At 40.5% G+C, this 72,089-nt stretch overlaps 1 protein-coding gene and 1 pseudogene across 2 annotated transcripts; both read left to right on the top strand.

Moving 5' to 3' along the window:
• The first annotated feature begins 42,723 nt into the window (after window positions 1-42,723).
• On the top strand, window positions 42,724-48,573 carry LOC309401207 (vomeronasal type-2 receptor 26-like; annotated as a pseudogene). The gene is made up of 5 exons: window positions 42,724-42,923; window positions 44,100-44,391; window positions 44,805-45,668; window positions 45,768-45,819; window positions 47,675-48,573. The product of its transcript is annotated as a vomeronasal type-2 receptor 26-like (transcript).
• Window positions 48,574-53,833: 5,260 nt separating this feature from the next.
• Window positions 53,834-65,037, top strand: LOC309401206 (vomeronasal type-2 receptor 26-like; the record flags this gene model as incomplete). The annotated part of the gene is made up of 5 exons (XM_081970267.1): window positions 53,834-54,033; window positions 55,208-55,499; window positions 55,906-56,508; window positions 63,868-64,006; window positions 64,139-65,037. The coding sequence occupies 5 exons, from the start codon at window positions 53,834-53,836 to the stop codon at window positions 65,035-65,037; spliced, it is 2,133 nt and encodes a 710-aa protein (XP_081826393.1).
• Between the last annotated feature and the right edge of the window lie 7,052 nt (window positions 65,038-72,089).

Genomic DNA, 72,089 nt, shown 5'->3' with positions numbered 1-72,089 from the left:
CATAAGGTACAACACTGAATGATAGTCCCCACAACTTCTAAAGGCAAGCTATTCCATTGGTTGGTTGTTCTCACTGTCAGTGCCTCCTTATTTTTAGGTTGAATCTCTCCTTAGTCACTTTCCATCCATTATTCCTTGTCTGGCCTTCAGGTGCTTTGGAAAATAGCTTGACCCCCTCTTCTCTGTGGCAGCCCCTCAAATATTGGAACACTGCTATCATGTCTCCCCTGACCCTTCTCTTCACTAGACTAGCCATATCCAGTTCCTGCAACCGTTCTTCATATGTTTTAGTCTCCGGTCCCCTAATTATCCTGGTTGCTCTTCTCTACACTTTTTCTAGAGTCTCAACATCTGTTTTATAGTGTGGTGACCAAAACTGGATGCAATATTCTAGGTGTGGTCTTAGTAGGACTTTATAGAGTGGTATTAGTACCTCACTTGATCCTGATTATATCCCTCTGTTAATGTAATTTAGGATTACATTGGTTTTTTTGGCTACCACTGGCTCATATTTAGCTGGTTGTCCACTAAGACTCCAAGATCCCTCTCACAGTCACTGCTATTAAGCCTGGTTTCATCCAGTGTATATGTGTCCTTATGATTTTTCTTGCCTGTTGGACTTCACTTTTCCCTACGTTGAATTTCTAACTTAACAGGTGCAGTGTTTCACTTACCAACTGTGGCAAGAAAGGTTATAATTGGGGGCAAAATTAATGATTTGATTAGCAATTGAAATTTTGGGCTCAACTAGGCTCCTAAATTGAGGACTACCTGTATAAAATTATTTCTTATCTTCTGTCCCCAAAACAAAACTGATATACGTATGTATGTAGATATACAAACAAGGGACGTGGTGGCTCAGTGGCTAAGATGCTGAAGTTGTCTATCAGAAAGGTCAGCAGTTCAGTGGTTTGAATCCCTAGTGCAATGATGGCGAACCTTTTTTGGCTCGCATGCCATAAGTGGGGGGAGCGCAGGGGGGTCGTGTGTGGCCGTGCTGCACCCATAATGCAATGTGTGACCCCCTGTGCGCATGCATGCACTACAGGCGCTCCCCCTCCCATGTTTACATGCTTTTTACATGCGAAAACAGCCTCCCCCGCCCCCCCAGATGCCCTCCGGAGGTGTCAGGGAAGCCTCCGGACAGTCCCTGAAGCCTTCGGACCGCTCAAAACGATCCTACGAGCAAACCGGAGACTTCTGGTTTGCTCAGAGGGTCGTCTTGAGTGCTCCGAAGGCTTCAGGGACCGTCCAGAGGCTTCCCTTATGCCTTCAGAGCACTCAAAATGACCCTCCGAGCAAACCGGAGGGTCATTTTAAGCGTTCCGAAGGCTTCAGGGGCTGTCCGGAGGCTTCCCTGACACCTTCGGAGGGCATCTGGGGGGGCTGGGAGGCTGTTTTCGTCCTCCCCAGGCTCCTATAAAGTCTCTGGAGCCAGGGGAGGGTGAAAAATGGCTTTAAAAAAGGGTGAACTCAGCTGGCCAGCACACGCATGCGCGCTGGCCAGCTAACAGGGCAGCACCTCGCATGCCCTGACAAATGGCTCCACATGCCACAGGTTCGCCATCACTGCCCTAGTGCCATGTAATGGAGTGAGTTCCTGTTTTTTATTCCAGCTTCTGCCAATTTAGCAGTTCGAAAGCATGTAAAAATGCAAGTAGAAAAATAAGAACCACCTTTGGTGGAAAGGTAACAGCGTTTCCTGTGCCTTCGGTGTTTAGTCATGCCAGCCACATGACCATGGAGATGTCTTCAGCTTTGAAATGGAGATGAGCACATCTCTCCCTAGAGTTGGGGACGACTAGCACATATCTCCGAGGGAAAACTTTATCTTACCTTATACATACAAACATATACACATCATAAACAAACACAAATCCTCCTCATAAATAAGTGGGTGTGGAATCAAAAGCCATAACCAAATAAAAATAAAACAAGGGAGAGGAAAAAAAAAGAGAGGGAGATATAAATTTATACTATTTCCTAAGCTACATATTAATACATATTAATTCTACTTTTACTTTATTAATTCTACATATTAATTCTACTTTTTTTCTTTTCACTGTGTTTAGATCATTTTATCACTTTCAGATAAGAATCAAAGTATTTTCGAGTAATAAAATGACTGCAATTATTGTTACACTCTGATAAATTTTTAATTTGTTAGGATGTTTTTTTCCCCAGTTTTCTCCTACAAAATGTTATGGATTTAATGAAACAATACGAACGAAAGTTAGCAAATATTTGGGTTGTTTGACCATAGGGTTATACATTCCATTCAGCACTTGAGTTATCAAAGGAAGTTACTTTTGATTTTAAATAATCTTGAAATCCTTTAAGTATATTGGAATACCCTTACAGCTAATACTCTTATCATCTCGATAACACAATTAATAAACAGCATAATAAAATATGTGGCCCAGACAGATCCACCAGGTCATTTGAGAGTTTTATATGCTTAGAGATTTCTGAAGAACAAATGGCATCCATGCTCAGAAGAGTTGTTGTATATTTTCAGTAATGTACCATTTGTACTCATTCCTGGACTGAGAAACTCTGCTCACTGTCACTCATGCCCTTAATGAGCCCCCATCTGAATAGATGACCCTCACTCTGTCAAGGACCTAGGAGTACTCATCTCAAACGATCTAACCCCTAGAGCTCACTGTAACAGCATTGTCAAAAAAGGCATTAAGAGTTGTTAATCTAATTTTGCGAAGCTTCTTCTCTGGTAACATTGTATTGCTAGCTAGGGCATACAAAGTCTTTGCCAGACCAATTCTCAAATGCAGCTCGTCTGCCTGGAATCCACACTGTACATCGGACATTAATACGATCGAGCAGGTCCAAAGGTATTTCATGAGAAGAGTCCTCCACTCCTCTGCTCACAATAGAATCCCTTATGCCACCAGGCTCAAAATATTGGGCTTGGACACCTGGAACTACACCACCTATGGTCTGACCTAAGTATAGTACACAAAATTGTCTGCTACAACGTCCTACCTGTCAATGACTACTTCAGCTTCAACCCCAATAATACACGAGCAAACAAGAGATACAAACTCAAGGTAAATCGCTCCAAACTCAATTGCAGAAAATACGACTTCAGCAACAGGAGTGGTCAACGCCTGGAGTGCTCTACCCGACTCCATTGGTACATCCTCAAACCCTCATAGCTTCAACCTCAAACTGTCTACCGTTGACCACACCCCATTCCTAAGAGGTCCGTAAAGGGGGCGTGCATAAGCGCACCAGTGTGCCTACTGCCCCTGTCCTACTGTCCCCATTTATTTGTATTCATTTCCTTTATTCATGTCCATGTTTATACTTGTACCTGTTCTCTTGTACATGTTTGACAAAATAAGTAAGTAAGTAAGTAAGTAAGTAAGTAAGTAAATAAATAAATAAATAAATAAATAAATAAATAAATAAATAATACTGAAGTATGTTCCATAAACACCTGCCTTTGAAGATTATTTGGAAGCTTCAGCTTGTGTACAATGCAGTGGTATGTGTAGCTATTGCCGCCCCTAGAATTGCACTCATTGCACTTCTGCTCTGTCACCTGTTTTGGTTCCCCATTTGCCTCTTGGGCTTATTCACGGTGCTGGTTTTAACCTTTAAAAACCTTCATGGCATCAGCCTGCGTCATTTAAGGGACTGCCTCCATCCAATCACATCTGCTTTCTCCATCATATATGGAATAACAGATATGTTATCAGTTCGATCTTCTAAGATGCTACATTTATTGCTGTGGCAGTCATCTTATGGAACATTCCCCCACCAAAGGGAAGCTAGCTCTATCCTTGTTGATTTTCCAGAAGTCCCTCAAAACTAGACCCCAAGGTATCAGCGAGGCACTGAGGTGGTTTCGTTGTTCTTGACATCCTTACTTTACTACGCTCACTTAGCTTTTAATCATAATTTTCTATTTTTTTTCTGAATAATTATAATGTTTTAACTTTTATTTATTTTTTATTAGGGGGGGATTATGATGGCTCAGTGGTTAAAGATGCTGATCTTTCCAGCTGACAATCCAGGTTTGAGGCCTGAGCACCACACAAAGGGGTGAGCTCCTGTCCTTACCCCACCTCCTGCCCACCTAGCAATTCCAAAGCATGCAAATGTGAGTAGATTAATTGGTACCACTTTCATGGAAAGATGACAGTGTTCCATGCACCATTGGGATATAGCCATGCTATCCACATGACCATGGAATATGTCTTCAGCCAAGAAATGGAGATCAGCACTGTGTCCTAGAGTTGGACATGACCAGGCAGGGAAAACTTTACCTTTACCTTTTATTATATGCCACTCAAAGTCACTGTTTTGTGAGATGAGGACCAGTTCTGACTCCCCCCTTCTCGTATACCAAATCACTCTGAAACAAGGTCTCTGCAAGATGTTTTATTTACATACAGTTTAAACCTTGGCAGCAATCCAGCCTGCCGAGGTCCAGATAACACCTGGGCAGCAATCCAGACTGCCAAGGTACGACACAGATTTGAGAGCGTCTCCAACTCTAATGATCAGTTGATTCCTGCAAAACAACTGTCGGAAAGTCCTTCCTTAAATAGCCTTGAGAGGAGCCTGATTACGATCACCTGAATCCAATCATCTCTTGTAATTGCATAGCTGTTCTCTCTGTCTATCAGCTCTGGCATCCAGAAACCACTCCCTTGTCTCCTCCCCACTGCTCCAAGGCATGACATCAGGAGCACACTCCCTTTGGCTTTCACCACTGCTCCATGCCTCAGGCGCCTCCTGGTGGCCAACCAGCCTCTCTGATCCCTGCTCAGAGTCGGAACCCTGTCCAGGGTCCTCCACATCCTCCAGAGCCGACTCATAGGGACCCTCGCTGTCGGAGTCTGATGGCAGCTCCAATGGCTCCTGCTGGGCCACAACAAGGACCAATATAAATGTGATTGGTTTGGTTTGGTTTGGTTTATTTGGATTTATATGCCGTCCTTCTCCAAAAGGACTCAGGGCGGCATACAACATTAAAAAACACACATCCCAAAAGTTAAAAAATATTAAATCCATGATACATTTGAGTATCATGGATTTAAATGATGAGTAAATTTGATACTTTTGTTCTTCAAGTCATGTCTGTACTGTCCTGTACATTAGGAAACATAATTTGCTGCATAATCTTCAAAGTTTGATTAAACTAAAATCTGCATGTATTACTTGGATATACATATTCTTCATTTAAACTTGGCAATGTTATTAGTAAATGACATTTACATGAGTTAATTTCTTGTTATTAATTAATTGTTCTCTGTTGTTCAATTCTGGCCTCAGCACAATGATGAAGCACTTTGGGAAGAAGATACATCCCAATAAGGCAGCACTGGAGGACAAGATGGAGAAGATCTCCACAGCCACCATGGCTTTCCCTCTGGTGCTCTGGTAGGCTGCCACAAAGGACACCCACACACTGCAGAAAGCCAACATACTGAAAGTAATAAATTTGGCTTCATTAAAGCTGTCAGGTAAATTACGGGCAAGGAATGCCACAACAAAGCTGGCAGTAGCCAAGAAGCCCAAGTAGCCCAGGACACAATAAAACATGACAATGAAACCTTCATTGCATTGCAAAATCATGGTTTCCATAACAGAATGCATGTCTAACTCAGGGAATGGAGGAAAGTTTGTCAACCATGTAATACAGATGATGGCTTGGAAAAGAGAGCAGGAAAGAACAATAACAAGGGCCAATCTTTTCCCTACCCATTTCCTCATCTTGGAGCCTGGCTTAGTAGCCATAAAAGCCATAACCACAGTGAGGGTTTTGGCCAAAATACAAGAAACAGCCACTGAAAAGACAATGACAAAAGTTGGTTGCCGAAGACAACAGGTGATTTTCCCTGGTTGACCAAGAAATAATAAGGAAGAAAGAAAGCAGAGCAGAAGTGCCACGAGGAGAACATAAGTGAGGTCCCGATTGTTGGCTTTAACTATGGGAGTATCTTTGTACTTCATAAAAGTTCCGAGAATCCAGGCTGTTATTGCAGCAAAAGCAACAGCAACTGATGCCAAAGAAATCCCTAAGGTTTCCTCAAAGGAGAGGAAACTGGTCATTTTGTTCAGGCATCTATCCTGCTCCTTGCTTGGATACTGATTTTCAGGACATTTGAAACAATCTTCCATCTCTAGAGTAAAAGTAAAAAAAAAAAGTCAGATTTCTTGATTATTATTTGTCAGAGTTTGTTGCATAAATTCAAATCCAGAAGCACACACAGATAAATGATGCAGCAGGATTCATTAACGTCTTTATATATGTACAAATAGATGAATGAATGTACAATACCAACAGATAGTTTTTCCAAGTAAACACAAGGCAAGAGAGTTACGGGCAAACAAAAGCAGTTAGATCTGTAATCAGTGCTCTCCAAGAAGAAATTAGGTGCCCAATTCTGCCATTCCACTGTATGGAGATGCCACACTACCAGCCCCCTCTACCACAAAGATCCCGCAAGAGAAGAGCAGTATGGACAACCGTGGGATCTGGCAGGGTGAGAGCTGTGAACCATAAACACAAAGCTTTTGCTGTGCCCCAGCATAAGAGCGCCTTTCCTGACCTTAATGGGGACACTAAAGTGAAAGGTCAAGGTAGTTGTGATAATGAAAACTCAAATAAGCAGGGGATTGTGGTCCAAAATGAAGAACTTACCTCGGAAAGGCAAATGTGTGAATCAGGTATCACACATCACTCGCACAAGAAGAGCAAGATATCCAAAAAGAGAAGTCACCTTCTGGTTGGTGATTCAATCATAAGGAATGTAAATTTAGGAAGGGATATGGAAGTTTTGAAAGAGGTCAGGTGTCTGCCAGGTGCTACTGCCAGCAGAGACAAGAGGTGTATTCTTAAGATAGTCAAGAATGCAAGTAAGGACTGTGATGTTGATGCCATTATATATCTTGGCACAAATGATCTGTCCCCAAAAGATGTACTTTCTATGCAGAATGATTTCCTGAGCTTGGGGTATGAACTGAGTAGTAAAGGTTGTAGGCTTATCTTCTCACAGGTTATACCAGTATATAAGGAACAAAAAGGGAAGGGCCAGCTTGTAGCAGAGTTTAATGTGTGGCTAAATGAGTGATGTAAAAGGGAAGGCTTTGGTTTTATTAGTCATGATGCCTGCAGCGGGTCCAATGAAAAACTGTACAAAAGAAATGGTTTACACCCATCCAAGAAAGGGATTGAGTTACTTGGCATTAAATTCACAGGTTTTCTGGATAAACATTTAAACTGAACAGCAGGGACAGAGAATTAATTGATACAGAAAATTTCTGTCCCCAGCAATCTAAAACTCACAGGGTTATCAGTGCATGTAACACAGATGTTTGTGCAGGTAAGATTATCACTCCTGCTATCAAGCAAAACCAAGCATTTAATAGTGAGTGCCATACTATGTGCATGAATCATACAAGTGGCAAGAAAATAGGGGCAGTCAGGCATAATACTGGTTAAATCAAAATGGACTCAAATGTCTATACACCAATGCACAGAGTATGAGGAATAAACAGAGCAAATTAGAAATTCAAGTAAAAGAGGGCAGATACGATATTATTGCCATTACAGAAACTTGATGGGATGAAACCCACAATTGGAACATACAGCTAGAAGGATTTACATTATTTAAAAGAAATAGACCAAATAAAAGAGGAGGTGGAGTTGCATTATATATAAGAAATAACTACATCTCTACAAAAATAGAGCACAACAATGATGAGAATTCTTGAATGCATTTGGGTCAATATTAAAGGTGGGGGAATGACATTGCTATTGGTCTATACTATAGGCCACCCAACCAAGCAGAGGAAGTAGATGAACTTTTTGCTAGTCAGCTAACTAAGGTATGTAGGAAGCACACCACAATAGTAGTGGGGGATTTTAACTACCCTGACATCAACTGGGAAACAAACTCTGCACCAAGTGGAAGATCCTACAGGTTCCTAACAAACCTAGCAGACAACTTTGTTTCGCAAAAGGTAGAGAAGGGAATAAGGGGATCGGCCATATTGGATTTAATTCTCACTAACAGAGAGGAAATGATAGAAGGTGTTGAAGCTACAGGAACCTTGGGGGCAAGCGATCATGCAATACTTGACTTCAATATTGTGCAAACACAAGTAGTAGAACAAAGTCAAACTAGAGTATTGATCTTTAAGAGAGCTAATTTCAATAAACTTAGAGAGAGCTTGGGAAAAATTCCATGGATGAGAATCCTCAAGGGGGAAAAAACTCAAGAAGCTTGGGAAATTTTGAAAAATGAGATTATAACAGCCCAGTCTAGCACAATACCAATGAAGAAGAAAAATAACAGCTCCCCAAAGAAACCAGCATAAAGAACTCTCTGACAAATTGAAAGGTAAAAAAGATAAGTATAAAAAGTGGAAAGAGGGGGACATAACTAAGGCAGAATATCAGCAAATAGCTCGAGTCTGTAAAGATGAAGTGAGGAAAGCTAAGGCTCACAATGAAGAAAGGCTTGCCACAAAAATAAAAAAATAACAAAAAAGCTTCTTCCAACATGTTAAAAAGAAGAAAAAAGTTAAGGAAACAATTGATCCATTGCTAGGAGAAAATGGCAAGAAAGTGACAAGCAACAGGGAGAAAACAGAACTATTTAACTCATTTTTTTGCATCTGTCTTTACACAAAGGGAAAAAACAGTCCAACCTACCAAAAACCTATAAAAAACAGATTAGGAACACAAGTTGAAATAGAGATGAAAATGGTAAGTGAGCACCTGTCTACATTAGATGAGTTCAAATCACCAGGACCAGATGGATTACACCCCAGGGTTCTGAAGGAACTGGCAGACAAGATCTCAGAACCACTGAATTATATCTTTCAGAGATATTGGAGCACCAAGAAACTTCCAGAGGACTGGAAAAGAGCTGATGTGGTTCCCATCTTCAAAAAAGGGGAAAAAATAGATCCAGGAAACTATAGACCTAGCAGCCTGACCTCAATACCAGGAAAGATTCTAGAAAAGATAATCAAGCAATGAATTAGCGAACACCTAGAAGTAAACAAAGTAATAGCCAAAAGCCAACATGGATTTGTCAAAAACAGATCATGCCAGACTAATCTTATTGCATTATTCGACAAAGTGACAAAATTAGTGGACCAGAGGAATGCCTTTGATATAATTTACTTGGACTTCAGCAAGACATTTGATAAAGTAGACCATAACCGACTATTAGATAAAGTAGAAAAATGTGGGTTAGATAGCATCACCACCAGATGGATTCGTAACTGGCTGACCAACTGCACTCAACGTGTAGTCCTCAATGGAACTGCATCTACATGGAGGGAAGTATGCAGTGGAGCACCCCAAGATTCTGTTTTAGGCCAAGTACTCCTCAACATCTTCATCAATGATCTGGATGAGGGGATAAATGGGGAACTCATCAAATTTGCAGATGACACCAAGTTGGAAGGAATAGCCAACACTCCAGAAGATAAGCTTAAGATACAGAAGGATCTTGACAAACTTGAACATTGGGCACTATCTAATAAAATGAAATTCAATGGTGAAAAGAGTAAGGTTCTACATTTAGGCAACAAAAACGGAATGCACAGGTACAGTATAGGTGGTACCGTGCTCAATAGTAGTAACTGTGAGAGGGATCTTGGAGTTCTAGTGGACAACCATTTAAATATGAGCCAGCAGTGTGCAGCACCTGCCAAAAAAGCCAACACAGTTCTAGGCTGCATCAACAGAGGGATAGAATCAAGATCACATGAAGTGTTAATACCACTTTATAATACCTTGGTAAGGCCACACTTGGAATACGGCATTCAGTTTTGGTCGCCACAATGTAAAAAAGATGTAGAGACTCTAGAAAGAGTGCAGAGAAGAGCAACAAAAATGATTAGGGGACTGGAGACTAAAACATATGAGGAACAGTTGCAGGAACTGGGTATGTCTAGTTTAATGAAAAGAAGGACTAGGGGAGACATGATAGCAGTGTTCCAATATCTCAGGGGTTGCCACAAAGAAGAGGGAGTCAAATTATTCTCCAAGGCACCTGAGGGTAGAACAAGAAGCAATGGGTGGAAACTAATCAAGGAGAGAAGCAGCTTAGATCTGAGGAGAAATTTCCTGACAGTTAGAACAATTAATCAGTGGAACAGAAGTTGCCTCCAGAAGTTGTGAATGCCCCAACACTGGAAATCTTTACGAAGATGTTGGATAGCCATAGTCTGAAACGGTATAGGGTTTCCTGCCTAGGCGTGGGGTTGGACTAGAAGACCTCCAAGGTCCCTTCCAACTCTGCTATTGTATTGTATTGTATAGTTTCATTTCAGCAGACAAGCCCAGACATACTGCTAGTTTACTTCTCAGAGCAGCAGACTTCTTAAGTTTCTCTTTCTGCACAAACTCAGATCTGTTTAAACTCCCATTTGCTAACTTAGTTGCTATGCCTATTCGTTGGCTGACCTTGTTACCATGTCTCTCCCAATCATGAATATTTTAACATTATTTACTTCTGGAAATACAGAGAAAGCTGTCTCATAACTGGGTGGTTGTCTTGATAAGTTCACATTTGGAATATTGCATCCAGTTTTGATTGCCACAATATAAAAAAGATGTTGAGACTCTAAAAAGACTGCAGAGAAGAGCAACAAAGATGATTAGGGGACTGGAAAAGAAGAATTAAAGGTACATGATGCAGATGTTCCAATATCTAAGGTGCTTCCCCAAAGAAGAGGGTTCAACCTATTCTTCAAAGCACCTGAAGCAATGGATGGATACTAATCAAGGGGGAAAGCAACCTAGACCTAAGGAGAAATTTTCTGACAGTTATAACAATTAATCAACGGAACGGCTTGTCTCCAGAAGTTGGGGGTTCTCAAACACTTGAGGTGTTTAGATGATAGATGATAGATGAAAAATAGATAGATAGATGATAGATGATAGATAGATAGATAGATAGATAGATAGATAGATAGATAGATAGATAGATAGATAGACAGACATGATAGGTGGATGATAGATGATAGATAGATAGATAGATAGATAGATAGATAGATAGATAGATAGATACCGTAGATAGATAGATAGATAGATAATAGACAGACAGACAGACAGACATGATAGGTGGATGATAGATAGATAGATAGATAGATAGATAGATAGATAGATAGATAGATAGATAGATAGATAGATAGATAGATAGATACCGTAGATAGATAGATAGATAGATAGATAGATAGATAGATAGATAGATAGATAGATAGATAGATACCGTAGATAGATAGATAGACAGACAGACATGATAGGTGGATGATAGATAGATAGATAGATAGATAGATAGATAGATAGATAGATAGATAGATGATAGATAGATAGATAGATAGATGATAGATAGATAGATAGATAGATAGATAGATAGATAGATAGATAGATAGATTCAAGGTGCTGATTACCATCTTTAAAGCGCTCCATGGCACGGGACCTAGTTACTTGCGGGATCGCATCCTCCCACATACATCCCTGCGGCCAATTCGCTCACACAGGGAGGGACTTCTCCTGGTGCCGTCCACTAGGCAATGCCAACGGGCGACACCAAGGAGTAGGGCCTTCTCTGTGATGGGCCCAACCCTCTGGAATGACCTCCCCCCCGACATTAGAACCACTTCTGACCTCCGCTCCTTCCGGCAAAAATTGAAGACTCACCTGTTCCGATTAGCAGGCCTGGCATAATTACAACTGTCCCTCCTGGCAAATGTATTATTATCTGGTTATCTTAGGGTTTTTTAATCTGTTGTGTCTGTTTTAGGGATTTTAAAAATTATATTTATTTAGCTTTGTACAGTTCTTTTAATTGCATTTTAACCTCCTCCAAACTGTACATATTTAATTTTTTATTGTATTTTTGTGATATTCTCTATGGACTGTACACCGCCCCGAGTCCCTTCTGGGAGAGGGGGCGGTCTAGAAGCACAAATAAATTGAAATTGAAATAGACAGACAGACAGACAGACAGACAGACAGACAGACAGACAGATGATGGATAGGATTGGATTGGATTGGATAGGATAGGATAGGATAGGATAGGATAGGATAGGATAGGATAGGAGGATGATAGATGATAACCTTTAAAAAAAATTAAAGAACATGAAAACATGAAAACATTCCTGAGCTTCAGACTGGGAAAGACCACTCTTAGCCATAGTCTAGATCAGTGGGTCTCAAACCTTTTCTTCACCATGGACTTCATTTTGTGCCATGGACTATGACCATGGACCACCAAGCCCTAACTTCACTTAAATCATAACATTTCTTCAGGCCTTCACGGGCCCTCTTTGATGACATTGTGCCCCCCCTCCCAGGGGTCCACAGAAGAGGTGTTATTCAGCAAGTTCTGACCAGTTCTGGAGAACCGGTAGCAGAAATTTTGAGTAATTTAGAGAACCAGTAAATACCACCTCTGACTGGCCGGGCCTCCATCTATTCTCTGCCTCCTGAGTCCCAGCTGATTCGGAGGGAATGGGGATTTTTCCAGTAACCTGCCCCTGGAGTGGGGAGGGAATGGAGATTTTACAGTATCCTTCCCCTGTCATGCTCACCAAGCCATGTCACGCCCACCAAGATACGCCCACAGAACCGGTAGTAAAAAAGGTTGAATCCCATCATTGTTCCACAGACTATAGGTAGAGAACCACTGGGCTAGCTAAATGACCAGCATGATGATTTATTAATTCTGATCCACCCATTTGTTTTAAACATCAATCAACTGACCCATCTTGTCTGAAATCTTTCCTTCTGGACATGGAACGCAGTCATAGCAGCAGAATTTTTCCCCTTCCATTCTTCTCTTCCAGTATCCTGGGTGGCAATACTCATTACAAAGAGAAATGGGAAGAGCCTGCAAATAATGTGAGCGTTGTTTAATAAGAAGAGGAAAGGCTTTGATTCTTTGATTCATTATTAAACTACACGTCCCTTTAAAAAGGGATGTGATTGTATTAGTCTATGAAATCCTGTTTATCTGATTGCTCATCCACATTTAAAGGAGCTCTTGTTAAATATACATAAATTCTACATGTATCGTTTTAGATCATTTTATTTTCAAAAAAGAAAAACAAAGTTGTCAGGCCTGCAGTTATATTCCTTTTTAGGATCTTGGACTGCCACACTCTATTATTTCATTATGCTGTTTCATGAGTGTAGTAATTGGGAGAGGGGGGAATAGAAAGGAGTAGAATTGTGAAATGTGTTGTTGTCATTCCTTTCTAGAAGCCCAAGGTCATCTTTTGTCTCCGCACCTCTGCACCTGACTGGAACCAGCGTGGTGGAGATACCAGTGTGGAAGAAGAAGATTGGACCATGTGATGGATTTATGGATTTGGGGATAAGATCATGAACTTTCAACTGGGTGGAATCCCCAGGAAGCTTTTAGATTTGGGATTCCACAGATGTGCCAACATGTCTGTCTTATTAAATTGGAACTTTAAGGATAGCTCTGCCTTGGACTCTGATTTAATTCTGCATGATATTTGGAACGCTGACAACTACCTGGTTTGAGAAAAATGGTACAAATTTCTAGATGATAGAAATAAGAAATGAGAAATTTGGAAATGTAAAATTAATGTATCATAGATAGATTAATGTAAGGAATGTATATACAATTTAACATAGGTAATATGATTGTCTGATACAAACAGCCAAACATGAACAAATAAGGAGTAGTACATGAGAAAGATTAAGAAAGAAGGTGACCATATATGTAAAATTGGAATGCATATGAGGGAAAACAATAATTGTAAAGATTCACCAATATGTAACTGACAGTAATGTTGCACTAAGTATCAAGGGGAAATTAGGAGATTCAGGCAGTTCAAATGAATATTAAGATTGATTGTAAGCTTAAGCTATCTACAAGAATCAGACCAACTAACTGTCAAGAGAAATGAGTGGGAGATAAGAAGGACATTCAAAGGGTACTGAACTTAGATCTCTTGTGGCTATGCAGGGACTTGTGACTTATGACACATTTGACTCCTCTCTTGGGTTCATCTCCTATACTAAGTCTTTATTGCATAAATCTGCTGACTGCTGATGAGATTACACTGCATAGAAAAATAAAAATGTCAGTTCTCTAATGAACCAAGTGACAACGTCTTTTCAAAGTACGCGATTGATCCTACCTGGTTAAAGCTTTTGTGCCATTCAATTCTATTTTTATTAATAGTCAGTTGGAATCCTTCTGGAGCATTGGGATCTAATCTTCCAACTTTCACTTTCTTGAATGATTTGTTTGCAAAAGTGACCAGGTTGATGATGTCAAATCCTCCTGTTACCTGCCTTTTGTCGTTAAAAAAAACACTCTCTTCAGCTGAGTTGTTAAAAGATAGGTCTTGAAGAAATGGATGGAGCTGTTTTAAAAATAGTAAGAAGCAGGGGATTGAAAAAAAAGTGATGCGGAAACAAATGAAATAAGTCACCCCAAAATTATTATTTTTTTTAAAAAAGGAAACTAGATAGACCTTCCCCCTGACATTAGAACAACCACCGATCTCCGCTCCTTCCACAAGAAACTGTTCCACTTAGCTGGCCTGGCCTAACCGTAGTTTTAATCTTCAATTCTCTGGCCGGTATTTTAAATTTTCGGGGTAGACTTTTTAGGCTGTTTTTAATTTTTAATTCTATTGTACAGGCTTTGTATTTAATCTATTTTTAAGGGGTATTTAATATTTTCTACTATGTGTATGGTTTTTTAGTTGTTGTCTGTACACCGCCCCGAGTCCCTTCGGGGAGAGGGGGCGGTCTATAAATTCAATAAAATAAATAAATAAATAAATAAATTTTGTTTCTCCTTGAAGACATTTTTGTTTCTCATCCAAGAAGCTTCTTCAGTTCTCACTGAACGGTGAAGAACGCAAGGCTTGATATTCCTTGCAGTCATCTGTTCATTAGTGCTCTCTGAGAGAGTCATTGAGAGGCTCTGAAGAAGAAATGAAGACGCTTCTTGGATGAGAAGTGAAATGCCTTCAAGAAAAGTATAAACTCCACTTGCCTTTTGAAGAAAGCACCTTTGGGACCACCATGACCTGGATGACTGAGAATCTCCATCAACAATGAATTAAGGCTTCCAGATATTTAACATACTATTGTCTAAGAAAGACCAATCCGATTGATATACAAAAAAAAAAGGACAACATGCAAGATGGATACATTTTTTGACAGGGAGGAATGAGCCTTCAAGACAGTTTTTTGGACACAATTTTCTGTCTTTTTCTTCTTAGGCCTGAAAGACAATCATTGGCCAGCTGGCTTTCTGCTTAAATTGGGACTAGAACTTCTGGTTTTTAGCTTGGTGTCCTAATCAATATACTATATTGAGTCTTTCTTTAAACATTTAAACATTTGTAAATTCCATGCACAGAACAAGTTGTAAACCTACAATGTATTATCTCCTCCTCCTCTTGTTCTTGTTCTTCTTGTTCTTCTTCTTGTTGTTGTTCTTCTTGTTGTTGTTCTTGTTCTTGTTGTTGTTGTTGTTGTTGTTCTTCTTCTTCTTCTTCTTCTTCTTCCTCCTCCTCCTCCTCCTCCTCCTCCTCCTCCTCCTCCTCCTCCTCCTCCTCCTCCTCCTCCTCCTCCTTCTTCTTCTTCTTCTTCTTCTTCTTCTTCTTCTTCTTCTTCTTCTTCTTCCACTATATCCATCATCGTACGTTGACAATCATGTTGGCAATCCTAATTTTACCCACAACCACACAGTCACACAAAAGAGTGCCACTGAGTTTTGTCCAAACCGGTTCCTTCGGTTTTGAAGCCATGCTTTTCTTCTTCTGCCCGGACCTCATTTGCTTTCAATCTTTCCTTGGAGAATTAAGTGAAGTATGCCATATTTTTTTCTGGGTGTTGCATCACATGTCCAACACATTTAAATATTTGCAAATTCCATGCACAGAACAAGTTGTCAACTTACAATGTATTATCACTGAAGATCTGTAAAACAACTGTGTGTGATGTTGATGGAGGAGAAATATGGATGCAATCCACTTGGTAGGGTTTGCAGACTTAAATCATAGCACTTTGAACCAACCCAATCATACTGCACTGCATTTTCCAAGGAAGAAAAAAAGAAAATGTGTTACATAATGATATTACCTGCCAAGACTGGAGATCATGGAGTCGAATGATTTGATCCGGTGTTGTTTTTTGCCAACTGGATCTCCTTGATAGTAAGTCATGCAAAGAAAGAGCCACAGCATAGACACCATTATAGATACTGTAGCTATGACCAGTCATTTGCATCTCAAAGAGAGGTCCAGGAAGATTGCCCAGGTTCTCCTCCCCGGTGCATTTTTCGTTATCCATTTTTAGCGATCCCGAATGAGGAAAGAAACAGTCAAACGCTTGTTCCCAAAACTCTTTTATGAATCCATCTCTATGCCTCCAAGAAGGTTTTATGGTCTGAAGAAACGTCTTGAACCCCAGAAGTTCCTTGGATTGAATTGAAAAGGAAATGGCCCCATCGAACAAATGGAGATCAAAACTCTTCTGAATTCCACTTAATATAAAATCCGTTTGGCTTGTCATAATCCATACCTTTCTAAAGGATGCATTTTCTTTATTTTGGGGGTCTCTAAAAAAGATGAGAAATGTGAACCACACAAGAGTCAAAGTATCTCCATACATAACAAATGTACTTGCTTTACGATTGGCGAAGTGTCTGTAAATGTTGGACATGGTATCAAAAAAGTTATCCAAGTTATCCAGATGGGGAATTCCAGGGATTTGTTGGACGAAGGCTGGACAGATTCCCTTCTGGGAAAACATCCATTGCAGTTTCTGCAAAAATTGTTCACCGCTCTCATTCAGAGAAGCAAAAAGTCCAATCCACTTCCATCCAAAATATTTAAGCAATTTGATAATCCCAATATATAGGGGGCCCTCATTTGGGACCATGAAGTAAAGTGAAGGTACCTTATTTCTAGAAAAACCTTCTGAGGGATACGAACCATATGTGAGCTAAAAGAAAGTATAAAGATTCCATATTGGAGAGGCTCCGACAAAGGGTATCAAATTATTTTCCAAAGCATCTGAAGGCAAGGCAAGAAACAATAGATGGAAACTAATCCAAAGAGAGAAGCAACCTAGAACTTAGGAAAAATTTCCTAACAGTGAGAGCAATCAACCAATGGCATAGCTTGCCTTTGGAAGTTGTGGGCGCTTTCAAAAACAGACTGGACAACAATTTGTCTGACATAGTATAGGGTCTCCTGCTTGAGCAGGGAATTGGACTAGAAGACCTCCAAGGTCACTTCCAACTCTATTATTCTATCTTCTATGATGTGATACAGATATGTTATTGCTATTCTTTATGCCTATTGGAACAATTGAAGGAAGGAATCTAAATTTAAATAAATTGTTCCTGTAGTATCAATTTCTTGGTTTATAATCATACGATTATAGATGACTCTCACTCTGTCAAGGATCTAGGAGTACTCATCTCAAACGATCTAAGTCCCAGAGGTCACTGTAACAGAATTGCCAGAAAGGCATTAAGAGTTGTTAACTTAATTTTGCAAAGCTTCTTCTCTGGTAACTTTGTACTGCAAACTAGGGCATACAAAACCTTTGCCAGACCAATCCTCGAATACAGCTCATCAGCCTGGAACCCACACTGTATATCAGACATTAGTACGATCGAGTGGGTCCAGAGGTATTTCACGAGAAGAGTCCTCCACTCTTCTGCTCACAATAAAATTCCCTATGCCATCAGGCTTGAAATGTTGGCCTTGGTCAATCTGGAACTGCACCACCTGTGGTTCAATCTAAGCATAGTACACACAATTGTCTGCTATAATATCTTGCCTTTCAATGACTTCTTCAGCTTCAACCACAATAATACACGGGCAAACAATTGATACAAGCTCAAGGTAAAACACTTGAAACTCAATTGCAGAAAATTCAGCTTCACCTGGAACACCTGGAATGCTGTACCCGACTCCATTGTTACAGCCTCAAACCGTCATAGCTTCAATCTCAAACTGCCTGCCGTGGACCTCATCCCATTTTTATGAGGTCCGTAAAGGGAGCATGCATAAGCACACCGGTGTGCCTACCATCCCTGTCCTACTGTCCCCATTTATCTATATTTCCCTCCTTTGTTCATGTTTATGTTCATACCTCTACTTGTTATCTTGTACATATTGGACAAATAGGTAGGTAGGTAGGTAGGTAGGTAGGTAGGTAGGTAGGTAGGTAGGTAGGTAGATAGATAGATAGATAGATATAGATAGATAGATAGATAGATAGATAGATAGATAGATAGATAGATAGATAGATAGATAGATAGATAGATAGATAGATAATTCCTGGAGTTCAGACCAGATGCTCAAAGATGGAAGAGATTCTACTTTTAAATTAAGGGAAATAATGAATTTTCAAATTTTGGGGAATAAATTTAGGATGAGGGATCCCTAATATACATTGCTTGAGCTTTGATTATTTACAAAGGAAGAGGAAAATCCTCCCCGTGTCTCAACCAACCTGAGGTATCTTGTAGAATTCTATAATGTCTGCTATATGGGATGAAGTATCAGACTCAAGTCCTCCAAGGATGGCGATGAGATTTTTAGAAGAGCCACATTTATAGTTTGGAAGGAATCTATTTGATTTGAAAAGTAAGTCCAAGGTGGTCCGATAGGTCATTCTGGCACTGTAGTAGCTGTCACAGATGTGGAAGCCAAGGGTAACATTGGGCAAGATTTGTGGGTTCTCGTTGATCTCTTTTACACCAAAGACCAAAGAAAGGACATGCTGGTAGAACTTGGTGATCATGCTGCAAAGAAAGAAAATGTTTGGAAAAGCAAACCTTCAGTAAGAAAGTTGGTTGAAGTCTCATTTCTCCCATGTAATTTCAATTTGATTTAGAAAACCATTTTTTTGATATTTCAAAATTAAGCATCACTCTTAACAATAGTCCAAATAGTTTAATGAAAATAATATTTTTGTTATTCATTTCATTATCTTCAGCAAATTAAATACATACACTTAGAATAGAGTAGAGTAGAGTAGAATAGAATAGAATAGAATAGAATAGAATAGAATAGCAGAGTTGGAAAGGACCTTGGAGGTCTTCTAGTCCAACCCCCTGCTTAGGCAGGAAACCCTACACCACCACAGACAAATGGTTATTCGACATCTTCTTAAAAACTTCCAGTGTTGGAACATTCACAACTTCTGGAAGTAAGTTGTTCCTCTGATTAATTGTTCTAACTGTCAGGAAATTTCTCCTTAGTTCTAAGTTGCTTCGTTCCTTGATTAGTTTCCATCCATTGCTTCTTGTCCTGCCCTCAGGTGCTTTGGAGAAAAGCTTGACTCCTTCTTCTTTGTGGCAGCCCCTGAGATATCAGAACCCTGCTATCATGTATCCCCTAGTCAGTCAGACAATTAATCAGTGGAACAACTCTCCACCAGAAGTTGTGAATGCTCCAATGCTGGAAATTTTTCAGAAGATGTTGGATAACCACTTGTCTGAAGTGGTGTAGTTTCCTGCCTAAACAGGGGGTTGGACTAGAAGATCTCCAAGGTCCCTTCCAACTCTGTTGGAATTCTATTATTCCAATTCTATTATTATCATATTATGCAGTAGCACCTAATATTCAAATATTCATAATTGGCATAGTGATGACCAGCTTCTATAAAGACAATTGAAGCAGAGTTGGTAATTTTAATAGGACATAAGTCTTAGGAAGGAAATGTAGCTTCTAACACATATCCTACCAGGGTGAACGTCAAGAAGAGATTATTCTTGTGGGGGCTTATTTGTGGAACAAAAATAGAAAAGAAGAACCTGAAGTCTCATAAAAATTCATTTGAAGCAAATCAAGCAGAGGACTTGATTAGAGAGACAATGCACAGATACTTTACCTTATATGCATCAAGATTAGGTTAACAGAGTTGGAAGGGACCTTGTAGACCATCTAGTTTACACCCCCCCCCCACTCAAGGAGGAGACCCCACACCATTTCTGACAAATGACAGTCCAATCTCTCCTTGAAAGTCTCCAGTGATGAAGCTCCCACAACTTCTGAAGGCAGCGTCTGTTCCACTGATTGATTGTTCTCACTGTCAGAAAGTTTCTCCTTATTTCTAGGTTGAATCTCTCCTTGGTCAGTCTGCATCCATTATTCCTTGTTTGGCCTTTGGTGCCTTGGAAAATAGCTTGACCCCTTCCTCTCTTTGGGAGCCCCTCAAATATTGGAACACTGCTATCATGTCTCCCCTTCTAAAGTTCTAAAACACGTCCCAAAATTAAACTCTACACAGTCATTATGTGCATTTTTAATTTTTTAAAAACAGAATAAAAGTTCAAAATCTGGAGTTACACATTCTAGGAAAACTTGGGAAATAATCAAGTGGTGTAAGGTCCTTATACATCTTCTTTGAGCCTCTTGTTACTCATAGATAAACAAGCTGTTATTTGTTATCTGTTATTTTTGCTGTACTCAACTGACAAGAAGCAATGTGACATTGGATTCTTGCTTACTTGGGAATGTTAAACAGCTTTTGAGATGGATATTCTTCAAACAACTGTTGGTTGAAAATGTATATGATTTGAGAAGTCATCCCACCAATGAGAATATCACCTGGCTGGTACCATTCGTATGGAACCAGAAAAGGATCTGCAAGACACTTTAGAGTATTCACTGGATATAGGATACATAAAAATATCAGAAGGAACAACATAGCAGCAGCAAAGAATTCTTCCAATCCTCTGTATTAACCAAGACGGATTACTTGATTTAGCAAAGTGTCTTTTCTCAGCATGTTTCCTAAGAGAAAACTATCAAACAAAATCTTACTTTGGCAAAGATACAATTTGAGTACTGACTGACTGATTTCCAGAACTTGTATCTTGCAAGTTTCCTGGTAAAATGAAAAACAAACATCAGAAGAAATAAACCTGAATAACTTGCTGGTTTCTTCCAAACACCCCCATGGAACTGGGGTTAGTTTATAACGTATTTGGAGATTTGTTCTCATCTTTAAATAAACCTCTCAGGCTTTGAGCAGGTAGTCAAATTATATTGATTTGGACAATTCCAGGGAGAATTAATTATCTATTCAATCTCTTCATGCTGAGTGTAAATTAATCTACCTGGCAGCACATCCTCTTATCAGACAATTGAAAACTTCTTTGAATAATTAAATAAAAATAATTATTTTACTTTATTCAGAATGCAAAGCAATTTTAAGATATAGAAAACAGAAAACAGAGTAACAGAGCTGGAAGGGACCTTGGAGTCCAACCCCCTGCTTAGGCAGGAAATCCTACACCACTACAGACAAATAGTTATCCAACATCTTCTTAAAGACTTCCAGTGTTGGGGCATTCACAACTTCTGGAGGCAAGCTGTTCCACTGATTAATTGTTCTAACTGTCAGGAAATTTCTCCTTAGTTTTAGGTTGCTTCTGTCCTTGATTAGTTTCCACCCATTGCTTCTTCTCCTACCCTCAGGTGCTTTGGAGAATAGCAACCCCTGAGATATTGGAACATTGCTATCATGTCTCCCCTAGTCCTTCTTTCTCTTAAGTTAAACATACCCAGTTCCTGCAACCGTTCTTCATATGTTTTAGCCTCCAGTCCCCTAATCCTCTTTGTTGCTCTTCTCTGCACTCTTTCTAGAGTCTCCACATCTTTTTTACATCATGGCAACCAAAACTGAATGCATTATTCCAAATGTGCCCTTACCAAGACATTATAAAGCGGTATTAACACTTCACATGATCGTGAGTCTATCCCTCTGTTTATGCAGCCTAGAACTGTGTTGGCTTTTTTGGCAGCCGCTGCACACTGCTGGCTCATATTTAAATGGTTGTCTACTAGGACTCCAAGATCCCTTTCACAGTTACTACTATTGAGTGAGGTACCATCTATACTGTACTGTGCACTTTGTTTAGATATAGATTTGTCTCTGAGAACACCAATCAATCCACATAGTTTCCCTTTATACCTACCACTCTGCCCTATTCAATCATTTAAATGGGATTAAAATAGATAAAGCAATTTCAGTTTTAACCCTTTCAAGATATATTGGAATGAGATTAATTTCATATCTCAAAGAACTGCATGCATTAACTATGAGTATAGTATTACTTGGTTCTGTTTACAGATAGTCATGAGATTCTACACTATCTGTAACAGTACAACCCATTGTGTACTCAAAGTAGTTGAAGGGGACTCAAAGCGTTTACAATGTCTATGGCTAAGATCTGACAGGAAACGGGAGCTGTATGTCTCTTCATACTAATGACCCACTATAACATACCCCAAATCTTAATCCTGAATGAATTAATGCAAATATTGCATTGACTTGGAAGCTCATATAGTCATATGGTGTTTGATATGGTGTTTTGGTTTTTCATATATTATACAATGATGTGGAAAAGAGTCCTTTTGGAGTTCTATGGTTTTAAGCATCAGGATATAGGAAACATTATCTGGCCCTTAGCAGTTCTTAGAAGTAGATAAACACAACCTCAAATGAACAACAATATTACTTTATGCCATCAATTATTTTACAAAAGGAAAGCCATTGCGAAGAAGCCATTTTGAAGAGAGATTCCTTAGGTGACTTTGAATGACGTAATTGATGTTATATACCACTGTAGCTAGTGGAGCTACAGATAACCTGTATTAAAATTGGCTTCATTTTCATTTCATTCCATTTTCCTATTTAAAGAAAATTGGAGTTTTTGTATATGGAAATGATAGACAACCTATTCATTTCCTCTCAGACAGTTTTGTGATCCTTTTTAGCTTAATAAACTAAAAGATACAATAACCCCAATTAATTATTTAATTCTTTCTTAACTGATTGTATCCATCCCATTTAAACTCGGTATCCTTGAGGAAAAAAAATAACTTTTATGTGATATCATTAAAAGACCCTCGCTTTTTATGACCCTGTAAAAGCATAATTCAGTTTAGAGTTGGGGCAATAGGATGCAGCTGAGCATTTATTGGTGAGATGTCCTTCCTGACACCACACGGAGTTCACAGAAGATATATTTTTTTTGTTTGTGCCTTAGGCAAGAAATATCTGCCCCTAACTAAGATTGAACTTTCAACTTTCACCATCAATCTTCACCAAAAGGCCACCATGCTGCCCTTTCACATTATTCAATAACTTCATTTTATTTTATTATTTTATTAGTAGTTTCTTAGTGTTTAATTCTGGCCTAAGAACAATGATGAAGCATTTTGGGGAAAAGATACATCCCAATAATGCAGCGCTGGAGGCCAAGATGGAGAAGACCTCCACAGCCACCATGGCTTTTCCCTTTGTGCTCAGATAGGCTGGAAAGAAGGAGATCCACACACTGCAGAAGGCCAACATGCTGAAGGTGATGAACTTGGCTTCGTTAAAGCTGTCGGGTAAATTACGGGCAAGGAAAGCCACAATAAAGCTGGCAACGGCCAAGAAGCCCAGATAGCCTAGCACACAATAGAACATGAAGATGGAGCCTTCATTGCATTGCCAAATCATGGTTTCTGTAAGGGAATTCATGTCTAACTCAGGGAATGGAGGAGAGGTTGCCAGCCATATAATGCAAAGACCTGCTTGAAGAAGAGAACAAGAAAGGACAATAGAAAGAGCCAATCTTTTTCCCACCCATCTTCTCATTGAAGAACCTGGCTTAGTAGCCATGAAAGCTACAACCACAGTAATAGTTTTAGCTAACACACAAGAAACAGCAACTGAGAAGATGATGCTGAATGATGGTTGCCGGAGAAGGCAGGTTACTTCCCCTGGCTGACCCAGGAATAACAAGGAAGAGAGAAAGCAGAGCAGAAGGGCAATGAGTAGTGTGTAAGATAAGTCTCGGTTGTTGGCCTTGACAATGGGGGTTTCTCTACGCTTAAGGAAAACTCCAAGCACACTGATTGTCATGAGGGAGAAGCAAACAGCAGCTGAGGCCAGACTGATTCCTAAAGGTTCTTCAAAGGACAGGAAACTCATTGTTTTGTTAAGGCATCGATCTTGCTCCTTGCTTGCATACTGATCTTCAGGACATTTGAAACAATCTTCTGTATCTGGATAAAAAAGATAAAAAAGAAGCTCATTCACTTTCTATTTCCCATTTCTTTCTCAAATGTTCCATGCTATCGTTTGAAGACTGACATTCCTTCCAATCTGACTTGGCCCCGTGGCCCCGTGGCCTTGTGTTTCGAGCAGACTTTGCAAAATTAAGAGCGTTAAAGCAAAACTGACCTTCTTCATCAAATCTCTCTCAAGTCTTTGTTGGATTTACTGTTTACTGTTAAGCGACATGTAGAGCTGAGGACAGAAATAATTTTAGAAAATGACCCATCAATAATATCACTTGAAATATCCCAATTACTAAATCTGGGTTCAGAAGAGAAAACTGTATGTGTGTGTGGGAGGGGGGGAGTGTTACAGAATTATCCTTTTCAAAAACTGCTTTTCATACAACTGTTCATTTATCCACGGCAAATCACCATTCTAAATATTTTACTCAATTCAAAAGGGATTTTTTCTCCCATCGCTCTCTGTTCTGACCCCCCTTCTTCCCTCACCAACACAGAACACACTCCGGACCAAAACTACTTCAACAGGATTTATTGCACAGACAGACAGACAGATCCTTGGCAGCAATCCACCACGACAAGGCTCTCAGAACCCTCCAGCACTGAGACACGATAGCAGCTATCCAGCCTGCCACGCTCACAAGACGGAACTTTCCCAATAGTTCCTGTGTTGACTTCTGCAGAGGGCGTATGCACAATCAGTCCTTTTATAGACTGGAGAGGAGTCTACTTATCAGCAGCTGAGAGCAATTACTGCCGGTAACTGCGCCCTTGCTCCTGTGGGTGCAGCAGTAACGAGCATCTAAGAACTCCCTGCTGATGTCTGAGTCACTGTCCCGTGACTCCTCCCCACTGCTCCAAGGCATGGCATCAGGAGCTCCCCTCCTTCGGCTCTCACCGCTGCTCCATGCCTCAGGCGCCTCCTGGTGGCCGACCAAACTCTCCGATCCCTGCTCAGAGTCAGAACCCTGCCCAAGGTCCTCCTCATTCTCCAGAGCCGACTCATAGGGACCCTCACTCTCAGAGTCTGGTGGCAGCTCCAACGGCTCCTGCTGGGCCACAACACCTCTTGATTTAGAGAGACACAGAAAATATATCCCAGCAGCCAGTGGTGGGATGCTGTTAGTTTAACAACTGGTTTGGTAAGCACCTGCTTTGCACATGCATGTGTTTTAAGCGCTTGTCTGGAGTGCTGAAAATGGAGCATTTAGAAGCTCAGCAGCTTACCTTAAAAGTCATGAACAGCAAGCAGAACAGCAAGGGGGAGGGGAATCAGCTGTGCTGCACGATTGAGATGAGCTAGAAAGCAGGAAACAAAGGACAGGATAGGGCGGGTGCAGGTGGGCGGGGACAGCTCATCGTTGGAGCTACCGGTTCACTCGAACCGGTCCAAACCAGCTGAATACCACCTCTGCAGGAGCCTCATAATCTCTAATTATTTAGAAAGCTTCCAAAATTGTATTAGACTTGTGATAGTGAACCTATGTGCCTTAGATGCCATGTGGAGCCCTCATACAAACCATTGACCCAACTCAGCTCCAAAGCACATGCGTGCCTGCCTCCCACCAGCCAGCTGATTTTCAGGTCTCTGCTGTGCATGTGTGTGTGGGGGGGAACAGGGGGGTGCAGTGCAGCCCTTCCTGGGCCCTGTTTTTGGTCACAGAGAGGCCTGCTAGGCTTAAAACAGGCTGTGGCGTGTGCGGTGTCCCCCCCATGGTCTATTTTGGTCCCAGAAGTCTTCAGGGAGGCCTGCTAGGCTTAAAACGGGCTGCGGGGTGTGCGGTGTCCCCCCCATGGTCCATTTTGGTCCCAGAAGGCTTCAGGGAGGCCTGCTAGGCCCAAAATTGGCCATGGGGGGTACAGTGGACACCCCAGTGGTCATGGGGGATCATGTGTAGGTGCATGGGGGCAGGAGGCAGGGGGCGGGGGAGTCATACACACATGCACAGGGAGAAGGGGTGCATTGCATTATGTGTGTTCGATTATTTTCCTGGAAATTTATAGGAAGTAAAAAAAAATTTGTACATTTAAGCAAGCTGATAGAAATGTTCCTCAATATAACTCTGTGTGTATCCATACATATCTATGTTTTTTTCCTCTCTCTCATCAGTATTGATTACTGCATTTCTCCAGCCAATTTTACAACAATTAAACAGGCAACTTTCAATTTTCTCCCACATGCCATCTTTTATACAGTATTGTCACTAGCCGATAACCCAGCATTGCCTGGGTATTTATTTACAGGGGGGGAAATGTCCAGGCCAAACGTAATTTCTAATATTGGATTTCCTCCCCTTACCAGAGGGAGCCCACTTATGGAGTACTGTGAAGCCATTACATGGCAATTCCACTGTGCTGTACAGTAGAAGCCATTTTATGACAATACAGTAGAAGCCTTTTTAAGGCAAAACAGGCTGTATCTTAACAGAACCCACGACCCAAGGGTTTTTGTGGGTATCTTCCCCCCACAGTATTTGTTTCCAGAGAGTAAGTCATCTGTGTACCAAGTTTGGTTGAAATTGGAAAGAGGAAGCAGCAATCAAGAGGGTTATCATCCATTTTAAGACCTTTGTTTTTGAGTTGGCATTAATTGAGACGCCAAGCAGCTGCTTGATATGCAGAAGATGCCCTGATCAATATATTGGGGGTTGGACTAGAAGACCTCCAAGATCCCTTCCAACTCTGCTATTTTATTGTTCGAGGCATTCCAGAGTTATGCTGGAACATACACGCACACAGCTATTTTTATACATATATAAATGTCATGCTTTTGGATGTAAGATGTAATGCTTTTGGATGGCCACCATGTAAAATGCGGTTGGGCCACGATTTGACTGTAGTCACTATGTATACCTTGGTTTACAGATGACATTTGCAGGAAGCCACAAAACAATAACTTTTGCATTCTAGTTAGTATTTTGAAACCTGAGATTAAAAATGTCATAAGAGAAGGGATTGTATGTATAAATGCTAGGATTCTGCAAAGTCTCATAATGTTCTCAAATTGTCATTAATTGAGGTTTAATAGAAATTATACAATAATACAATAGCAGAATTGGAAGGGACCTTGGAGGTCTTCTAGTCCAACCCCCTGCCTAGGCAGGAAACCCTATACCATTTCAGGCAAATGGCTATCCAACATCTTCTTAAAGACTTCCAGTGTTGGAGCATTCACAACTTCTGGAGGCAAGATGTTCCACTAATTGATTGTTCTAACTGTCAGGAAATTTCTCCTTAGTTCTAAGTTGCTTCTCTCCTTGATTAGTTTCCACCTGTTGCTTCTTGTCCTGCCCTTCAGGTGCTTTGGAGAATAGTTTGACTCCCTCTTCTTTGTGGCAACCTCTGAGATATTGGAACACTGCTATCATGTCTCCCCTGGTCCTTCTTTCTATTAAACTAGACATAGCCAGTTCCTGCAACCGTTCTTCATATGTTTTAGCCTCCAGTCCCCTAATCATCTTTGTTGCTCTTCTCTGCACTCTTTCTAGAGTCTCCACATCTTTGCTACATTGTGGCGACCAAAACTGAATGCAGTATTCCAAGTGTGGCCTTACCAAGGCATTATAAAGTGGTATTGACACTTCATGTGATCTTGATTCTATCCCTCTGTTGATGCAGCCTAGAACTGTGTTGGCTTTTTTGGCAGCTGCTGCACACGGCTGGCTCCTATTTAAATGGTTGTCCACTAGGACTCCAAGAAGCCCTTTCACAGTTACTACTGTTGAGCAAGGTACCACCTACACTGTACCTGAGCATTATGCTTGTTCCTTGCTTTACAGGTTGGGAAACCCTCATCTTTCGAAAGAAAAAGATCAGTGGTGGTATTCAGACGGTTTAGACCGTTTTGGGCAAAGAGGAAGTGGGGAACTGCGGGTGGGCCCATCCACCTGCCTCGGTGCTATGTCATCCTTTTTAGTCACCTTTTCTAAGCCGTGCACATGCGTGCAAGCTGCGCGCACGAGCAAAGCGCATGCATGGAAGGCACATTTTTGTGTGTGTGGCGAACTGGCAGTAAGATGATGTGAAACCCATCTCTGACATAGATACATACATCTGAACAAACTGTAACTGTAATTTATTTGCAGCCAGGGTCTCCAAAAATGGAAGGACTTCATCACTGACCTGTCTTGCTTGAAATCTTCCCCCACGGACATGGGACACAGTCATAGCAGCAAAAAAGGTTCTCTTCAGATGTTCTCTTCCAATATCCAGAGTGACAGTGTTCATTGCACAGAGAAACTGGAAGAATCTGTTCATTGCATGAAAAAAACAAAAAGAAATGAAGAGGTAATTTGTAAATTGTTCAGCTTTTCCATCCGCTGACAGATACAGCAAATTAGTCATCCTGTAAAGAGAACTGTGGCCAGGAGAGATTGGTTGGAGATGTTTTAATTGAAGTCTTTTCCTTTCAAGAATACCTATACCTGGTTAAAACCATTCAATCGTTTTTTCAATAATAATCAATCCATTTAAAAAAAAGTTGCAAAGGAATTCACCCGTTTTTTTCCCAATGAGTACAATGGAGGAACATGATCCATGTTGTAGGAAAATGTGTGCAGCAATCTGACCCATTCAAGAATATCCATACCTGGTTAAAATCTTTGTGCCATGCGATCAAATTTTCATTAATAACCAATTCATTTCCTTCTGGAGCATTGGGGTCTAATCTTCCGACTTTCACTCTCTGGATGGAATTGTTTGAAAAAGTGATCACGTTGATAATGTCAAATCCTCCTGCAATTTCCATCTTTTCATTAAAGGACACTGTTTCTCCTGCTGAGTTGTTGAAAGAAATTCCTTGAAGAAATGGGTGCAGCTACTTGAAAAAAAAGAAGAAGAAAAAGCAGAAGTTTTAAAAATAGAAAGATAAAGCATTCCATGAGACATTTCCACCTTCTTTCCAAATGTCTTTTTACAGCTTAACGTTAACCAGGAGTACATCACTATATACAGTAATGAGCACCATGCTTTCCATTTTCATGGATGTAAAAAATCAATGTATTACAGGCAGGCCTCAACTTACAACCCCAAAAATTATGCCGTTCAATTAAAAAAAAATGTTAAGTGAATTTGTCCCGTTTGATTATCTTTTTTTTTGTCACATTTGTTAAATGAATCACTGCAGTTGTTAAATGAATAACATGGTTGTAAAGTAAACCTGGGTTCTCCTTTGACTCCCTCTTCTTTGTGGCAACCCCTGAGATATTGGAGCACTGCTATCATGTCTCCCCCAGTCCTTCTTTTCATTAAACTAGACATACCCAGTTCCTGCAACCGTTCTTCATATGTTTTTGGCCTCCAGTCCCCTAATCCTCTTTGTTGCTCTTCTCTGCACTCTTTCCAGAGTCTCCACATCTTTTCTACATCGTGGTGACCAAAACTGAATGTAGTATTCCAAGTGTGGCCTTACCACTGGGGAATACTGCATTCAGTTTTGGTTACCACGATGTAGAAAAGATGTGGAGACTCTAGAAAGAGTGCAGAGAGGTTAAAAAGAGATTGAAGACTATTGGGCCAAAAAACAGAACTTTGGGGTACTCTCTACGTCTTTCCTTCCATCTAGATGAAGTTCAGTTAAGGACTACACCTCATGGATGACCCTTACTCTGTCAAGGACCTTGGAGTACTCATTTCGAATGATCTAAGTGCCAGAGCTCACTGTAATAGCATTGCCAAAAAGGCATTAAGAGTTGTTAACTTAATCTTGTGAAGCTTTTTCTCCAGTAATATTGTACTGCTAACTAGGGCATATAAAACTTTTGCTAGACCTATTCTCGAATACACCTCATCTGTCTGCAAATCTGACATTAATACAATTGAGCGAGTCCAGAGATATTTCACGAGAAGAGTCCTCCATTCCTCTGCTCACAACAGAATGCCTTATACCCCCTGCTTGAAATTTTGCGCTTAGACAACTTAGAATTAATCCACCTTCAGTCTGACCTGAGCATTGAACACAAAATTATCTGCTACAATATCCTATCTGTCAATGACTACTTCAGTTTCAACCACAACAATACAGGAGCTCACAATAGATTCAAACTTAACGTAAAGCATTCCAAACTCGATTGCAGAAAATATGACTTTAACAAAAGAGTTGTCAATGCCAGGAATGCACTGCCTGACTCTGTGGTTTCATCTCTAAACACCAATATCTTTAACCTTAGAGTGTGTACTGTTGACCTCACCCCATTCCTAAGAGGTCTGTAATGGGCATGCATAAGCATGCCAACATGCTTACTGTCCCTGTCCTACTGTCCCCACTTATTTGTATCCATTTCCTGCATTCATAATCATGTTTATACTTATATCTGTCATCTTATACATGCTTGACAAAATAAATAAAATAAATAAATAAAAATAAAGTGTATTTTGCCAGCCAGTTACAAACCCATCTGGTATGGCTAGCTGATGAGAGCTAAATAGCTTGAAATAGATCTATATTAGTCTCCCTTTATTTATTTATCAGCACAAATACAACACACACACACACACACACACACATCTTACCAAGAAATTAGTTGTGGTCATTTTGTGATCCAAATGATTTTCTAATATGTTTTTGGACAACTTTACCTTAAAAGGTGGTAGATTTGTAAGTTCTGGGATTTTATCCACCAATATTTTACTCTGACTGGATTCTTTTGATAGTAAGGCTTGCAAAGAAAGAGCCACAACATAGATACCGTTATAGATGCTATAACTATGACCTGTCATTTGCATTTCAAAGAGAGATCCAGGAAGACTGTGGAGATTCTCCTTCCCAGTACATTTTCCCATGTCCATTGCTGGTATTTCTGAATTAGATAAGAAACAGTCAAATGCTTGTTCCCAAAAATCCTTTAGAAATCCATCTTCTTGTCTCCAAAAAGGTTTTATGGACTTCAGAAATTCTCTGAATGCCGGAACTTCCCCTGAATGTATCTGAAAAGAAATGGCTCCATCAAAGAATTGGAGATCCCACATCTTTAGACTTCCTGTGAGTATGAAGTCAACTTGACTTGTTGTGACCCATACTTTTCTAAGGGATACGTTTAATTGATCTTCAGGGTTGCTTAGGAATATGGGTGATAGGAGCCATAGAATTGTATAAGCCTCTCCATAGAGAATAAATACATTGGCTTTAACGTCTGTGAGATGTACATACAAACTTTTCATCTTACTGCTAAATGTATGGAGGTCATCCAATGGAAGCAGAAGGGGGATTCTTTCTATGAAGGCTGGACAGATTCCATGCTGGGAAAGCATTCCCTGTAGCTTCTTCAAAAAGTGTTCTCCACTCTCATTTTCGACACCAAAGAGCCCAACCCATTCCCATCCAAAATGTTGAAGCAGTCGGATAATCCCAATGTACACAGGGCCTTCATTTGGTGCCATACAATAAAAAGGAGATAACCTACTGATATGAAATTCTATCGGGGGGAAGGATCCATATGGCAGCTAAAAGAAAACAAAAGAATATTCATCAGAGGATTTAAATAATGTGTTTTTGTTTGTTTGTTTGTTTGTTTTGTCTCTTCATCTTCATGAATTCATCTAAAACCTAGATTTATTTATTTATTTGTTCGTTCGTTCGTTCGTTCGTTCGTTCGTTCATTCATTCATTCATTCATTTCATATCTCATGTTTCTATTTAGTTTCAGATTTTATTCTTCTCATGCACACTGAGAGCATATGCACCAAAGACAAATTCCTTGTGTGTCCAATCACACTTGGCCAATAAAGAATTCTATTCTATTCTATATGTCATGTTTCTAGATGATTTCTAGATCTTACCATTTATAAAAGAATGCAGTTCCATTTTAGGGGCTGTCATTATTTTTCTAGTTGGAACATGATCAAATACCATAAGGTATAAGTCCATCTTCACCAGTGCAGGCTAATCTTTTATTTTTAATCTCTTGTTAAGGATGCAATCAGATTTCCTTCCAATCATGTTGTTGTGGGGATAAACACACAGTAATGTATACTTAAGAAGGCTCTTCTTTTTTTTTAACTAATTCAGAAGAATAAAAATTCCCTCATCCCTTTGATCCACCTGTGGAATTTTGTAGAACTCTACAATCATGTTTTGGTGGGGACAAACACATGAAAATAAATACTGAAGAAGGCTCTTAACTAATTAAGAATAAGAGAAATTTCCTCATCCCTGGACCTACCTGAGGAATTTTGTAGAACTGTACAATTTCTGCCACATGGGATGAAGTATCTGATCCAAGTCCTCCAATGATGGCCATGAGATTTTTCTGAAGGTTGCATCTGTAGTTGGGCAGAAATCTATCTGATTTGAAAAGTAAATCCAGGGTGGTCCGATAGGTCAGCCTTGCATCAAAGTAGCTGTCATAGATATGGAACCCAAGACTAACGTTGGGTAAGATTTCTGGATTCTCATTGATTTCCTTGACAGCAAAGACCAAGGAGAGGACATGTTGATAGAATTTTGTGATCAGGCTGCAAATAAAAAAAGTCTTTTAGAAAATAATTTTGCAGTGAACAAATTAGAGGATTATCAAGAATGGCCATTTCTGTGGTCAAAATTTTAAAAAGATTAAATTCCTTTTCTATTGCTTCAAAGTATCATGGTGTGGATTTTGTTGTGCATTACACTGTATCATGGAAATCATTCATTTATTAAATGAAATCAAATTAAGTTAAATCCCTTTCACACTGCTTCAAAATATCATGGTTCAAATTTTCTTGTGCATTATGGACTGTATCATGGAAGGCATTCATTACAAAGTACACTACTTAATGTTTTGGGGATTTCTATTAATGAACAATGGGAAATATTTTGTGCCCTGTTTCATGTAGAGGAAACTAAACTAATTCCACTTCTTTCTTTTTTAACCTTCCTTTTAACCATTCCCCCCCCCCTCCATTTCCTCTTCCTTATTTGGAAATCTGGTAATTGGGAAGAATGCTTTCCCCATTTTATACTTATTTTATGTACTAGGTAAAGTTAAAGGTTCCCACGAACATATGTACTAGTTGTTCCTGACTCTAGGGGGAAGTGCTCATCTCTGCCTCTAAGCCGAAGAGCTAGTGCTGTCCAAAGATGTCTCCATGGTAATGTGGCCAGCATGACTCAATGCCAAAGGTGCATGGAGCGCTGTTACCTTCCCACCAAAGTGGTCCCTATTTTTCTACTTGCATTTTTTATGTGCTTTTGAACAGCTAGGTTGGCAGAAGCTGGGACAAGTAATGGGAACTCACTCCATTACGTGGCGCTAGGGATTCAAACTGCTGAACTGTCGACCTTCTGATTCACAAGCTCAGCATCTTAGCCACTGAGCCACCCATTCCCCATGTAATAAGAAACCCATATTTTTGAACATTTTCTTCTACTATGAATTCCCACTTTCAGTATTTATACTCTGGGTATTGTGATATCTGTGGTGCTCCCTGAGTTTCATTGTTTTCTTTCAGATATTTTGCTACCCAACAAGATAAGATATTCAGTGCTTTCAAATGCTCTTTAGGACACTAAATATATTACCTAACCAAGTAACAAAATATTTGCAAAAAAACAACAACAACCAAGGTCACAGAGCACCAAGGAATGCATAGTTGAATCTGAGCTAAAAATATTCTCTTTTATTAGTAATTTAGGTATTCCTTGGGCATTCAAATTCATACTTGAATTTTGTTTTATTATCATTAAGTGTTGTACCTTATGATTCTTGATGAATGTATCTTGTCTTTTTATCTACACTGAGAGCATATGCACCAGACAAATTCCTTTTGTGTCCAATCACACATGGCCAATAAAGAATTCTATTCTATTCTATTCTATTCTATTCTATTCTATTCTATTCTATTCTATTCTATTCTATTCTACTCTACTCTACTCTATTTTACTCTACTCTACTCTATTCTACTCTACTCTACTCTACTCTACTCTACTCTATGTTTGCATCACTTTTTTTCAAAATAGAATAAATATTTCAAAATAGAATAAATATTTCAAAATAAATGAATATTATCTCATTAGTACCGAGAGGTGGGATTTGGAATCTCAAAATATTCAGTAAATGCTTGGCCTATATTATAACTTCAGCTACTTTCTTTAAGACCATTGTAAGTCAAAGAAACTGATGTGGACATTGAATAAAGCTTAGAATAAACAAGTCATCCTTTCAGGGAACAATGTGTAGGACCTGCTTACTTTGAAATTCCATGTAGCTCCTGAAATGGATGCTGTTGGAATAAATGTTCATTGAAGGGATAGAGGTTCTGTGAAAACACCCCTCCAATAAGGAGGTCACCTGGTTGGTACCATTCATGTAGAATAGGAAAAGGATTGACCTCTGCACAGTTGAGTGTATTCACCTTGATCCCTGGGAACGCCAGGAAGAATAATACACCAACAGCCCAAATATCTTCTAAAAGAGCTCTCCAACATATCAACACACACGAATGGATCTGACTTAACATACTAGGTTTTCCCAACACACTTCCTAGGAGAAAAGCATCCATCTAACCTTAAACTTCCATGGAGATACAGACATCTGTTTGGATAATGACTGAGATTTCTACAACTCAAATCTGAAATTGGCCTGATCGAAGGAAGAAGAGATGTTGGAGTAAATGAACCCAACAGCCTCTTTAATTCTTCACCCCTTCCAACCACCCCAAGTTCTTCATGGGACCAGGATTGGTTTATAACCTCTTTCATTCATGCTTTCTAGTTTTCAGTGCTTTCTGGAAAATCTCTGGAGCTTTGAGGAGTTAAACACAGTAAGCACTAATTTGGAGTCTTCAAGGAAAAGTTAATTATCTACTAAACATTTTCCCTATAACTGGCTTTAAAAAAAAACCCTGAAAATTGTTAATTGTCCATCCAAGAAACTGCTTCTTCCTCTTTTGGAAATAGAAGTAATTTTAAAAATCAGATTTTACACACACACACACACACACACACACACCCTTGCTCTTGTGATGTTGGATAATGCTCCATTAATGTGAGTCATACACACAAACACACAGACCTATAGATATAGATGATATAGATATATAGACGATAGATAGATAGGTAGGTAGGTAGATAGGTAGGTAGGTAGGTAGGTAGGTAGATGATAGATAGATAGATGATAGATAGATGATTGATAGATAGATAGATAGATAGATAGATAGATAGATAGATAGATAGATAGATAGATAGATAGATAGATATCATAAAGAGCCATAGAGTGCAGTACTGCAAGCTACTTCTGCTGACTGCTAGCTGCAGTTCAGCAGTTCAAATCTCACTCTCTCTTCCATCCTTCTAAGGTTGGTAAAATAAGGACCCAGATTGTTGGGGGTAAAGGTAAAGTTTCCCCTCACACCAGTGACGTGCGGTGAGGTTTATGGCTGGTGAGGCACTGACGTCATCAAATAATCATCATGAAGGGAGGACTGTGACAACTTTGATCTTTGCAAGCGTGCAAGCAAAATACCCCAGGATCACAGTGGCAGGGACAGCAACTCCTTCTGCTGCGCTGCAGAGAAGAACCACACTGTGCAGGAGGCTCCTCAACGCTAGCCTCAGATCAGTGCGAGCCACAGTCCCCTTCATGTTGGCTCAGGAAGGAGGGGAATGGGACCTCGTATGCAGGAGGCTCCTCAGCGCTAGCCTCAAATTAGTGCGAGCCGCGTTCCACTTCATGTTGGCTCAGGAAGGAGGGGAATAGGACCACGGCACACTAGCATACTAGCACAGTATGTGCTAGTCATTCCTGACTCTAGGGGGCAGTGCTCATCTCCATTTCAAAGCCGAAGAGCCAGAGCTATCTGAAGATGTCTCTGGGGTCAGGTGGCCGGCATGACTAAACACCAAAGGAGCACAGAACGTTGTCACCTTCCCAACAAAGGTGGTACCTATTTTTCTACTTGCATTTTTACATGCTTTCGAACTGCTAGGTTGCCACAAGCTGGGACAAGTCTTGGGAGCTCACTCCGTTATGCTGTTACCTTCCCACCAAAAGTGGTCCCTATTTTTCTACTTGCATTTTTTATGTGCTTTCGAACTGCTAGGTTGACAGAAGCTGGAACAAGTAACGGGAGCTCATTCCTTTATGCGGCGCTAGGGATTTGAACTGCCGAACTGCCAACCTTTCTGATTGACAAGCTCCGCGTTTTAGCCACTGAGCCACCGCATCCCTCACCTGTTTCATGTAGAGGAAATTAAACTTATTCCAGTTCTTTATTTTACTCATCTTTTAAACATTTTTGTTCTTCCATTTCCTCCTTTTTCTGAGAAAATGTGTTAATTGTGAAGAACATTTCCCCATTGCTTTTATGGGGATGAGTGATCATTTCTACATGTTTACTTCTTACATTATGAATTCCTACCGATATGCATTTATATTTCAGGTATTATGAAGTATGTGTTGCTTTCTGAGATTGGATGTTCTCTTTCAAAAAAAAATTTCCTCCCAAGTCGGTAACATTTACAATGCTCTTCAGAACCCTAAAGATATTACCTAATTTTATAAGAAAATATCTGCAAAAAATAACCAAGCTTAGACAGCACCAAAGATTGTAGAGTTTATACATGTTCTCTCTCGTTAGTAATGTAGGTATTTGTTAGACATTCAAATTCTAGAATAGAATAGAATAGAATAGAATAGAATAGAATAGAATAACAGAGTTGGAAGGTACCTTGAAGGTCTTTTAGTCTAACCTCAGGGAGGAAACCCTAGACAAATGGTTACCCAACCGCTTCTTAAAAACTTCCAGTGTTGGAGCATTCACAACTTCTGGAGACAAGTTGTTCCATTGATTAATTGTTGTAACTGTCAGGAAATTTCTCCTTAGTTCTAAGTTGATTATCTCCTTGATTACTTTCTCTACATTGCATCTTGTCCTTCCCTCAGGTGCTTTGAAGAATAGTTTGACTCCCTCTTCTTAGTGGCAACTCCTGAGATACTGGGACGCTGTCACCCCCTAGTCTTTCTTTTCATTAAACTAGACATACCCAGTTCCTGCAACCGTTCTTCATATGTTTTAGCCTCCAGTCCCCTAATCCTCTTTGTTGCTCTTCTCTGCACTCTTTCTAGAGTCTCAACATCTTTTCTACATAGTGGCGACCAAAACTGAATGCAGCATTCCAAGTGTGGCCTTACCAAGGCATTATAAAATGATATTAACACGTCATACGATCTTGATTCTATCCCTCTGTTTATGCAGCCTAGAACTGTGTTGGCTTTTTTGGCAGCTGCTGCACATGGCTGGCTCATATTTAAATGGTTGCTCACTAGGACTCCAAGATCCCTCTCACAGTTACTACTATTGAGCAAGGTACCACCTATACTGTACCTGTGCATTTGGGTTTTTTGCCTAAATGGAGAACCTTACATTTTTCACCATTGAATTTCATTTTGTTGAGATTGGTGAAGATCCTTCTGTATCTTAAGCCTATCTTCTGGAATGCTGGCTATTCCTGGTAGCTTGGTGTCAATTTGTATCACTTTTTTTTTTCAAAATAGTATAAATATTCTCTCATTTCAATAGAGAGATAAGTTCTGAAATCTCAGGGGAAAAAATCAAGAAATGCTTTGACTGACTTATGACTTCATCTGCCATCTTTGAGACCATTGTGAATCAAAGGAACTGAGGTGGAGATCTAAAAAAAGTTTTTAACAAAGCAAGTGATCAGTAGATAAAGAAAGGTATGGGATCTGCTTACTCTGAAAGTCCATATAGCTCCTGAAATGGGTGTTCATAAAATGAAAGCTCCCTGAAGGCATAGAGATGCTGTGAAGCCATCCCTCCAATGAGGAGATCTCCTGGTTGGTACCATTCATGTGGAACTGGGAAAGGTTCAACCTCTGGACGCTTGAGTGCATTCACTTTGATCACGGGCAACATCAGAAAGAATAATACATCAACAGCCAAGGTTTTTTTCTAAAAGAGGTCTCAAACTTATCAACCCACACCAATGGATTTGACTTAGCATCCTGGATCTTCCCAGCATGCCTCCTAAGAGAAAAATATCAATCTAAGTCTTTAACTTCAATGGAAATAAATAATGACTGAGATTCCTACAACCCAAATTTAAAATTGGTCTGGTCAAAGAAAGAACAGATGTTGGAGGAAATGAAACTAATAGGACTGTTTGACTCTTCCCACCACCTCAAGCTCTTCATGGAACCAGAGTTCATTTACAATCTCTTTCAGTCATGCTTTCTAGCTCTCACTGCTTTCCTGAAAATCTCTAGAGTTTTAAACTCATTATAATGATTACAGCAGTATGGTACTATAACAATACAGTAATTTTGAAAATACGGGGTATGTGAGCTTCCAAGAAAATATGTAGAATTGTTTGCCTGAATCTATTACTAAGATAGTAGAACATGATGTTCATCAAAGCTTCAAAACTATACTACCATTGCTTTGGAAAATCCCATGAACTTTAGATTGCATTCGAATATGCTATATTTTAACATTTATTGTTACCCTATCAAGTGATAGTCTACAGAATATTTCATGAGTGCTGATTCCTTTATTGGTCACAGTTGATGTTAAGAGAAAAAAAAAATCTATCCACCACTTCATTATTTTGTTCATCTTATTAAAGCTGCCACAAAGAAGAGGAGAGTCAAGTTATTTTCCAAAGCATGAGAAAGTATGGCAAGAAATGTTAATTGACTGGAATTGGGGGATCACTTACTTATTCAATCTTTCATCACTTCCCCATCACAGCAAGTTCATTCAGTCCTCAGAAACTTTCGTGATTCTTCTTCTGAAGAGCAATAAACAGAACACTATATCTTGATATATCCACAATTTATTTTTCTGCAATTCCATGGAAAGGTTACAGAGGAACAATGTATGCCAAAGCAAATTAAATTTTATAATACATATACATATGGAAAGTATATGTGTCAAATAAAGGACGAGACAGAAAAAATACATTTCACATCACTTCATTCCACTACATTTCCAATATTTTTAAAATTAAGTAATAGGTCACAATGGAAATAGAATAGTAACTGCTTATGATCTCCAATTCAATTAAATGTACAGGACACAGAAATTTTTGAAATTTAACATTTCAAAGAACCCTAAGCAATCGAAAAATGATATTCCGTGATACTGTCTTAATACATGTTCATAAAATATTAATCAGCTTTTTGCTATATTTATACAGTGGTTTATGAGTAGAAAGTATAAAAACCACAAACAGTTTGCAAACCTTGGATATCCTTTGAGTCAATATCTGATATTTCCTAACAGTATTCAAGAAATTTAGATGTGCAAAATCTACTTCAGGTGAGGTGTTCAATGGGTGAGAGGTTTTAGGTTAAACAATCTTCAAAAATGTTTGAAAATGCAGCAGCATGAACACTTCTTTTTGAATGGGTGGCCTTAATAAATCACAATTATCACAATAATCCCTCTGCCCTACGTATTTACAAAGCCAAAACGCTGGCCCAAACTCTTTATGGCATTCCCATATGGATACGGGGCTTCAAGGACTGCATTGAAAGAACCCAGGCTGCTTTCCTTAGAAAACTTCTGGGTCTTCCCCCTTGTGTTGGTTTTGCCTCGATATACCTGGAACTAGGCATTCGATCGGTGGAATGTATGGCCTGGATAAACACCTTTAAATGGTGGTTTCGGGTGCTCTTTCTGGCAGTTCCTGGCAGCTACCTCTCCCTGGTGTTCACGGACTCCCATATTTCTCGCTGGGAGAAAGAGCTGCTGAAGAAACTTCATCTGCTAGGTTTCACGGAGGATGCCTTGGGAAACTACGACCTCAAGGATGCCCAATTTAGGATAGTCCAACGGCTCGTGGACATTGATTTACAATATCTACGAGCCAGAGCCAATAAAACTTGCTCCCCGCTGACTCTCAACCAAGTTAATAACTATGGATTGAGGATGGCTTCCTATTTTTATACCCTAACCATTCCCAAGTATAGAAGAGCTTTTTCCCTAGCTCGCTTCAATGTCTTGCCCTCAGCACTTCTGGATGGTCGTTACAAGAGGCTCCCGATTAATAAGCTGCTGTGCCCTTGTGACAGATCCGAGGTCGAGACAGCGGAGCATGTCCTTCTATTTTGCCCTATATATAGCGTGGACAGATCTAGGTTACTGTCTCTTCCTGAAATCGTCCCTCCTGGTCCTGATGGCTGTGATTTGTTTGTGCATTGCCTTGGGGATGTCTCCTCGTACATCACCTCTCAGGTTTCCAGGTTTTTCTTGAGAGCTGTGACCATTAGAGGAGAGAGCTGTAACCTCCCTTAGTTGGGCTTTTGGCGACTGGCTGCTGTGTCTCTTTTGTAGTGGTCGTGTTTTGGTCTGTGACTGTAAATAAAGTATTATTATTAATTATCACAATAAACTTCCAAAAATCCTCCTTTCACAGAAATAACTTCTATATGTTTCATATACAAAGCAAATAGGCTTTTTTTATTCTTCTTTGTCAATACAGCAAGAAAAATTAACTGATGTGTACTAAGTCCTCTTTATTAGTTGCTCCCTGTGGTTTAGCTGAGGCTTGAAAACAATGATGTAGCATTTTGGGAGGAATATGCATCCCAGTAAAGCAGCACTGGAGGCCAAGATGGAGAAGTCCTCCACAGCTACCATGGCTTTTCCTTTTGTGCTCAGATAGGCTGGAAAGAAGGAGATCCACACACTGCAAAAGGCCAACATGCTGAAGGTGATGAACTTGGCTTCGTTAAAGCTGTCGGGTAATTTACCGGCAGGGAAAGCCACAATAAAGCTTATTTTACAAATTTATTTCTCTAGTAACGCTACACTGCTAACTAGGGCACACAAAACCTTTGCTAGACCAATCCTTGAATACTACTCTCCTGCACACTGTATAGTGGACATTAATACCGTAAATAGGGTCCAGAGGTATTTCACAAGAACAGTACTTAACTCATCTGCTCGCAAGAACATACCTTATGCCACCATGCTTGAAATTTTAGGCATGGACAACCTCAAACTATGCTGCCTAGATTGTGACCTAAGCGTAGTACACAAAATTATATAATATAATGTCCTAACTGTAAACGACTACTTCAATTTCAACTGCAATAATACACGGGCAAACAATAGATACAAACTCAAAGTAAACCGCTCCAAACTCGATTGCAGAAAATACGACGTCAGCAATAGAGTGGTCAATGCCTGGAACGCTCTACCTGACTCCGTTGTTAGTTCCTCAAACTCCCATATCTTCAACCTTAATCTGTCCACCGTGGCTGTCACATGTTTCCTAACAGGTCCCTAAGTGGGCATGCATAAGCGCACCAGTGTGCCTACATTCCCTGTCTTACTGTCCCCATTGATATCTACTCATTTTATGTGTTCATGGCCTTGTTACACTTATTTATACCCATCTATTTGTACTAATCTGATGCAAAAATGTCCATGTCTATACTAATGCCTGTTGCCTTGTACATGTTGACAAATGAATAAAATAAATAAATAAAAATAAATAAATAAAAATAAATAAATAAATAAAAATAAATAAAATAAATAAAATAAATAAAATAAATAAAATAAATAAAATAAATAAAATAAATAAAATAAATAAAATAAATAAAATAAATAAAATAAATAAAATAAATAAAATAAAATAAATGAAATGAAATAAAATAAAATAAATAAACAAATAATAAATAAATAAATAAATAAATAAATAAATAAATAAATAAATAAATAAATAAATGGAGAACCCCATATAAAGCTGCTGATCTCATAATTGGTGGTATAGTCTATCCCTTTTATGAATTGAACTTAAAGCATTATGACGTAGAGTTTTATTTACAATGGAAGGGTTTTTCTTTCTTTTTATATTCTTAGCCAGTTCCCCAATAATTGTTTAGGTGAATAAAAGATGTTACAGTATAAATGTAGGTTTTTATCTAACATAAGCCATTCTGTCCTTCTAATGTTTCTAGTTCTGGGAGAAGAAATCATATGTTAAAATGTTAGCAGTAGAATAGTAGAAACTTTGGTGCAAAAAAAGTTTTCAGTGAGTTCACGGTAATTTTTTTAAAAAAACTTTCTTCATTGTTACTCCTCATGACTGATACCTGCTAGATATGTTCCTATTCTACTTTGTGAAAAATTGATAGAAAAGAAATGTTTGTAGATTCAAAAAATACTTTCAACAATTTCAACAACTAGGCATATATTTTATTGCAAATCTCCCTTATACGATTTTCTTTGGCATTTGCTCATGTAAAAAAATAGTTCAACGAGTGGCCAATTATTATCTCATTAAAACAAAATAATTAACTCCTCCAGGAATCACCATGTTTTCTCAGCTAGGCCAAAACACCAGAGGCTGCACAGAAGAAAATGATATTCAATAACAGTCAAGTATCAGCTTGGATAAATGAAACCTTTGAAGTACAGGAAGTTTGGCACAAGGGTAACAACAGCTCTTTTGGGGTCATTGTTTCAGATTTCTACCCTCTGTTCTCTTCTGCCGGAGTATCTATTCAAATACTGTACAGGATACAAATTTGCACTCACAGGGATATTCAAGTAGAAAAGAAAAGATTTTCTCATTAGTTGCATTCTCACGTACAACCTTGGATCAATCTTTAGATGAAGTATTGGACTATAGGTAGTTTCTGATCAGGAGGATGGAAGGAAAAACTTTTACACAATAACAAAAGCATGAAGATGTTCCTTGTGATGTTTTTGGTGCACAAAGTAGTCACTCTGAAATGCCCTGCAAGTGATGCTTTCCTTGTTCCACATGAGTGGTACCAGCCTGGAGACCTCATCATTGGTGGGATGGCATCTCACTTCGGTTACCACCTTTACGAAGCTAAATTTAGTGAAAATCCTTCTAAGAGACCTTATGAGATACCAGTGTAAGAATATTTTTTCTCTATGTCTAATGTTACTCAGATTTTCAAAAATCCTTTGTAGGACTAAAAAGTTATTTGTGCATAACTGTAAGGTGTAAAATATAATCTATGCCTCCCCTTTCTTCCAATTGTATCTGTTTATGAAGGGAGAAATAACATTCTTTACATTATCCTAAAGTATTTCACATCAAATCAAGAAGTCTTTATATGAAGATTTATTGGGATAAAGATAATGTCAGCATTCCAGATAGCATCCAAAATTAAATTAGAGTCCAAGGCAACATGCTGCTCAAAGTTCCTATTTATTAAGAGTGTAGGAAAACCTGAATCTGAAGCTTCTTCTGTCCCCCCCACAAATTAAAGTTCATGATCTTGCCCCCATACCCACAAATCCCTCGCATGGTCCAATCTTCCACTGCCATGCTATCAGTTCCACCCATCCAGTTCGGGTCAGGTGCAAAGGTGCCAAGAGAAAGGATGACCTTGGAAATTCAGAAAGGAATTTTGTTTTGGCTATAAAATAGTCCACTCCTTACTAACCCCCCTCCCACTACCCTACCAATTAAACAGCATAGTAGAATAGAATAGAAGTGTGGCAAGCCAAAGATCCATAAGGAATATGGCTGCAGACCTGACAGATAATTTTTAGAAATGTTTGGCATTTTCTCTCCTCACAAAACATACGGTAAATAAGTGATACCTCCTGAATCTATTCATAAAACATTTTTTTTTAAAAAAACATAGAAAATATTGTATTTTGAAAGAAGTGACCACTTGTATTTGTTCCAATGCATATTTCTTCGAAGTCAGGGAAATGCTGTGTAAAATAAATGTGAGCTCTGTAGAAGTTAGCAATATACAAGAATATTTTAGTTCAGGGTGGAAATGAGGGGTCCTCTCACATTGATTGTTGTCTTGAAGATGTCTCATTAGCCAAACTAGATAATATCATCAGTGCTAGGTTGTGTTGATATTACCTACTTTGGGTAATGAAATGTCTGGAAGAAAACAGCCAGGCTCAGAGAACACCAAGGACCCCTCTGTAGAAATATTAGAAAAACTATTTTCTTTCTATTAGTGTCAGAGAAAGAAATGTTTGTTATTGAAACAGAAATGTTGTCACCTTATGAGAATTGTCAATTTTCACTTTCAACTGGGGGGGTATTTAAATATTTGCAGCATATTCACCAAATTTCACCAACATGTCCTCGCCTTGGCTTTTGCTGTGAAGGAGATCAATGAAGATTCCCAGATCTTACCTAATGTCACTCTTGGGTTCCACATCTATGACAGCTACCTAAATGCAAGGATGACCTATCGCACCACTCTGGACCTGCTTTTCAAATCTCAGGAATTTGTCCCTAACTACAAGTGTGATAGCCAGAAGAATCTCATGGCTATCATTGGAGGACTGGATTTTGTCACATCCTCTCATATTGCTGAAATTACTGGAGCCTTCAAAATTCCACAAGTAAGTTGTGCAAGGGCTAAAGGAGAACAATTCTATATTCTGTTCTTGATGTTGTTCTGGATTAATTAAGAAGCAATAAAGATTAGGGTTATGTTTGTATTAAGATGTTCTGCCTGGCTTAAGGTCTGTTAGTTGGCATACTTTTGAAACTATAATGCTGAATACAAGAACTGAGTATCCATAGACAGTCCACATCTGAGGTAAGAGTTGAGAGTAGTAATCTTTATTTCTATCAAAAGAATTGATCAATTCTATGTGTTTGAAATAATTCCAATAAATTCCTTTCTGTATTTATACTTAGAAGAATTTCAGGGAAACAATTCCTTCCTTGCATATATTTTATATGAAAACTAGATCAGGACAATTGCATTTGATCCTAGAACTCAAGAGAATACTACTCTACTTTCTTGCAGCTGACATACGGCTCATTACCCCAAAAGGAATTTCAAACCAGTAAGCTCTCTTCACTTTATTTCATGGTCCCCAAAGAGGACCATCAGTACATTGGGATTGTCCAACTGCTTCACCATTTCAGGTGGACATGGATTGGGATATTTGCTGTTGATAACAACGATGGAGAAAATTTCTTGCAGAACATGCAGCTCTTACTTTCAGAGAACAGAATCTGCTCATCGTTTATAGAAAGACTCTCACAACTAGTCCACTTGGAGGACTTCGCAGAAGTAATTCAAAAAATCTTCATTATTTCCTTGAATTGGATAAATAGCCGAGCCAATGCATTTCTCGTCTATGGAGAATCGTTGACAATTATGTGGCTGAGAATTGTCACATTTATGGTAGATCCTGAAAGCAAGGAAATTGCATTGCTTAGAAGGGTATGGATCACAACTGCCCAGATTGATTTTGTATTATCGGGATTTCAAATCAGGTGGGATCTCCAGATGTTCCACGGGGCTATTTCCTTCACCGTTCATTCAAGAGCAGTTGCAGGTTTCAGGGAATATCTTCAGACCATCAATCCTCTTTCAGTCTACAGAGATGAGTTTTTGCAGGAAATTTGGGAACAATTATTTGATTGTTCATTTCCAAAACCAGAACTACAAGAAATGCATGGTAGGAAAAGCACTGGAGAGATGAAGCTGGAGGATCTTCCTGGACCTGCCTTTGAAATGGAGATGACTGGCCATAGCTATAGCGTCTACAATGCTGTTTATGCTGCGGCTCATGCTTTGCAGGCTCTGTACACATTGCATTTCAACAGAAAAAAACCTATGATGGATAAAAATCCTGACCTTCCACATCTCCCATCTTGGCAGGTATTCCCTTTGCTTTGGACTCTTCTGTTATTTCAATAAGCAGCTTGGCATAGAATTATGTTTTGACCCCATTGTGGAAAGTCTTAACATTTTCTGCAGGTAGAATCAAGCATGAGAAAACAACCAAGAAATAAGGCGGAATTTCCTGTTGGTGAGAACAATTAACCATTAATTAGTGGATCAGAAGTTTTGGATGCTCCAACATTGGGATTTTTTACAAAGAGAAGGATAACGATTTATCTGGAATAGCATAGGGTCTCCTCCTTGAGCACGTTGTTTGATTAGAAAACCTCCAGATCTTCTGATTCTGATATATTGTTCTGTCTTAAATAGATAATAGAAAAAAAATGGTTTCTCTTGTTATTCTAATCACGGAGAAGCTACTGTATGAATTATGGTTTTTATATCACTATTAGCTATTTAGTAAATCACCAGACATTGTATAATAAGAGATTATTGAAATGATAATTTAGATTACTCTTCATTGCTGCCTCCAAAAATAATCAATTCTTCAAGAACTTTGTACGTGGCTTATGAACCTTTCCTGGGGAACAAGCTGAATTTTCTGTCTCTATGAAACTGATCCTTCTTAGATGTGGCATCCATAATATGAAAAATGAAATATGTTTGCAATAATCACTATCTTGCATCTCTCCGTGGAGGAATGCTTGACTCACAAAGTCTAAAATTTGGCAAAAGGACATTAGTCATTCCTCAGACTGTCAAAGTGCTTTCTATCAATGAGGAAAGATTAGATACGATATACGTGAAAGTAGTTATTTAAGTAGTGAATCTAAATAATAATTTAAAGAATTCCAAAGTTCCAAAATTCTTTTTTCATTCTGCTTCAGTTAATTCCTACTTTTCCTTATATTACTATCAAATAAAATATATAGTGTAGACATTACATTATTAACAATATTGATTATCCAATTTCAAAGCTTAATAATATTGTAGGAATGGTAAGAATGAGTGAATGAAACTTTGATATTATTTTCTCTTCTCTATTATATTGCTTTTCATTCAATCTCTCTTTTATTCCCTTTCAAGTAGCTCCATTCATTTCTTCAAGGCATTTCTTTTAACAATTCAGCTGGGGAGAGAGTGTTCCTGAATGAGAAAGGGGAAGCAACAGGTGGATTCGACATCACCAACTTGATCACTTTCCCAAACAGATCCTTTCAGAGAGTGAGAGTTGGGGAGATGGATCTACAGGCTCCAAAAGGAAAGGAATTATTCATTGATGAAGATCTAATTGTCTGGCAACCAACTTTTAACCAGGTATCAAATTAGTGATTCTACCTTAATCCATTATGATCCATATTGTAAATTGTTATGATCCCATATTGAACAAATTTCTTTAGAAATCTAATTTCTATTTTTTTAAAAAAATAAAAATGGCATATTGTTTCAAATGTAGATGATCAAAGATTCCTCAAATTGGCATATATGATATTACAATGTAAACGCCAGGATTGCATATTTGGTGGGCATTTCCACTTGAAAACACAGGAGTGGCCATGTTTGCATGAAATTGTTACCCTATATAATTATTTATTTATCCTACTCTTCAGACAGGAGTTTTTGAACCTCATTATATTTTCTCAATTATTTTTCGGTTGTTGATGAAGTTGTTAATTTGCTGTATTCCTTTGGGAAGTCAATAATCATGTTACTACATTAAGGAGAAAAATCAGCAACTGTCTTTAAAACTCTTCTTTTCAAAAGATTTTCATGTTTATCATCAGGTTCTTCCATTCTCTCGATGCAACGACCCTTGTTTTCCTGGATCCTGGAAGAAAGGGATTGAGGGAAATCAATTCTGCTGCTATGACTGTGTTCCATGCCCAGAAGGGAAGATTTCAAATCAAAATGGTAGGGTATAAATTCTATGACATTTCATTAGACTTAAGCAAACTTTAGCAAACTACATGGGTGTATAAACATAATGTGATTTTCATAAAATTAGGAGGCCTAGATGACAAATTCCTTGATTTTCCTTCCAGATATGGATGACTGTTTTCAATGTTCAGAAGATCATCATCCAAACAAAGAAAAGAATGGATGTATCCTGAAACCAGTTGTGTTTCTAACCTTTGAAGAACCGTTAGGAATTGGTTTAGCCTCAGCAGCTCTTGGTTTCTTATTTTTGACCTCTTGGGTACTTGGAACTTTTTTTAAGCACAGGGATACTCCCATTGTCAAAGCCAACAACCGGTCCCTCACCTACACCCTCCTTGTCTCTCTTCTGCTCTGTTTTGTCTCCTCTTTGCTCTTCCTCAGCCAACCTGGGAAAGTGACCTGCCTTCTCCGGCAATCAACTTTTGGCATCACCTTCTCAGTGGCCATTTCTAGTGTGCTGGCCAAAACAATCACTGTAATTGTTGCTTTCATGGCCACTAAACCAGGATCTCAGATGAGTAGATGGGTGGGGAAAAGATTGGCCTTTTTTATCGTCTTTTCTTGCTCTCTCGTACAAGTATGTTTTTGTCTTCTTTGATTGTGGACATCTCCCCCATTCCCTGAGTTGGACATGCACTCGGAGCTCCAAGAAATGATTTTACAATGTAATGAGGGTTCAACATCCTTCTTCTATTGTGTCTTGGGCTACATGGGTCTCTTGGCCATTGCCAGCTTTATTGTGGCTTTCCTTGCCCGTAAATTACCCGACAGCTTTAATGAAGCCAAGTTCATCACCTTCAGCATGTTGGCCTTCTGCAGTGTGTGGATCTCCTTCTTTCCAGCCTATCTGAGCACAAAAGGAAAAGCCATGGTAGCTGTGGAGGTCTTCTCCATCTTGGCCTCCAGTGCTGCATTATTGGGATGCATATTCCTCCCAAAATGCTACATCATTGTTTTGCGTCCTGACCTCAACCACAGGGAGCAACTAATTAAGAGGAATTAGCACATCATGTGATCTTTCTTTCTAGGTACAATTGCTGAAAAACAGAATAGAAAAACTGTTCGCTATCTACAGGTACATATAAAACATATAAGAATATTGTTTTGTTTTCCTGTCAAGGAAGAATTTATGTAAGCTATTTAAGATTTATTCATATTTAAGCGCATTCCAAAGTAAGTACTCATGTTGCTGCAATTCCATCATTGTCTAAGATTCTTTAACCTAATCCATTCTCCTTTTCAACACTCCTTTTGAACTTGACTTTGATCTAGTTTTCTTAGTTGCCATTAGGATATTTCAGATATTGACTCAAATGATGTCCAACATTTGCAGTGACATTTTCCTGGGTTTTACACTTTCAATTTGTAAAGCACTATACAAATATAGTAAAATGCTGACCGACATTTTACGAATAAATATTTAACACAGTATTATAGTATATTGCATACAATTTCTGAGGGTGTTTTGTATATGTAATATACATTGAGTTTGTGAATCCTGAATATTTAACTGTTTTGAAAGAAAATGGCTTTCATACTGGGTCATAACAATTCACATTCCACACCTAAATCTATTTCCACTGTAAATTAATAATATGGGAAATTTATTGAAATGAAATTTTCCCAGGCAAAAAACCCCCACAATACAATCCTAGGTTCTATTAATAGGTAAAAGTAAAGGTAATGTTTTACTTCGCACATATGTGCTAGTTGTTCCCAACTCTATGGGGCAGTGTTCATCTCCGTTTCAAAGCCAAATAGCCAGCACTGTCTGAAGACATCTCCGTGGTCATGTGGCCGGCATGACTAAATGCCAAAGGGGCACGGAACACTGTTACCTTCCCAGCAAAATGGTTCCTATTTTTCTACTTGAATTTTTACATGCTTTTGATGTGCTAGGTTGGCAGAAGCTGGGACAAATAATGGGAGCTCACTCTGCTACGTGGCACTTGGGATTCAAACTGCCAAACTGCCGACTTTTCTTTTCGACAAGCTCAATTCCTTAGTCCCTCACCCACAACATTAATAGAGCGATAGAATCAAGATCACAAGAAGATGTAGTATCACTTTACAAAGCCTTAATAAAACCACACTCAGAAAACTATCCATTTCTGGTCACCACACTATAAAAAAATATCTGGATATTCTAGAAAGACTGCAGAGAAGAACCAACAACAGTCATTAGGGGCTGGAGGCTAAAACATACGAACAATAGTTAGAGGAAGTGGGTATGACTAGTCTAGGGAAAAGAAGAAGTGGGGTGAAATGACAACAGTGTTCCAATATTTGAGGGACTCCTACAAAGACAAGGGGTTCAAACTATTTTTAAAAACACCAAAACACGAGAACAGAAACAATGGATGGAAACTACGCAAGGAGCGAAGCAACTTAGAACTAAGGAGAAATTTCCTAGCGGTGAGAGCAATCAACCAATGGAATAGCTTGCCTCCAGAAGTTGGGGGATTACTTCATCACTGGAAGCTTTGAAAAAGAGACTGGAAAACCATTTGTTAGAAATGGTATAGGACCATGATGGCAAACCAACAGTACGCATGCCACAGGTAGTACATGGAGCCATATTTGCCGGCATGCAAGACATCAGCTCTGCCGTGCATATGTGCATCGGCCAACTGAATTTTGAGCTTCTGGGGGGGCTAGGGGAGCCCATTTTCCATTCCCCAGATTTCAGGAAAGCCTCCGGAGCCTTGGGATGGCGAAAACTCCCCCATTCCCAGGGTGGTGGTGGTGTCGTGCACGCATATACAGATGGGTGACGTGCATTGTATTAGGGGTGTGGGTAGACACGAACGTGCAATAACTCATGCACGCACAATTTGGGCACGCCTTTACAAAAAGGTTTGCTATCACTGGTATAGAATCTCCAAATTGGCACGAATAGCCAATGCTCCAGAAGATAGACTCAAGATACAGAAGGATCTTGACAGACTTGAACATTGGGCCCTATCCAACAAAATGAAATTCAATGGTGAAAAAAATAAGGTTCTACGTTTAGGCAAGAAAAACAACTTGATTGTAGGATTTGTTGCCTAGGCAGGGGGTTGGACTAGAAGACCTCCAATATCCCTTCCAACTCTGTTATTGTATTATATTCTGTTTCTTTGTTTGTTTGTTTGTTCATTTGTGAGAATTTATTTGTCGCACATTCACTGTCAGGGTTTCCGGGCTGCTGAAAAAAAATCCAAAATACAAGCAATAGAAATAGTAAACATTCCTACACACACACACACACACACACACACACACACACACACACACCGGGGATGACAATCCATTAGGTAAGCCACCTGACGGGCACCATCCCACTCTGGGTTCCAAAGGCCTGTTGGGCCTTGCAAAATACTATCAAAGTGGGTGCCAATCTAACCTCCATGGGGAAGATGTTCCAAAGAGAGGGAGGCACCATAGGCCCATTTTCTGAGTCCTGCCACATGTGCTTTCTTAGGAGAGAACACCCTCCCAGACTCCCCACTCTGGTGGGTCAGGTGGTTGTGACCAGGATGAGATGGTCCTTCAGATAACATGGCCCCAACCATGTTAAGATTTAAAGGTAAAAACCTTTACCCAGAAGGAAATTGGCAGCCAATGCAGCTCTCACAAGGAAGGTGACACATTTGAACAACTGGGTCTACACTAAACCACCACCACAACCACCTCCTCCTCCTCCTCCTCCTCCTCCTCCTCCTCCTCCTCCTCCTCCTCCTCCTCCTCCTCCTCCTCCTCCTCCTCCTCCTCCTAACCTACATATTTTCTGGACAGTACATTGACTGGGTCAAATCTTATCTAAATCACAAAAACAATAGTTATACAAATAAATATCTGTACAAATCTTCCAAATTCAAGAATATTGGTCTCTTTATATAGACCTTTATCATTTTTCCAATAGTTCATTTAAAAATCAAAAGTATTACTTTAGGCCCTATCTTTACCACATCCTGCTAAGTAATATCATTTAATATTTTAAAAATTACTCCTCCTCCTTCTTCATGATTGGACATTGGGATCATATTAGCAATCCTATTTTTATCAACAGCCACACGAAAAAGTGCTGCTGAGTTTTGTCCAAACCAGTCCCTTAGATTTTGAAGCCATGATGTCCTTCTTCTGCCTGGTCCTCGTTTGCCTTCAGTCTTTCCCTGGAGGATTAAGTGAAGTATGCCATATTTTTCCAGACGTCCCATCACATGTCCAGAATATTCCAATTTTCTCATTTTTTAATGGCTTTGATGATTTCCATTTGCTTTCCCAGGCGGCTTATCACCTCCTCATTTCCATATGGGCGATTGAATTTTGAAACAATTGGAGCCTCCGGATATTTTTCAAGGGAAGTCCCATATCTGAATGGTCGAATAGTTGGCAACTCCATATCTCTGCTAAAAAATGCTCTGTCCTACACAGTGTCAACAAAAACCAGAACACCAAATGCAAGCTGGGCGGATACGACCTAATAGATGACCCACACTCTGTCAAGGACCTAGGAGTACTCATCTCTAAAGATCTAAGCCCCAGAGCACCCTGGAACCCCATTGCCAAAAAGGTTGTCAACCTTATTTTACGATGTTTTTTCTATGGTAACCTTATACTGCTAACTAGGGCATACAAAACCTTTGCTAGAGCAATCCTTGAATACTGCTCACATGCCCGGAATCCACGCTGTATAGCAGACCTAAATACAATAGATAGGGTCCAGAGGTATTTCACAAGAAGAGTACTTAACTCATCTGCTTGCAAGAACATACCTTATGCCACCATGCTTGAAATTTTGGGCATGGAAAACCTCCAAATATTCTGCCTACATTGTGACCTAAGCATAGAATACAAAATTATATGATATAATGTTTTACCTGTAAACAACTACTTCAATTTCAACTGCCATAATACAAGGGCAAACAATAGATACAAACTCAAAGTAAACTGCTCCAAACTCGATTGCAGAAAATACGATGTCAGCAATAGAGTGGTCAATGCCTAGAATGCTCTACCTGACTCCGTTGTTAGTTCCTCAAACTCCCATATCTTTAACCTTAATCTGTCCACTGTGGCTGTCACATGTTTCCTAAGAGGTCCCTAAGGGGGCATGCATAAGCGCACCAGTGTCCCTACCGTCCCTATCCTACTGTCCCCATTGATATGTACTCATTTTATGTGTTCATGGCTGTGTTACACTTATTTATACCCATCTATTTGTACTAATCTCATGCAAAAATGTCCATGTCTATACTAATACCTGTTGCCTTGTACATGTTGACAAATAAATAAATAAATAAAATCAATCAATCAATGGAGAGCCCCATATAAAGCTGCTGGTCTCATTATTGATGGTATAGTCTATCCCTTTTATGAATTGAACTTAAAGCATCATGACATAGAGGTTTATTTACAAATGAATGGTTTTTTTTTTCTTTTTATATTCTTAGCCAGTTTCCCAAAAATTGTTTAGGTGAGTAAAAGATGTCACAGCATAAATGTAGGTTTTATATCTAACATAAGCCATTCTTACTTTCCAATGTTTTTAGTTCTGGGAGAAGAAATCATATGTTAAAATGTAAGCAGTAGAATAATAGAAACTTTGGTGCAAAAAAAGTTTTCAGTGAGTTCATGGTAATTTTTTTAAAAAAAGTTTCTGCATTGTTATTCCTCATGACTGATACCCTCTGGATATGTTCCTATTCTATTTTGTGAAAAATCGATAGAAAATAAATGTTTTTAGATTCAAAAAACACTTTCAACAATTTCAACAACCAGGCATATATTTTATTGCAAATCTCCCTTATATGATTTTCATTGGCATTTGCTCATATAAAAAAAATAGTTGAACCAGTGGCCAATTATTATCTCATCAAAAGAAAATAATTAACTCCTAAAGGAATCACCATATTTTCTCAGCTAGGCCAAAACATCAGGGGCTGCACAGAAGGAAATGATATTCAATAACAGTCAAGGTATCAGCTTGGATAAATGAAACCTTTGAAGTACAGGAAGTTTGGCACAAGGGTAACAACAGCTCTGTTGGGCTCATTGCTTCAGATGTCTACCCTCTGTTCTCTTCTCCCAGAGTATCTGTTCAAACACTGTACAGGATACAAATTTGCACTCACAGGGATATTCAAGTAGAAAAGGATAGATTTTCTCATTAGGTGCATTCTCACATACAACCTTGGATCAATCTTTAGATGAAGTATTGGACTATAGGTAGTTTCTGATCAGGAAGATGGAAGGGAAAACATTTTCAGAATAACAAAAGCATGAAGATGTTTCTTGTGATGTTTTTGGTGCACAAAGTAGTCACTCTGAAATGCCCTGCAAGTGATGCTTTCCTTGTTCCACATGAGTGGTACCAGCCTGGAGACCTCATCATTGGTGGGATGGCATCTCACTTCGCTTACTACATTTACGAAGCTAAATTTAGTGAAAATCCTTCTAAGAAACCTTATGATATACCAGTGTAAGAATTTTTTTCTCTATGTCTAATCTTACACAGATTTTCAAAAATCCTTTCTAGGACTAAAAAGTTATTCGTGCAAAACTGTAAGGTGTAAAATATAATCTATGCCTCCCATTTCTTCAAATTGTATTTGTTTATGAAAGGAGAAATAACCTTTGTGAGATATTAAAACCAATTCTTATACTCACAATGCAAATCACAATTCTGGTTCACAATTCAAAGATTTATTGCAAAGAAATGAAATAGTAGTTTCAAGCCCGGCCTTCCAAACTCTTCACGAGTACAAAGAGTGCAAAAAACAGGTTTCAAGCAATACAATTTATACTTTTCTAATCATTGCACATGATGCCTAAGAAGATCTCCCCATCTCCAAAGTCATTCTTTCAAGTTAATAAGCATTTCAAGAGACCAGACCCCTTTAACTTATCAAAGATTTTCAAAAATCCTTTATATGACTAAAAAAGTTATCTGTGGATAAACGTAAGGTGTAAAGTATCTACCCTTCCCTTTGTTGCAATTCTATTTGGTTATGAAAGGAGAAATAACCTTCTTTACATTATCTTAAAATATTTCACATGAAATGTACAAAACATAAGATCAAGAAGTCTCTATATGGAGATTTACTGGGATAAGATAATTTGTAGAAAGATTTGACATCTCTCCTCACAAAGAATATATATTTGGTGAATAAGTGACACCTCCTGAATCTTTTCATAAACCTTTTTTTTTAAATGTCATAGAGAATATAGTACTTGGAAAAAAGTGACCACTTGCATTAGTTGCAGTACATATTTCTTGGAAATCAGGGAAATGCTGTGGAAAATAAATGTGAGCTCTGTAGAAATTAGCAATATAGGAGTTTATTTTAGTTCAGGGTGGAAATGAGGGGTCCTCTCACATTGATTGTTTTCTTGAAGACGTCTCATTAGCCAAACTAGATAATATCATCAGTGCTAGGTTGTGTTGATGTTACCTACTTTGGGTAATGAAATGTCTGGAAGAAAAGAACCAGGCTCAGAGAACACAAAGGACCCCTCTGTAGAAATATTAGAAAAACTATTTTCTTTCTATTACTGTCAGAGAAAGAAATGTTTGTTATTGAAATAGAAATGTTGTCACCTTATGAGAATTGTCAATTTTCCCTTTCAACTGGGGGGTATTTAAATTTTTGCAGCATATTCACCAAATTTCACCAACATGTCCTCGCCTTGGCTTTTGCTGTGAAGGAGATCAATGAAGATTCCCAGATCTTACCTAATGTCACTCTTGGGTTCCACATCTATGACAGTTACCTCAATTCAAGGATGACCTATCGCACCACTCTGGACCTGCTTTTCAAATCCCAGGAATTTGTCCCTAACTACAAGTGTGACAGCCAGAAGAATCTCATGGCTATCATTGGGGGACTTGATTTTGTCACATCCTCTCATATTGCTGAAATTACTGGATCCTTCAAAATTCCACAAGTAAGTTGCTTAATCGCTAAGGAGAAACAATGCTATATTCTGTTCTTGATGTTGGTTTGGATTAATTAAGGAGTATCAAAGATTTGGGTTATGTTTTTATTAAAATGTTCTGCCTGGCTTAAGGTCTATTAGTTGGCATACTTTTGAAACTATAATGCTGAATACAAGAACTGAATATCCATAGACAGTCCACATCAGAGGTAAGAGTTCAGAATAGATTTCTTTATTTCTATCAAAAGAAATGATCAATTCTATGTGTTTGAAATAATTCCAATAAATTCCTTTCCGTATTTATACTTAGAAGAATTTCAGGAAAACAATTCCTTTCTTGCATGTATGCAAAATAGATCAGGACAATTGCATTTGATCTTATAACTCAAGAGAATACTACTCCATTTTCTTGCAGCTGACCTATGGCTCATTACCCCAAGAGCAATTTCAGACCCGTAAGCTCTCTTCACTTTATTTCATAGTCCCCAAAGAAGACCATCAGTACATTGGGATTGTCCAACTGCTTCACCATTTCAAGTGGACATGGATTGGGATATTTGCTGTTGATAACAATGATGGAGAAAATTTCTTACAGAAAATGCTCCCCTTGCTTTCAGAGAAAGGAATCTGTATATCACTTACAGAAAGACTTGAACAGCGAATCTACTTGGAAGACTTCGTAGAAGTAATTGAAAAAATCTTAATTATTTCCATGCATTGGATCAAAAGCAAAGCCAATGCATTTCTAGTCTATGGAGAATCATCGACAATTACATGGCTGAGAGTTGTCACATTTATGGTAGATCCTGAAAGCAAGGAAATTGCATTGTTTAGAAGGGTGTGGATCATGACTGCCCAGATTGATTTCATATTGTCAGGATTTCAAATCAGGTGGGATCTCCAGATGTTCCATGGGGCTCTTTCCTTCACTGTTCATCCAACAGCAGTTGCAGGTTTCAAGGAATTTCTTCAGATCATGAATCCTCTTTCAGACTACAGAGATCAGTTTCTGCAGGAAGTTTGGGAACAAGCATGTCACGATGTTAAAAAGTTTGCTAGGCCTGAACTGCCTAAACTGACACTCAAGAGTTAAACTAAGAAAGCTTTATTGCGCAGGTCATAAAACAAAATGTTATCTGAAAGTGATTTATTGCGCACGCGTTACACATTCCAAATTCCTCTCTTCTTTGTTCGGCAGCCAACTTTTGGCTGACGAAGCTTTTCATTATCAAAATGTAACCAATTAGTTATTTCTGTTTTCATTTACTTTTATTATTTTATTATTAAAGTTTGTTTATTAATTAGAATATTTTAAAGACTTATTTTTCTCAATATCTCAAAAGATATGCGGAAGGGAAACAGCCACGGTCCATTGATCTCCAACAGGGTGTTTTTCCCCCTGACAACTTGGTAGCAGAGGATGGTTTTTTGATGATACAAGCTGAGATGACTACAATTTATGGCTGTATTTTCCCTTCATGCTATCTAAAGATAACCGACTAAGCCTAATTAGCAATGTCGAAGAGAAAGAAAAGAAAAAAAAACATGGACATGGAAAGCGCTCGAAAGAATCCATTCCCTCAGACACAGAGGAGCAAGATTCTTCAGGTGCCGAGCCAGATGTGGGGGAAGGAGTTACAGAAGGCAAGATCTACGGACTGAGGTCAGTAAATGTCCCTCATTATCAAGATACAATTAATGAACGGCAAAAGTCTAAACGGCAACTGCCGGCACAGGAAAAATCCTCCCACGCAGAAAGCAGATTTTATGAAATTCCCCCAGATGGTGAGCAAGAAATGCAAAGCTATCTTGATCAAATAGAACGTTTAGAAAGATATGTTAGGGAGGCGAGAGTGTGTTTTGAGGAGATAAGGCGAAGTAGAAGAAGCTCCCCCACTCCCAAAATGTCTGAGGACGCCATCTTGTCTTCTTCAAAACAACAGCCTAAGACACACCCCACAGAGTTCATTGGTCAATTAGAACAAAGAGACATGTACACGTCACCGAGGTCACGTGGTCCCTTTGAGTCAATTGAACTTCAGGCCATGTATAGAGGGCTGCAGCCAAGAAGTGAAGCTGCACTGCCATCTGCTGGCGGAGAAAAATCATTACAGCAAAAGATGATGAGGTTTAAAGAATTAGCTATGAGTTTTACAGAAGCCCAAACTTTGCCATCAGAGGTTAAGTCTTCAACACCCCCTGGCGGCGTTGAATCCTCCCTAGATGAAAAAAGGCAAAGCCAAAGGCGAATTCGAGGAAGCCAATTTGATGTTGCCACGCAAAGGCCAATGATGCAACCCCAGCATCCCCTGGTTCAACAACCAGCTTTGCAACCAGAGCAACAAATTGTTCCTCAGCAGGTATTCACAGTCACCCCCTTGACTGGTGAGTCCAAATTAAAGGAGTCAGGAGAGAATTATAAAGCCTGGGTCAGTGAAATTGCGCTCTTGCTTCGAAGAGAAGGCACATATTCCATGGTTTTTGATCCTCCCCGTCAACCCTGGACACCTGCAATAAAAAACCTCGAAAACAGAGCAATCACGACTTTACTCATGTCAATGGAAATTGAGATCCAAGGTATCTTTCCACCTGATGCAACTGCCCAAGAAATATGGGCTATTTTGGAAGATTGCTACAGGCCCGTTTCAATTGAATCTTCATGTTTGCTCATGTCTGAGTTCCATGGTTCGAAGTTGAAACCTGGTGAACAAATTGGTGGACATTTGACCAAACTGAAAAGAATGAGAAGTGAATTGAGACAAAATGGCCATGTAATCGATGATATCCAAATGATTAGCATCATCATTAACTCATTGAATTATGAATGGAAAGATGCTGTTGCAAAGATTAACTACGTGCCTATTGCTCAACGCACAGTTAACCACGTTTGCAGACTTTTAGTGGAAGACGAAGCTATCAGGTTAGCTACCCCACATCTGCAACGACCTCCAGCGCCAAAGGCTCCAGCCAGACGTCCCTTCCGAGGAAGAGGCTACGCTCCAAGGATGCCAAAATGCTACACCTGCAACCGTGTGGGACATGACACCCGGGATTGTCCCCAACGAGTTCCAGCTCCCGCCACGTACCAGCCCAGAGGAACAGATTCCAGAGGCAGAGGTAGAGGCGGAAGACAAGGTCGTCGTGGTCCAAGGCGTGATCCACAAGCTCCGCTTGCGACACTGGCCATAACCAACGTTCCACAACCTGATCCAAAGTTCGACAGACGTCTTTTGTGGACTTTAGATAGTGGAGCAGCTGTGCACGTTACCCACAGAAGGGAACTTTTCACAGAGATGGGCGAACCAGAGCCCGAGTATCGAGAACTGTATTCCTTCACCAACCACACTTGCAAGGTTATGGGAAAAGGAACTGTTTACATTGAAGAGCTCGATACACACATCCCTGATGTTTATTACATACCTTCAGCAACCAGTAATTTGCTTAGTCAAAGTCACTTGTCTAGAGATTTAAAGTTCCAGGTTCACCACCTCGAAAAAGCAAGTTACTTAGTTAAAGATGGAGATATTGTTGCTGAAACCATGCTGATTGGTGGTGTTTATTACTTAAAGCCAAAGCCTAAAGAGCAAGCCTGAGGGTCCTCATGAAACTGTTAATGTTGAGAATTCACTAACTGGTAAACCTTTGCATTCCAGGTGTATTCACAAGTGGCACAGAAGATTGGGGCATGCCAGTTTTCGTGTTCTTAGAAAGATGCCGGAGTTCGCAAAAGGTTTGGATCTAAAGGGGTGTAAGGTGTTTTTGGATTGTGCGGTTTGCAAAAAGGCTAAATCCAAGGCGGCTGCAATTCCCAAACACGCTACACGCCGGTCAACACGCATTTTTGATTTGGTACACACTGACATAGTGGGTCCTTTCCCACCAACACTTGGTGGCAGAAAGTATTTTTTAACAATTGTAGATAATCATTCTAGATATGGATTTGTATATCCTATGAGAGAGAAATCTGAGACCTTTCAGATCTTTAAAGACTTTGCAGCGTTTGTTTCTACACAATACCAAGTTCGCATCGCCAGAATCCAGAGTGACCGTGGTGCAGAATTCATGTCTCAGCGTTTCCAGGACTGGATGCGTAAGAATGGAATTCTTCATCAGACATCTGCTCCATATACACCGGCTCATAACGGAGTCGTAGAAAGAAGACAAGGGGTTCTACAAACCATGATGCGTTGTCTTCTAGAAGATGCCAATCTCAGTAACGCATACTGGGGTGAAGCAATCAAATATGCAAATTACATTGTCAACCGTACTTGGAGCAGTGTAATCAATCAAACTCCTTTCTACATGCTGTATGGCTACAAGCCTAATCTCAAGAACCTCCATATTTTTGGTTCATATGCTATGGTGAACACTCCCTTAAGTCAAAGAAGAAAGGGAGGTACAGTAGCAAAGAGACTGAGATTTATGGGTATTGATGATAATTCAAAATGGTACAAATTCATTGATACTAAACATGTGATTGTCATTTCACAATCTGCTAATTTTGAGGAAGATATTGACTGGTCCAGGATTCATTCCAATGATCCTGAAGTTTATTTTCCTAGAGATGGTGTTCCAGATGCCACGCAGCCTGATGACAATTCGCAGGCAGATATTCCTTCTACCAGTTCTTCACAACCTGATGTTCCGTCTTCTCAAGCCGCGGATGCTGATGCTAGCGACGAACGTGAAGACGAGGATGATGATGAAGAAGAAGAAGAAGACTGGTCTGTTGTTCCTAGACGCTCCAAGAGGGCCACAAAAGGAATCCCTCCACAACGTTATTCATGGCAACTGACAAAGTCACCATTACCTTTGATTTGCAACGTTACTCTTCCTCCAGAGACATTCACACAAATCAAACAGCTTCCTGATTCAGAACAAGACAAATGGTATGATGCAATGCAGGATGAAATGGACAGTTTGAAGAAACTTAATGTATTCACACCTGCAAAACCTCCAGCAAACAAGAAAGTCATTGGCACCCGATGGGTCTACAGAATCAAGAAGAAACCGAATGGTGAGTCTTTATACAAAGCCAGACTTGTAGCTCAGGGTTTCGTTCAACGTTATCCTGAGGACTACACAAACACTTACTCACCAACAGTCAGAACTGAAAGTGTAAAAATTGCCTTAACCACTGCAACTATTCTTGGTTTAGAAGTTTTTCAATTTGATGTGGACACAGCTTATCTACATGCAGACCTAGATGAAGAGATCTACGTGAGAAGCCCTCCAGGATTCCGAAAGCAAGAAGGGGATACCTGGTTCCTGAACAAAAGTCTTTATGGTCTGAAACAGTCAGGTTTAATGTGGTATTTATGTCTTACTGACAAACTAAATTCAATGGGCTTTATTAAGTCCGAAACTGATGAATGCGTGTTCACAAAAAGATCTAACAATGCATATGAGATAATTCTTGTTTATGTTGATGATATTGTTTATATTGGTCCAAATAAGAAAATGAGTGAGATTTTTGCCAAAAGTTTGCAGAGATACTTCACACTAAAATCTTTAGGACACATTAGCACTTATTTAGGTGTTCAAATTGAAAAGACACAGAAGGGGTTTAGTCTTTCACAAGAGGAGAAAATTGACCACATTCTACATCATTGCAACATGAAAGATGCTAGCACAACAAAGACACCCATGCAAACAGATTTTCACAACTTAACACATGAACCAAGTCCTGAGTTCGAGGATCAAACACTCTATCGTTCAGTCATTGGTTCACTATTATACATTAGTAGTTGGACCAGACCTGACATCGCACTTAGTGTTAATCTTTTATCACGACACGTAGGTAAGGCAACACAATTTCATTGGTCATGCATTAAGAAGTTGTTGAAATACCTAAAACACACTAAACACATGAAGTTATTGCTAGAACCAACACACACTGATCAACCAAAGTTGATTTGTTTTGCCGATTCCGACTGGGCGAGCAACAAGAAGTCACGCAAAAGCACTTCTGGTTACATGATGTTCCTAAATGGTTGTCCTGTTTACTGGCAAGTGAGAAAACAGAGTTTTGTTTCATGTTCATCTACTGAAGCTGAATATGCTTGTGTTTCAGATGCTTGTAATTCTCTAACGTGGTTTGATGCTTTGATCACAGATATCTGGACACATCCGATTCGACCAATCACCGTGATGGAAGATAATGTATCTGTTGTTTATATTTCTGAGTCACATTTTACAGGTTCTAGGTCCAGACACATTGACATTCGTTATCAAAACACAAAGCAATTAGTTAAGCAAGGTTTTGTTAAATTGCAATATGTTTCTACACATGATCAGATCGCAGACATGCTTAACAAACCACTTGCCGCAAATCAACACGAGTATCTGCGAAAGAAGATGTGCCTTAATTGATGATTTGATGACGTCAGCCCAGACTAGCAAAAGAAGGGGTGTCACGATGTTAAAAAGTTTGCTAGGCCTGAACTGCCTAAACTGACACTCAAGAGTTAAACTAAGAAAGCTTTATTGCGCAGGTCATAAAACAAAATGTTATCTGAAAGTGATTTATTGCGCACGCGTTACACATTCCAAATTCCTCTCTTCTTTGTTCGGCAGCCAACTTTTCGCTGACGAAGCTTTTCATTATCAAAATGTAACCAATTAGTTATTTCTGTTTTCATTTACTTTTATTATTTTATTATTAAAGTTTGTTTATTAATTAGAATATTTTAAAGACTTATTTTTCTCAATATCTCAAAAGATATGCGGAAGGGAAACAGCCACGGTCCATTGATCTCCAACAGGGTGTTTTTTCCCCTGACAAAGCATTTGATTGTTCATTTTCAAAACCAGAATTACAAGAAATGCATAGTAGGAAATGCACTAGGGAGATGAAGCTTGAGGATCTTCCTGGACCTGCTTTTGGAATGGAGATGACTGGCCAAAGCTACAGCATCTACAATTCTGTTCATGCTGTGGCTCATGCTTTGCAAGCTCTATACACATTGCATTTCAATAGAAAAAAAACTATCATGTGTAAAAATCTCGACTTTCCACATCTCCCAGCTTGGCAGGTATTCTTTTTGCTGTGGATACTTTGTTTATTTCAATCAGCAGTTTGACATAGAATTATTTTTTGACCCCATTGTGGAAAGTCTTAATACTTTTTGCATGTGGAATCAAGCATGAGAAATCAAGCTAGAAATAAGGAGGGATTTCCTGTTGGTGAGAACAATTAACCATTAATTAGTAGAACAGCTTGCCTTCAGAAGTTTTGGATGATCTAACATTGGAAATTTTTACAAAGAGAAGGATAGCCATTTATCTGAAATAGCGAAAGGTCTCATCCTTGAGCACTGTGTTGGATGAGAAGACCTCCAAGTCCATTCTGACTCTGAAACTGTTCTGTCTTAAATAGAGGCAGAAAAAGGGTTTCTTTCTATCAATGATGAAAGATTATATATGATCTATGTGGAAGTAGTTGTTTAAGTAGTGAATCTAAATCAAAATTAAAAGAATTGCAACATTCCAAAATCCTATTTTTCATTCTGCTTCAGTTAATTCTGACTTTCCCTTATATTGATATCAAGTTAAATACATAGTGTAGATATGTACATTATCATACAATATTGATTATCAAATCTCTAAGCTTAATAACATTGTAGGAATGGGAAGAAAGAGTGAATGAAACTTGGATATGATTTTCTCTTCTCTATTATATTGCTTTCCATTCCCTCCAACTTTCATTACCTTTCAAGTAGCTCCATTCAATTCTTCAAGGCATTTCTTTTAACAATTCAGCTGGGGAGAGAGTGTTCCTGAATGAGAAAGGGGAAGCAACAGGTGGATTCGACATTACCAACTTGATCACTTTCCCAAACAGATCCTTTCAGAGAGTTATAGTTGGAGAGATGGATCTACAGGCTCCAAAAGGAAAGGAATTATTCATTGATGAAGATCTAATTGTCTGGCACCCAGCTTTTAACCAGGTATCGAATTAGTGATTCCACCTTAATCCATTACAATCCCATATTTAAATCTCTTTAGAAATGCAATTTCTATTTCTTTAAATAAACAATGGCATATTCTTTCAAATATTGTGGATGATGAAAGATTCCTCAAATTGACAAATATGATATTACAACGTAAAAGCCAGGATTTGATATTTGGTGGGCATTTCCACTTGAAATCACAATAGTGGCCATGTTTGCATGACATCATTACCATGTATAATTATTTATTTTGCCTCCTCTTCAGACAGGAGGTTTTGTACCTCATTATAATTTCTACATCTTTTCAAGTTGATGATGGAGTTGTTAAATTCTGTGTCCTTTTTGGAAGTCAATAATCATGTTACTTCATTAAGGAGAAAATTCACAAACTGTTTTAAAACCTCTCCTTTTCAAATCATTTTCAGGTTTATCATCAGGTTCTTCCATTCTCTCGATGCAATGACCCTTGTATTCCTGGATCCTGGAAGAAAGGGATTGAGGGAAATCAGTTTTGTTGCTATGACTGTGTTCCGTGCCCTGAAGGGAAGATTTCAAATAAAAATGGTAGGGTAGGAATTCTATGACATTTCATTAGACTTAATAACATTTTAATAAACTATTTGGAGGCATAAAAATAATGTGATTTTTCTATAATTTGGAAAATCTATATGACAAATTCCTTGATTTTCTTTCCAGATATGGATGACTGTTTTGAATGCTCAGAAGATCATTATCCAAATAATGAAAAGAAAGGATGTATCCCAAAACTGGTGGTGTTTCTAACTTTTGAAGAAACCTTAGGAATTGGTTTAGCCTCAGCAGATCTTGGTTTCTTGTTCTTGACCTCATGGGTACTTGCAACATTTATTAAGCACAGGGATACTCCCATTGTCAAAGCCAATAACCGGTCTTTAACCTATACTCTCCTTGTCTCTCTTCTGCTCTGTTTTCTCTCCTCTTTGCTCTTCCTCAGCCAACCTGTCAAAGTGACCTGCCTTCTCCGACAATCAATGTTTGGCATCACTTTCTCAGTGGCCATTTCTTGTGTCCTGGCCAAAACCATCACTGTAATTGTAGCTTTCATGGCCACTAAACCGGGATCTCAGATGAGGAGATGGGTGGGGAAAAGATTGGCCTTTTTTATTGTCTTTTCTTGCTCTCTCTTACAAGTATGTTTTTGTCTTCTTTGGTTGTCAACATCTCCACCATTCCCTGAGTTGGACATGCACTCAGAGCTCCAAGAAATGATTTTACAATGCAATGAGGGTTCAACATCCTTCTTCTACTGTGTCCTGGGCTACATGGGTGTCTTGGCCATTGCCAGCTTTATCGTGGCTTTCCTTGCCCGTAAATTACCTGACAGCTTTAACGAAGCCAAGTTCATCACCTTCAGCATGTTGGCCTTTTGCAGTGTGTGGATCTCCTTCTTTCCAGCCTATCTGAGCACAAAAGGAAAAGCCATGGTAGCTGTGGAGGTCTTCTCCATCTTGGCCTCCAGCGCTGCTTTACTGGGATGCATATTCCTCCCAAAATGCTACATCATTGTTTTGCGGCCTGATCTCAACCACAGGGAGCAACTCATAAAGAGAAATTAGCACATCATGTGATCTTTCTTTCTAGGTACAATTGCTGAAAAACAGAATAGAAAAACTGTTTGCTATCTATAGGTACATATAAAACATATAGGAATATTGTGTTTTTTTTTTTTTTGTTTTCTTGTCACGGAAAGATTTATGTAAGCTATTTAAGATTTATTCATATTTAAACCCATTCCAAAATAAGTACTCATGTTGCTGCAATTCCATCATTGTCCAAGATTCTTTAACCTAATCCATTCTCCTTTTCAACACTCCTTTTGAACTTGACTTTGATCTAGTTTTCTTAGTTGCCATTAGGATATTTTAAATATTGACTCAAATTATGTCCAACATATGAAGTGACATTTTCCTGGGTTTTACACTTTCAATTCGTAAAGCACTATACAAATATAGTAAAATGCTGACCGTCATTTTATGAATAAATATTTAACACAGTATTATAGTATATTGCGTACAATTTCTGAGGGTTCTTTGTAAATGCAAAATACATTGAGTTTGTGAATCCTGAATATTTAACTACATTGAAAGAAAATGGCTTTCATACTTGGTCGTAACAATTCACATTCCACACCTAAATTATTTCCACTGTAAATTGCTATCACGTATTAATAATATGGGAAATTTATTGAAATGAAATTTTCCCAGGCAAAAAACCCCCACAATACAATCCTAGGTTGCATTAGGAGGTAAAAGTAAAGGTAATGTTTTCCCTCACACATATGTGTTAGTTGTTCCTGAATCTAGGGGGCAGTGTTCATCTCCGTTTCAAAGACAAACAGCCAGCACTGTCTGAAGACATCTCCGTGGTCATGTGGCTGGCATGACTAAATGCCGAAGGGGCACAGAACGCTATTATCTTCCCAGCAAAAAGGTTCCTATTTTTCTACTTGAATTTTTACATGCTTTTGAAGTGCTAGGTTGGCAGAAGCTGGGACCAATAATGGGAGCTCACTCTGTTACGTGACACTTGGGATTCAAACTGCCAAACTGCCGACTTTTCTTTTCGACAAGCTCATTGTCTTAGTCCCTGACCCACAACATTAATAGAGCGATAGAATCAAGATCACATGAAGATGTAGTATCACTTTACAAAGCCTTAATAAAACCACACTCAGAAAACTATCCAGTTCTGGTCACCACACTATAAAAAATATGTGGATATTCTAGAAAGAGTGCAGAGAAGAAGCAACAACAATCATTAGGGGCTGAAGGCTAAAACATATGAATGGTAGTTAGAGGAAGTGGGTATGACTAGTCTAGGGAAAAGAAGAAGTAAGGTAACATGATAACAGTGTTCCAATATTTGAGGGACTTCTACAAAGACAAGGGGTTCAAACTATTTTTAAAAACACCAAAACGCGAGAACAGAAACAATGGATGGAAACTACGCAAGGAGCGAAGCAACTTAGAACTAAGGAGAAATTTCCTAATGGTGAGAACAATCAACCAATGGAATAGCTTGCCTCCAGAAGTTGGGGGCTTACTTCATCACTGGAAGCTTAGAAAAAGAGCCTGGAAAAACATTTGTTTGAAATAGTATAGGACCATGATGGCAAACCCATAGTATGCATGCCACAGGTGGCACATGGAACCATATATGCCATGTAATACATCAGCTCTGCCATGCATATGTGCACTGGACAGCTGAATTTTGGGCTTCCGGGGGGCTGGGAGAGCCCGTTTTCCATTCCCCAGGCTTCCCGAAAGCCTCCGGAGCCTGTGAATGGTGAAAATTCCCCCATGTCCAGGGTGGTGGTGGTGTCGTGCACACATATACAGATTTGGGGAGGAGCCTCCCGGAGGAATGGAGGTCGGCCTCTGAGCTCCGTATTTTTACAGGGCTCCTTTTGACGGGGCTGGGATGCTGCCGGTCCCTTTTCGATCCTGAGGACCAGGAACCTACCAAATGACCACCCTGGCACACTCTAGGACCCAAGAGGTCTCTCAGGGTGGTCGGACAGCCAGGGAAAGCGAGCAGAAGGTGCCAGTCATTCAGCCGATGAAGGAGGCCAGGAAATGGCGGCGGGCGTGCTGGCATGTTGGCGTGTTCCGGGAAGTCACAGGCGTCAATGGAGCTGGAGGTGGTGATCTTTGAGCAGCGACGTCCCGAGGTTTATGGGCAGCGACAGCCCGGATGAGGGAAGCGATGGTGACCTGAGCGAGGGACAGCGGAGGGAGGCAGCGGCGGCGCCCCGGGTAGCAATGGTGGCTGGGGACGCTAAACATCGGATCCCCGCCTCACCGCAACCCCGGAACGTACGGCAGGCCTAGCAAAGGCCATGCGAAAGCCGGGCTAGGCTCGAATCGCCGAGGGAAAGATCTCAAACCGGCAGGAGCGGCTGGGAGTCGCCGATCCCCCCCACCCCCTCCACGGACCACCCGCCATCCCATCTAGTGGCTATTTCATCAGCTGAATATCCCCCATCTAGGACTGTGGACTGTGGACTATGGGCATTTATCCATCTCTACTCGTTTTGTCGCCCTGGCTGTTAATCTATTTGGTTCCAAAGATATATAAGCCTAACATCAGCAGCACCCAGAACCACCTCAGGCCCCGTTGAGACTATAAGCTACCATGTATCCGAGGTCAGACCTGATCCTGCTGCGGGAGTCCCCCCTCTCGCAGGCATGGCCCTCCGCCCACCTTGATGACGGATTCATTAATCCAGAGAGGTGGAGGAAACGGAGGCTCAGGGGGGTTTTATTTAAATGTTTTTTAACGCTTTTAGGGGGTTCTAGGGTGGGGGGAGGATTAACCAGCCCAGGAATAGGGGTAGGGTCAGGCAAACAGGTGGGATCGAGAGGGAAGTGAGCGGAATGGGGGAGAGGAAGGAGAAAGATTTTCCTTTAGAGGGCCCTTTTAAAATTCCAACGGTCGTAGGGAGGGGTGGGTGCGAGGACAGACGAAGATTCTGTAGTCGGTTGGGAGACCGTGGCTGTTGGACACGCCCGGTCATTTATACCAACCCCCGCATTCTAGGTGGCCACGACTCACAGAGCCAGGGCCTGGGGCTGATGCTGTGCAACGCATTCACTGTTCCTCAGATACCCGGGTGTGAGTCACTTGGTGTGAAATGGGGCCCAGGGAGGCAGTGGGGTCTGCTGATTGTATACTTGGCTCCTCGCTATACGTCAGCAGCCCTGCCCGAGCTCCTCGAGCTGATCTCGGAGACAGCGGTGGAGATCCCCAAACTTTTGGTTATGGGGGATTTCAACCTGCCGTCGACGGGAGCAGCATCCGAGGTGGCTCGGGAGTTCATGGCTTCCATGACAGCCATGGGCCTGACCCAACTAATTCAGGGCCCCACACACGAAGGTGGCCACACACTGGACCTTGTTTTTGTATCTGAGCAGTGGATGAGTGATCTGGGAATAGGGATTTAGATATTACTCCCCTGTCATGGTCAGATCACTCATGTCTCCGGGTAGACTTCCCTGGCGCTACCCCCCACCATGAGGAGGTGGAGCCAGTTTGTCCAAGCTGGTACCGCCTCAAGCACCTGATGGAACCAGATAGGTTCCAGACGGAGCTTGGGCCATTACCTGTAGCCCTGACCCGCGCTCGGTTGGAGGACCTAGTGGCCACCTGGAATAGGGCGACGGCTGGGGCCTTGGACCAGGTTGCGCCTTTGCGACCTCTCCTACGGCAGCGACCCACCCGGGCTCCTTGGTATACCGAGGAGTTGAGGGTGATGAAGCACCATAGGAGACGTCTAGAGAGCAGGTGGAGGTCCTCACGCTCCGAGTCTGACCGAACACAGGTAAGAGCCTATTTACGGACCTACCTTGTGGCATTGAGAGCGGCCAAACGTAGACACTGTGCCGCTCTTATTGCGTCTGCGGATAACCGCCCTGCCGCCCTGTTTAGGGTGACCCGCTCCCACTTGGTGCAAGAGACGCGGGGGGCACCCTTACAGGGAAGAGCAGAGGAGTTTGGAGAATATCTGCAGAACAAAGTCGTTCAGATCCGAAGCGGATGGGCCCCCTCCAGTGGTCTGGACGGGCCGTCAACAGCGAGTCTTGTGAGTCCACTCTGGGAGGAGTTTGACTCTGTTGCCCCCAAGGATTTGGACAGGTTGCGTGGACGGCTGCGACCCACCACATGTTCATTGGACCCGTGTCCCTCCTGGCTGGTACTGGCATCCTGGGAGGTGACCCGAGGCTGGCTTCTGGGCCTGGTGAATGCCTCGTTGGGTGAGGGATCCTTACCAACTGCCTTGAAAGAGGCGGTGGTGAGGCCCTTACTCAAGAGGCCTTCACTTGACCCAATGGAGCTAGCTAATTATCGTCCAGTCTCCAACCTTCCCTTTCTGGCGAAGGTTGTTGAGAATGTGGTGGCGCAGCAATTTCCACGTCACTTCGATGAATCCGACTATCTAGACCCACGCCAGTCCGGCTTCCGACCCAGGCACAGCACAGAGACAGCCTTGGTCACATTGGTTGATGATCTCTGGAGGGCCAGAGATAGAGGTTGTTCCTCTATCCTGGTCCTATTAGATCTCTCAGTGGCTTTTGATACCATCGACCATGGTATCCTACTGCGCCGGCTGGAGGGGATGGGAGTCGGAGGCACCGTTCTATGGTGGTTCGGCTCCTACCTCTCCGGCCGGATGCAATATGTGTTGACAGGGGGGCAGAGATCGACCCTGAGGCCACTCTCTTGTGGAGTGCCGCAGGGGTCGGTCCTCTCGCCCCTTCTGTTCAATGCATATGTGAAGCCGCTGGGCGAGATCATCCGTGGTTTTGGGGTTGAATACCATCTGTACGCTGATGATACCCAGCTGTACATTTCAACCCCAAGCCACCCCAACGAGGCTGTCGAAGTGATGTCCCGGTGTTTGGAAGCCGTCGGGGTCTGGATGGAGGACAACAGACTCAAACTCAACCCCTCCAAGACTGAGTGGCTGTGGCTACCGGCACCTCGGTTCAGCCAGCTGACTCCATCGCTGGCCATAGGGGACGAGCAATTGCCCCCTGTGGAACGGGTGCGCAATTTGGGCGTCCTCCTAGATGCCCGGCTGTCAATGGATGACCATTTGGCAGCCGTGGCAAGGGGGGTGTTCCACCAGGTTCGCCTGGTGCGCCAATTGCGCCCCCTACTGGACCGGGATGCCCTACGCACAGTCACTCATGCCCTGGTGACTTCTCGCCTAGACTACTGTAACGCTCTCTACATGGGGCTTCCCTTGGGACGCGCCCGGAGACTGCAGCTAGTCCAGAACGCGGCCGCGCGGGTTGTCATGGGGAGTTCCAGATACTCCCACGTAACACCACTCCTGCGCGAGCTGCACTGGCTGCCTGTGGTTTTTCGGGTGCGTTTCAAGGTTCTGATCACCATCTTTAAAGCGCTCCATGGCATAGGACCTAGTTACTTGCGGGATCGCATCCTCCCACATACATCCCTGCGGCCAATCCGCTCTCACAGGGAGGGGCTTCTCCAGGTGCCATCCACTAGGCAATGCCAGCGGGTGGCGTCAAGGAATAGGGCCTTCTCTGTGATGGGCCCAACCAGTGGTGGGTTTCTACCGGATCGCACCGGATCGTGCGAACCGGTTGAAGAATGAACCCGGAAGTAATTTCCGGCCCCGCCCCCTTGGCGTTTTTTTTGCATCGGGGCTGACTCCCCGCCGCCACTGCTGTTCCTTGTCTTCTGGCCCGTTTCCCAACTGGCCTTTCCTCGCTTGGAGGGCTTCGGAGGGAAGCTTCTGCAGAAGCCCGGGTGAGTGACAACAAGTTCCCGCCGTTACGAAGTCTCGGAGGCTGTAATTTTCTGAGCTGTGCGCGCGCGCCTGTTTTCCACGGCGTGGAGCAGCAGCGAGGCTCTGCGAGGCCGGCAATGACTCAGGATGCCATCCGGGAAGACGAGGAACGCGAGGGGGGACCGTTGACGGCCTCCGCAATCATCGCTCGCCTCGCAGAGCCTCGCTGCTGCTCCACGCCGTGGAAAACAGGCGCGCGCGCACAGCTCAGAAAATTACAGCCTCCGAGGCTCAGAACGCTTCGGAGGGATGCTTCTGCACAAGCCCGGGTGAGTGACAACAAGTTCCCGCCGTTACGAAGTCTCGGAGGCTGTAATTTTCTGAGCTGTGCGCGCGCGCCTGTTTTCCACGGCGTGGAGCAGCAGCGAGGCTCTGCGAGGCGAGCGATGATTGCGGAGGCCGTCAACGGTCCCCCCTCACGTTCCTCGTCTTCCCGGATGGCATTTGGAGTGATTGCCGGCCACACAAACCTCGCTGCTGCTCCACGCTGTGGAAAACAGGCGGGCGCGCACAGCTCAGAAAATTACAGCCTCCGAGGCTTCGTAACGGTGGGAACTTGTTGTCACTCGGCCGGGCTTATGCAGAAGCTTCCCTCCAAAGCCCTCCAAGCGAGGAAAGGCCAGTTGGAAAAGGGGCTTTGCTCCTGCTCCGGGCTGGAGGCTTCCCTCCGAAGTCTTAGGATGTTCTGAGGAGCCCCCCAAGGAAAAACGCCGCTGCCAGGTAGTTAAAAGTACCTCTCTGATTCTGTCAGACTCTGTCAGTCTCTCTCTGATTCCCTCTCTCACTCCCTCTCTGTTCCTCTCTCTCTCTGTCTGTCTGTCTCACTCACACACACACACACACTGTGGTCACCTTGTTGAGTGTTCCAATCACATTTGAAACACTCAACAACTGGCCTGCATTTATGGTATTTTGCAGCATTCTGCAATCATAGGACCAAAATATATGGTTAAAAGCATATATTTTGGTCCTATGACTGCAGAATGCTGCAAAATACCATAAATGCAAGCCAGTTGTTGAGTGTTTCAAATGTGATTGGAACACTCAACAAGGTGACCACAGTGTGTGTGTGTGAGTGAGACAGACAGACAGACAGAGAGAGGGAGTGAGGGAATCAGAGAGACTGACAGACACACACACACACACACACACAGAGACAGAGAGGGGGAGGGAGGGAGAGAAAGATAGAGAGACACACACAGAGTGAGTGATTAAGTGAATGAGTGAGAGACAGACACACCCACATAAACAGAGTGACAGAGAGAGAGGAAGGGAGGGGAGAGAGACAGA

Source organism: Natrix helvetica, assembly GCF_964273705.1.
Source record: "Natrix helvetica genome assembly, chromosome: Z".
In the NCBI taxonomy this organism is placed as follows: Eukaryota; Metazoa; Chordata; class Lepidosauria; order Squamata; family Natricidae; genus Natrix; species Natrix helvetica.
This window is presented reverse-complemented; position numbering and strand designations above follow the sequence as displayed.